This window comes from Phytophthora cinnamomi (genome assembly GCF_018691715.1).
Source record: "Phytophthora cinnamomi strain GKB4 chromosome Unknown Contig40, whole genome shotgun sequence".
Lineage (NCBI taxonomy): Eukaryota > Oomycota > Peronosporomycetes > Peronosporales > Peronosporaceae > Phytophthora > Phytophthora cinnamomi.
Window position 1 is genome coordinate 41,027 of NW_027150973.1, and position 71,820 is coordinate 112,846.

The following is a 71,820-nucleotide window of genomic DNA, read 5'->3' on the forward strand; positions in this document are numbered from 1 at the left end:
GTCACTTGGAATCCTATCTTACTTAACTTATATTTGTGTATTCAAATATAATTAACCTAAGTAATTACTAAGTACTTACGCTTCCTCATACACGTTGCGCAACGTGTAAGCTAAAGTAGTGAGTCAAGTTAGACCCACTACACCTGGTAGCACTTTGTAGTCCGTCCAACGACCGACTGCTTGACGTTCGTACGCGGTGTACGAACGCGGAGCCGAGAACCACATGAGCACGGAGGTGCCCATGGAGAGCTCAACACGCGTGCAACGCATGTTGCACGCGCTGACTGCCCCCACCTGTCTGACCCAGAGTGGGAAGCCCTCCAACGACTGTCAACAGTCATTGGGGAGGCGGAGATAGCTACGATGCTGCGTACGCTATCGCCGACGGAGCAACATGGTGTTGCTCTGGGATTTATCATGAAGGAACAGCGTGATGCTGCTTCCTCAGTGACGGCGTCGTCAGGGACGACACCGCGTGCTCAACCATTAAAGTTGAGCGTAAGCAATTATGTGGGAAGGGAGGGCGAGCCTCTCCTCCGATGGCTTGTCGAGCTCAACACAGCCATAGCGGCTCGACGCATCGTCGACCCGCTGTCGAAGGTCGCGTTCGCCATGTCCTGTCTTGGCGGACGCGCAAGGAGTTGGGCGTATGGACGCCGTCTCTCCGATCCTACGTGCTTCAGCACGTACGAAGTGTTCAAAGAGGAGATCAGACAAGCGTTTGAGCCCCCTTAAAACGAGTTCCGGTCGAGGGCGGAGTTCCTCGACCTTCAGCAGGGTAAGCATGACGTCCATGCTTACGCGCAGCGCGCACGATACTTGGTATCAAATATCGTGACTAACCCGATTGACGAGGCGACCAAGGTCGTCACGTTCATGAAGGGACTTAGAGATGGGCCTGTGAAAACCTATCTCTTCCGAGAGTACCCGAGTACTCTCGAAGCTGCAATCACTCTTGCCATGCAAGAAGAGTTTAGCCTGCGGCAGGCTAAACTCCATGTAAGCGTACCGAGGCCGCAACCGCGCCCGGTAGCGAGGACGGGAGGTCCGGAGCCAATGGACCTCTCGAACGCAACAACTGCTGGTTACCAGCAACAGGGAGGTAACGTGCGATGCTTCCGTTGCGGAAGGATCGGTCACTTTGCACGGGAGTGCACAACTCCCATGCCCCCTGGAGGTGGCCGTCGTGGCGATGCTAGGCATCGCCGCGGACCAACAAAAAACGCGAACATCCAGTAGGCGCGGGGCGCCCTACTGGTAATGCAGTCGCGCGTGCCGACATCGGGCACGCGACACTGAGGACTGCAGCCCCCAGTGAGACCAGCTCTCACTGCAGGAAACAAGATGACAGGCCGAACCTAGTCATCTTGAAGGTTTACTCGAAGAGAGCGAGTGACTCTCTTCGAGCTTTGGTGGATTCAGGCGCTTTGAACAACTTTGTTCGACTACGAAGCCTGCCGAGACTTGACTTCGAGGAGGTAGATACACCTCGAAGTCTTCTGGAGGTACGACTGGCAACAGGTGCCATCGTGAAGACCGAGAAGCGCGTCGTGAACGTGCGCTTCTCGTACAAACAACGAGTGTTTGTCGAACACTTTATCGTCCTGGACCTGGACGATAAATTCGACGTAGTAATGGGCATGCCGTAGCTTGCACGGCATGACCCGGTGATAGACTGAAAGAAGCGCACGCTCGAGCGCTTCGGCCGCGACAGCGGAACAGAGAGCGATGGCCCTGTTACCGCAGCGCGCGCACCAGCAGGTGCGCGCGGCTCACCAGTCGAGACAGCGCTTTATGCTGTTGTCCCGGAGTGCCCAAGGAGTGCGCGAGGTCGCGCACAAGTGAAACCCGCGTCGGCAATGCTGCCGACGTCGGAAGAAAAAGATGTGTTGGTTCCAGGAACCAACGCCCAGGTTCAAGCGTGTAAGGGACAGTCCCTGACCCGAAGAGGTCAGGTCGACGACGACGCGTCGGCTCCGGAAGCCGAGGCACCCGACTACCGATGCCTGAGATCGCGGAACTAATAGTTCGTTAAGCCGATTGAGTGTTACCAAATTGCTGCATTCCGATTTTGAAGTGGCAGTCACACTGGCTTCTCGTTGTAAGGCTGCGTTTGCCAGTGGATCTGCGCTCTGATTCCAATCTAGCTTCATATGCGAGACCTCGCGATTAGGCCAAGATCGTAGCCGTTCCATGGCCTTTTGGAGTTGTATTTTCAGAGTCGGGCTTTGCTTTCAATCTCCCCTCGTATCTATCGGATAACCAGATTTGAATCGCCACGAATTATCAGTCGTGCCTGGTGAACATGTAGATCGGCCAACAGACCGAAACAGGGGAGCAGGCCGTGATATTCTGCCTCATTCACCGTGAGATCAGTCTCGTACTTCGAGGAGGCCGAGATCACTTGTCATTCGGACACCCCCCACACAATCGCGCTGAAAGCTCCGCCATTACGTTTCACCCGGGCAGATCCACCGAAACTTACCACTAACAGTTTCTCATCCGGTTCCACGCAGGTGGGGCATCGAAATAAATTTGGCGAGGCTGCTTCCTGGGTACGATCGAGGTCAGGATTGAATCGACTTCCTCACGGGGCGTGATACTTGCTGTCATCACACCCAAAATCTCATCCTTGCCTCTTGTACACTTCACAATCTCCAACGTCCAGCTAGAAGTGAATGCCGCCCATCTAGCTAGCCGGCCTTGCAACCCTGCAGAATTCACCAGCCATGCCAACGTCGAGTGACATGTCAAAACCTTAATCGATCTTGTCACGAGTTGCGTGTAGCAAATATTCTACACTCTGAGTAATGCCAATACTTCTTTATCCACAATACCATAGTTAATTGTGGTGACGCGCCTTCCAGAAATCGCAAACTCTGATCCCAGAATCCCAGGTTAAAACCCCAGGAATTCCAGAACCTGAGTGCGCGATCCCAGAATCACTCGACGCTCGGACTGCGTCGGGAGGCGTGGGTCGGCCGCACCAGCTGCTGCCTGATCCCAGAAGTATCCAAATCGATTTGATCGAAGCTTGGCCTTGGTCCAGTAGATCCTAGTTTGCACGTGTCCACTCGAACCCGAAATACCCCCGGGTTTTCCCCTTTAATATACACAAACTTCACTCTCCACACAAACACTTGTCCACTTCTTCTCAGACCCTGGACTCGGGTCTTAACAGCCTCCACTTTCCCCGCGACTCTGACTTTGAGTCGATTCAGTCTCTCCAATTCCTCCGGGCGGTTCAGACTGGGAACCGCGGACGGTATCTGCACTCGCTCCTTGATCCGAAGGAGCCATAGAAAGTTGACCCGGGATGGGTCTGCCAGTCCCAGAGCTCTGCGTCTGCACTCTGGGGGCAACCGCGCACCACGCCGACTTTGGCGAAACAAAAGCGGACCCAGGAACCACTATCCTGGGATCCGAACCACACGGATTTCCCAACAACGCTCGCGAACCACTATCACGAGACGCTATTCTGCCGAAACCTCAGACCCGGTCACCTCCGACCCGAAATATGAAGCACCACCAGCAATCCAACCGAAGCCAGTCAACCGATGAGTGGGGGCGCACGTCAAACAAGCCAATAACGAAATAAATTTGAAAATAACTTAATTGACGAACTTGAAATTATTCGGAGTGGGTATTTACAAACTTGAAAATAATTTAATTGACGAACTTGAAATTATTCGGAGTGGGTATTTACACCGGCGCGCGTTTGGTTCTTGTGCAGCTTGAGCCCTTTGCGAATCCGCAGCACACTCGTACGTCCTTGGGGGCAAATCGAACTCTGATTATAATTAACACATGCAAACGGAGACCTACCGGTGTAGTGGGTCTAACTTGACTCACTACTTTAGCTTACACGTTGCGCAACGTGTATGAGGAAGCGTAAGTACTCAGTAATTACTTAGGTTAATTATATTTGAATACACAAATATAAGTTAAGTAACAAAAGGATTCCAAGTGACTTTGATTAGGTAAAATGAGAACTGTATTGTTTGTAAATTGATCTTCCTCCTAAATCTGCTAAAAATTGTTTATCATCTATGAAAGAGTTGGCAGCGGCTGGCTGTCAGAACCCCGCTAATATGCATGTCTCTAATTGGTAGAAAGATGCTGCTTTCTACCAATAGGATCTTTTGGGTATGTGTGGACCACTCATTGTGGTGGCCCACTTCAATGTATCCATTGGTGTGACTGACACCAAGGCGAGGAAGTATCCAAAACTTTTAACAGATATCCTATCTGTTAAATTCACAAGTGGCTTGTAGCCACTGGTACGTGTAACCCCGTTACACCACCCCCCCTTAAGGTTAGACGCGCGGGGTCTCCGCACGTCAATCTTTTGGAATTGACCATTCGTCAATTCTCCGCGTTTGGAGAAGAAATCCGCGCTCATTCAACGATGAGCGCGCCTCAGAAGAAGTCTACAAAGTCGGTGGGGAGTCATCTCTCCATCGACGACTACTTCGAACGCCAGAAGGCGAAGTACGGCGACCTCGTCGGCTTCGACGACGACGATGAAGAAATGGAGGGCGAGGAGGACTCGCCCTCAAAGCGCAAAGACTCAGTGTCGAGCGAATCGCTCGACCCTCACGCCAAGAACGTTCGCCCGCGTGAAGGGGACGAATCGGACGCTTCGAGTTCGAAGCGTTCGCGTACTGAGAGTGATACCCCACTCGCTTCGGCTGGGGCTCTCAGTACTCCGCGCGCTGCTGCTGCAGCGCGTGATGTCAAGGCTCAAGGCTCTCCGCGCGCTGCGCCTGCAGCGCGCGATCCATGGATGCCGTCCGCGTCCGAGATCGCGGACCGGTTTGGGAACTCGGTACCTCCGAATGAGGTGCCGCTGTACGTATGCAGCGCCATCAAAGATGACGCTGTGGCTGCCGAGCTGCACTTTGATGCGGAAACGCATCAAAGGCGCGATTACTACATCGGACTCTTTCATGAGCTCCGATGGTTTCAAAGCAAGAAGACATCTTCTCGCAGCAAAGTGCCCGAATGGCAGGCACTTTGTCAAAGTTGGAATGCCTTTGTTGAAAACTTCAACAAGAGGCCGAGTGCTTACCGTGATCGGATTAAGCAAGCGCGTGATCGCTTCGAGACGTACTCGAAGCGTGGAAAGCTGGAGCAACTTCATGTTGCTGCTGAGGAGGCAAATGTGCCGTGCGCTGTGCCCGAGGGCTTTCAGTGCATGAAGTGCTTTCCAGGCGCGGTCCGCTTGAGCGACCGCGACCTGAACGGGTACACGTCGTTCCGTGTGCCCGAGAGTCTCAAAGAGCTCCGTGCTAAGTTCTTAGCACGTGAGGGTTCGGGCGCTAGCGATGATCGCAGCGCTCGCATTACTTCCGCTGCGCCAGCGCGTACTGCTCTTCGTACGCCCTCACCATTTCCGGAACGTCCTCCAGCAAGACGTTCCGCGGCTCCCATGTATCTCGATGGGGAGGAAATCCTCTCCAACGAATACGAAAACGAGCCCCTTGAGGGTTCGTTTTCGGGATACTATGGTCAACAATCCGCTCAACAATCCAGCGGGTTGAGCCGCGGGCGTCACGGATCGGCGGTGGCGGGGGTGGGAACACGCCCCGGGTATGATCAGCCCCGGGCTGATCAGTATGCGCCTCTCCACGACCGGGTGACCGTCGTGGAGCGTCTGCAGGGCGCAGAGTTCGCCGCCCTGAAGCAGGAGCTGGCGAACCAGAAGGCCCAAGTCGCGGCGGTCTCGCAGCCCGCCTCGAACATCCAGGTCGAGTTGGGGACCCAGATGAAGGGGTTGCTCCAGCTCGTCCGCGCGCTGGAGGAGAGGCTGCTCGTCGCCGAGGCCAAGTCCTCCGCTTCTGCCTCGGCTCCTGCCGAGGCTTCGGGTCAGCCGAGCTAGATGGCTCGTGCTGCAGGTATGGCTTCAGCCGTCCGACGTAAAAGGTCGGATGGAGGCGCATGCTAGACGGTATGTCTAGCGTGTATGCGTTGCCGTGCCGTGCCAACACAGTGAACGGCCCGATGAAGCGCGGAGCAAGCTTGCTTGCTCCGAAATCCGAAACTGCATGTCTAGGCAGGTTTTGTGTAGCTAACAAAACTAATGAACCAACTTTAAATTCATTTGTGTTGCCTCTGCCCGCATTGTCTGCGTTCAGCTTCTGTTGATCAACAGAAGCTGCTATTGTGTCTTGGACAAACCGAATCACGGCTTGTCTTTTGGTGATGAAACTTATTGCATCCGAGCTGAAGTCATGCAGCTCGCTCTCCGCTAGAGGCCCGGCCTCTGCGTGTTCTTTGCGGTGTCTGCGCCCTGCGCAGACCCGTGGTCGTTGCCCTTGTCGTTGGGGGAGTCTGCGCCCTGCGCAGACTCATGGGGTTTGTCCATTGTTGCAGCTGACACTGTGCAAGTGTCAGCGGTTTTCTGCGGCTGCTGTATTGCAGTCGTAGATCCTCCCCCACTTAAAGTGGGAGCCATCACTCCGAGTAAACTCGGTAGACGTGGATGCCGCATGGCATTCACGTAGAACGGTGTATGCCCTGTTGAGGCATGCACTGAGTTATTGATGGCAAACTCTGCCATCGATAGGCACTCGCTCCAGTATTGGAACGAGTGAGCGTAGCTCTTCAACATGTCGACGAGCACGCGATTCACGCGCTCGGTTTGACCGTCCGTCTGCGGATGATCCGCAGTCGACATGGAAAGCTGGCTTCCAAGAAGTGTAAACACTTCTTGCCACAGATGCGCTGTGAAGCGCGGGTCTCTGTCCGACACGATGTCGGACGGCATGCCATGGTGTTTGAACACCATGTCGACGAGCAGACGGGCTGTCTGCTTCGCGGTCACCTCTGCTGGCACCGCAGCAAGATGTACCATCTTGCTGAAACGGTCTACAAAGACCACAACACCGGTGTTCCTTCCGCTATCCGGGGGAAGACCAAAGATGAAGTCCAAAGACATGGACTTCCAACACTCCGACGGAGTCGGTAGTGATTGTAATGGAGCCTGCGCGAATGGCGCAGGCTTTACGCGTTGGCATACCTCGCAAGCACGGATGTACTTGCGCACCCACTTATACTGGTGGTTCCAGTAGAAGTCGCGCGTGAGAAGGACGTAAGTCTTCTCACGTCCGAGATGTCCCGCAGTCGGGGCATCATGATACTCGTACATGATCCTGAGTCGCAGATCATGGTCATTTGGCACGACAACGCGATCCGCGTTGTCGTCGACTGCATTGTAAAGCAGTAGTCCGTCGTGCACACGAAAGCGGTGTGCACGCGCTCGAAGGTGCTTGGGCAGCTTCTGACGGGACTTGTCAGAAGGCGCTGTGCCATAGGCCAGCAAGAGCTTCGCGTCCGCGTCGTGCGCGAACGCGGCCTTCACATCATCCAACAGAGATGATGTGGGTTTGCTCGATCGCATGGCGTCAATGGCATTGACGTCAACAGCTTCTGCATAGTCCGGCCGACGTGATAACGCGTCGGCCACTACATTCAATCTTCCGGGTTTGTATTCGACCCGGAAGTTATACTCTGCAAAGAATGAGAGCCATCTCGCCATTCTTTGTGATATGTGTGGCGACTTCACTGCGGTGCGCAGTGATGCATGGTCGGTGTAGACCACAAATGGTCTACTCCCAAGCAAGTACACTCGGAACTTTGCGAGTGCATACTTCATGGCAAGGAGTTCCTTGTCATGCACCGGATAGTTGCGCTCAGCTGGCTTCAGCTGACGCGATTGGTAGACGACACGATCACGGCCCTCGTGATCGTGCTGCGATAACGCGCATCCGATCGCGAAATCGGATGCGTCACACACTACGTGAAATGGGCGATCTTGGTCAGCCACTGCCAAGATCGGCGCCTCAGTCAAGCCCCGCTTGACTGCATCGAATGCCTTTTGGCAATCGGGTGTCCAATTCCACACAGCTTCTTTCTTAAGAAGCTGTGACAGCGGGCGGATCTTGCCCGCATAGTCCTCCACGTACTTGCACAGGTACGTGGCCAAATAAGGAACTGCCTCAGTTCCTTGACACTTGATGGCGTTGGCCATTCGTTAATCACTCTGACCTTTTCTGGGTCAGGGCGGACACCATTCTTCCCTACGAGACACCCGAGGACGGGTATCTCGCTCGCCCCGAAGATACACTTCTTCAGGTTCGCGTAGAGCTTATGCTTTCGCATAAGCTCAAGTATGCCGGAGATGCACCCTGTGCATCTCTACGTCGTCTTCCCGTCCACAGCCCGGCTGTGGACGAATACATCATCGAAGTAGCTCGGTGCGAAGTCGCGCACCGAGCGCAACAAGTGCGTCACGCACCTGTTGAAAGTCGCAGGGGCGTTCTTAAGCCCCTGTGGCATTACTAGCCATTCCCAGAGCATGCCGATTGGCGTGCTCACTGCCGTGAGAGGGATATCGCTCTCACGCATTAGGATTTGATAAAATCCATCTCGCAAGTCGAGAGCACTGTAAACGGTGCTCCCGGCCATCGAATCGATGATAACATCTTTTCGCGGTATCGGCGTCTGCGCCGGTACCGTCGCATCGTTCAGCTTGTTATAGGCATGAACGATGCGCCATCCGCCCTGTGGCTTTTTGACACAGAACGTCGGAGCACTGTGCGGGGACTTTGCTTCCCGCACTTGTCCTGCTTTACGACGACTTTCAAAGAAGTCGTCGATCGCTTTCACTTGCTCTCGCGGCAGTGGCCACTGCCGCGTGACACAGTACTTCGTGCCCGGCACGAGATCAATCTCGTGCTGAATGCCCTTATCCTGCGGAAGCTCCGCAGGAATGTCTTCCGGGAGTACGTCTTTGTACTCCCTCAACAATTCGTAATAGGGACTCGACTTCAGCGAGTCCCAACCTTGTTCCTCGAAGCGCTCTCGCTTCGTCTTCGCACTGAGAGTGTCTTCACTCTCAGTGGTACTTCCCATGAAGAGCTGCCTCAGCTCTTCGCTCTCGCTCTCCGTTCTTTCGCTGTCTGAGAACGCAGACTTGCTCGATGCGTCCATCGTGCAAGTCGCGCGTGAAGCGCTTCCAGCTCGTGGCTGGAAGCGAAGTCAACTCCGACGCCGTCGTCGGAGGACTAGCGAGTTCCATGTCACGATACTGGAATCCAGTATCGGTGCGCGTCAAGACGCTTAGCGTCTTGACATTCGGTGTCACCGCCGCAGTCTGCCCAGCAGACTGCTCTTGTTGCGTCTCGGTCCCGGACCGAGACTTGCGCAGCGTTTTCCGCTTGCGCCGTCTTCTTGTTGTGCGGAGCCCGGCTCCGCACAGTTGTTCTTCTTGTCCAGGCCCGGCCGTGGACAGTCGTTCGCCGGCGGACCCTGTCCGCGGGCGCGCGGTATCAAGCCCGGCTTGACCGCATTTTCCTTCGTGCAGCCCGGCTGCACGATAATGTGTCCCTTCGACGGCAGACCCTGTCTGCGGGCGCGCGATATCAAGCCCGGCTTGATCGCATGGCGCTTCGTCGTGCAGCCCGGCTGCACGACAGCATGCAAATTGCGTCAGTGCGGTACGTTTGCAACCGTCCGCACTGTTTGCCGCGTCAACTCCCGGAGTTGACACGCCTTCGTCACCTCGACGCCATTCATTGGCGGAGCCCCTCATGACTGAGGGTGCGTCGGCTCCCGGAGCCGACGCGCCGTTGTCGACCTGACCGCTTCGGGTCAGGGACTGTCCCTTACACGCTTGAACCTGGGCGTTGGTTCCCGGAACCAACACATCTTTTTCTTCCGACGTCGGCAGCATTGCCGACGTGGGTCTCACTTGTGCGCGCCCTCGCGCACTTCTTGGGCACTCCGGGACAGCAGCATAAAGCGCTGTCTCGACTGGTGAGCCGCGCGCACCAGCAGGTGCGCGCGCTGCGGTAACAGGGCCATCGCTCTCTGTTCCGCTGTCGCGTCCGAAGCGCACGAGCGTGCGCTTCTTCCAGTCTATCACCGGATCATGCCGTGCAAGCCACGGCATGCCCATTACCACGTCGAACTTATCGTCCAGGTCCAGGACGATAAAGTGTTCGACAAACACTCGTTGTTTGTACGAGAAGCGCACGTTCACGACGCGCGTCTCGGTCTCCACGATGGCACCTGTTGCTAGTCGTACCTTCAGAGGACTTCGAGGTACATTTACCTCCTCGAAGTCAAGTCTCGACAGGCTTCGTAGTCGAACAAAGTTGTTCGACGCGCCTGAATCTACCAAAGCTCGAAGAGAGTCACTCGCTCTCTTCGAGTAAACCTTCAAGATGACTAGGTTCGGCCTGTCATCTTGTTTCTTGCAGTGAGAGCTGGTCTCACTGGGGGCTGCAGTCCTCAGTGTCGCGTGCCCGATGTCGGCACGCGCGACTGCATTACCAGTAGGGCGCCCCGCGCCTACTGGATGTTCGCGTTTTTTGTTGGTCCGCGGCGATGCCTAGCATCGCCACGACGGCCACCTCCAGGGGGCATGGGAGCTGTGCACTCCCGTGCAAAGTGACCGATCCTTCCGCAACGGAAGCATCGCACGTTACCTCCCTGTTGCTGGTAACCAGCAGTTGTTGCGTTCGAGAGGTCCATTGGCTCCGGACCTCCCGTCCTCGCTACCGGGCGCGGTTGCGGCCTCGGTACGCTTACATGGAGTTTAGCCTGCCGCAGGCTAAACTCTTCTTGCATGGCAAGAGTGATTGCAGCTTCGAGAGTACTCGGGTACTCTCGGAAGAGATAGGTTTTCACAGGCCCATCTATAAGCCCCTTCATGAACGTGACGACCTTGGTCGCCTCGTCAATCGGGTTAGTCACGATATTTGATACCAAGTATCGTGCGCGCTGCGCGTAAGCATGGACGTCATGCTTACCCTGCTGAAGGTCGAGGAACTCCGCCCTCGACCGGAACTCGTTTTAAGGGGGCTCAAACGCTTGTCTGATCTCCTCTTTGAACACTTCGTACGTGCTGAAGCACGTAGGATCGGAGAGACGGCGTCCATACGCCCAACTCCTTGCGCGTCCGCCAAGACAGGACATGGCGAACGCGACCTTCGACAGCGGGTCGACGATGCGTCGAGCCGCTATGGCTGTGTTGAGCTCGACAAGCCATCGGAGGAGAGGCTCGCCCTCCCTTCCCACATAATTGCTTACGCTCAACTTTAATGGTTGAGCACGCGGTGTCGTCCCTGACGACGCCGTCACTGAGGAAGCAGCATCACGCTGTTCCTTCATGATAAATCCCAGAGCAACACCATGTTGCTCCGTCGGCGATAGCGTACGCAGCATCGTAGCTATCTCCGCCTCCCCAATGACTGTTGACAGTCGTTGGAGGGCTTCCCACTCTGGGTCAGACAGGTGGGGGCAGTCAGCGCGTGCAACATGCGTTGCACGCGTGTTGGAGCTCTCCATGGGCACCTCCGTGCTCATGTGGTTCTCGGCTCCGCGTTCGTACACCGCGTACGAACGTCAAGCAGTCGGTCGTTGGACGGACTACAAAGTGCTACCAGGTGTAGTGGGTCTAACTTGACTCACTACTTTAGCTTACACGTTGCGCAACGTGTATGAGGAAGCGTAAGTACTTAGTAATTACTTAGGTTAATTATATTTGAATACACAAATATAAGTTAAGTAAGATAGGATTCCAAGTGACTTAGATTAGGTAAAATGAGAACTGTATTGTTTGTAAATTGATCTTCCTCTAAAATCTGCTAAAAACTGTTTATCATCTATGAAAGGGTTGGCAGCGGCTGGCTGTCAGAGCCCCGCTAATATGCATGTCTCTGATTGGTAGAAAGATGCTGCTTTCTACCAATAGGATCTTTGGGTATGTGTGGACCACTCACTGTGGTGGTCCACTTCAATGTATCCATTGGTGTGTCTTACACCAAGGTGAGGAAGTATCCAAAACTTTTAACAGATAACCTATCTGTTAAATTCACAAGTGGCTTGCAGCCACTTGTGCGTGTAACTCCGTTACAACCGGCGCCAGGGCGCCGCTCCGCATCAAACAGCTACAAAATGAAGTGACTGATTGCGCATCCTATCCCAGCTCTTCCCATCAACCCCGGGATTGGTCAAAAGTAATCTTCAATCCATCCCGAGATTGGCCGAAAGCCGGGGCAACCTAGGCGTCTCATCCTGACGAGCGTCTCATCATCCCAGTATTGGTCGAAAGCCAGGACCTGAGTTAGGCGCTAAGCGCTGTACCCAGATCCGGCGACCTGATAGGCTGGCCGTAGTGAGGTCATCGAATCTTGCCGGATGCGTCTCACCTGAGTTGTACCCACATTGACCCTTCGACTGGGAGTGATTGTGCCGACCGTTCCTTCGGCAAAGATACCATTCACACGAAATTTCCACCAAGTTGGAGTGGCCCACACCACGAGACCTGGAACTCGGAAATCGCTCCCTGGGATCGACTTTCGACACTCGGACCCGCGACGCCGACCCAATTCATGTCGCATAGGTGCTTGGCGATCCGGGATCGGGCACTCACAGCTGGGATCAACCATCCGGTACTGGGATCAACCACGCTGATCTGGGATCCGCCAAGCCATGTTCAGACCCACACCACACTCTGAGATCCGAGGGTCCACGCTGGGATGTGTGCGGCAATACTGGGATCACCACGTAACTCTGGGATCGGCCAAGCTGATCTGGAATCCGTCGAAGTGTGTTCATGCCTATACTGGAATCCGAGATCCGGGCGACCGAGCTAAGCCAACCCTGGGATCGTCATGTAACCCTGGGATCCGAAGGTACTTGCAGGCACTTCAGCACACCAAATATGTTCCCAGGATGCCGTGGCTCCACCGCAACCTCGCTGGTTTTCCCAGGGCACAAGGCGTTCACCACACTAACGTACTCTGGGATCGCCATCAAACTCTGGGATCCAAGGTCGTAAGCCCAGACTCCACACACCATGTCAGCTTCCAGAACGTCACCGCATCACAACAGCATGCCTGTAGCGCTCACGCGCACGCTCAGCACCTCGCTGCTCAGTTCTGGGATCCGGAGACCGCACTGGGAATTCGCCCTGCCGGTGCACACTTTGTCGCACACTATCGAGCCAGTTTCCAAATGTACTTGTAATGTCTCACATTACCCGATTCTGGGACCGAGGGGGGTCACTGACATTCGTTGATGGGTTGAGACCAAAGAATTTGGACCAACTTCATCACATCTGCAGTCGACTTGGAGAGTTGGTTCCCAAGAAGTGTAAACACTTTTGCCACAGGTGCGCTATGAAGCGCGGGTCTCTGTCCGACACGATGTCGGTCGGCATGCCATAGTGCTTGAACCCCATATCAACGAACAGACGGGCCGTCTTCTTGCTGAAGCGGTCGACGAAGACCACCACACCGGTATTTCCTCCTCTGTCCAGGGGAAGAACAAAGATGAAGTCCAAAGCCATGGACTTCCAACACTCTGGCGGAGTCGGTAGTGATTGCAAAGGAGCCTGCGCGAATGGCGCAGGCTTTATTCATTGGCACACCTCCCGCCGCCCCGTAGCCCCTACAAGATGAATACCCCGTTCCAATACCATACCGAGGACGAAGGCCCTTCGTCCTCTCCCACGTCATGGAAGTGACATGGGACAAAGAGACCTGCGCCCTCTGGTGCATGGATGCTCATCGACAGGTCGAAACTCTGCTCGCTTGGCGGGGCTGACATGAAGCCGTCGTCTGCGCCGACGAGCAAGCGCTGGCGGTGCTCTCGCTGCGCAGAGTGCCCCGAGGGTTGAGAGGTGTCTCGTGAAATACTTACTAGCTCGGTTTTAAACTATAGAAATTGAAAGTACATCGTCAGGCGCGGCTTCTACTAGCTTGGTGCATACAGCTGTCTCAAGTACAGGCATCCGATCTTGCGGACGTATGTGAGGGTACTGTGCGAGACTAAAACGCGTCCTACATGGACGAGTACCAGTCTCGCACAGTACCTTCTAAGGCCACCACTACGTAGGTGGACTCGATGCAACTATACTTCTCTGGGTTTTATCCAGAGTCCTTAGGCGGATGCCACCCAGGTGCCATTATTCTCCAATCAAAATACCTGTATCGGATTGGTAGAAATAGTATCCAATAGGAGACAGATATAGGAATGACTCACCTTTACGGTAGGTATAGTGAATCCAAGTTAAAATACATACGGCAGATGTAGGGCGGCTGTGGAAGCTTCTAGAAGCTTTCATCCGTCTGAACTCACTCTTCGTTTCGCACGCCCTCCCCCAAGACGATCTTCCTTCCTGTTAAAATACCTTCTGAATATGATTCAATTGATTCGGTTCAACAGGCGCTTGAGGGGACTGTGATGTTGAATTACCTTAACTCAAATCAAATTATGCTGGTGTGTTGACCCATCCAGTTTTTATTGAGTTAAAAAACCTATTATTTCAAATAACTTGTACTCCAGTATAATACCTGTGACAGGTAATTTATCTGATCACTCGAGCGACATCCGCGGATTTTTTCCGCGTTCAGGCAACATGCAGACCTCGTGGAGGTGAGGGGTGGTCGCCTAAGTTCATTAAGACAAAGTCGTGCACCGCACGAAGAGAAGCTCTGAAATTTCGTGGCCTAAATCTGAAGCAGATGAAGCAAAGCTACGCCCTGCCTCGATTTGCTTATTTCTCGTTGCGTACGCGGCGTGGTCGTCACATGCAAACTCTTAACAAAGCCGTGCTTCGCACCTGGATTTTCATTTGCGGACCGCAAAGCATAACAATAGATATATTCTTGCTGTAGTAGAGTACTGCGCTCATCTTTTCTGGAAATAGGTAGTTTAGCAGCCCAAAACGGATATAGTACAGTTATCGGAGCTAAAACAGAACTGCATTTCAATACTGGGTGGGAAATTCGCCTTCACCTTTAACCAGTCACACTCCGAGAGCACTGCTGGAAACTGATACTCTATTAGCAGATAAGACTGGACATGCGTATGGTCTGCACAAGGGACTATGTCGATAATACGGACGTGTTAGCTTGTGCGGACCGTACGATGAACCAAAATTGTTCGGGTTATTGGTCAGATAATTTTTTCTACACCCAAATCGTTGCACTTTCGAGACCTAAGTCGCATATTTTGATTAAGAAATATTGGCATTCCATGATGCTTGAGAAATTGCCCTCAAGTCATCTATGTTGTGAAGTTTCGTGCTACCAAGAAGCAGTCAAGGTCTAGTTCAATTCACTCGTGGACCGTGCCATGCATTCTCTTATTTTTCATTTTATTTTCCGCGTATAATGCGGTTTGCGCCCAGGGTGCACTCTAGTTCTCCTCCGTACCTGCAGTTACGGCCGTATTATATTTTTTTCTCTTTTAGTGGATTATGATATGGTATCTGTTTACAGAGCTACAGCTATAGTTTACCTGACACTCCCAGATTGAAACTCATGTTGCGCACCTTAGTTTACCTACGTTGGACATCGTTACTCCCAAGTTCACCAAATAAAACATCCACAACTTCAACGATAAAAGTGTTGCTTCACGTGGCCGCCGGATGTGAGCTTCGTATCACGTATTTTCTATTGGAGTAATGGGCCTCGCATAGAAATTAGGACAGAGGAGGACACTATGTCATGGGAATGTAGTTCTCAAATTTCCAAGTCAGATCCGAAGTGCCAATCCATGACGTTCCTGCCCTACATCGTCGTTATCCTTGCTGTCGCTGCTGCCGTGCCCAGCTCTGCCACGCGGGACCCGGGAGAACAAGCTGCTCCACGTTCCCAATTGTAAGACCATGCGACGTGGATGCCTGTGGCCCTGCCAACTCCGACAAAATATTGAAACCAGCAAATGCTGCAACTCTCTCAGCGATCATCCTCTGTACAAAACCTTTAAGCTGTGCTGTGTTCAAAGCTGCTCCACTCCCCGTGCATGGTGAAGTAGATATCAAGTGGGCGGCTGAACGAGCAAAGCAAATCAAGGCATACACTTCGTTGAAGCAACCAAGAGATTTTTGTCAACACAAACAATACAAACCATGCACTCGACTACTCAGTGAATCATCAAATGAACGTGTCAGACAAATATATATTGTGTGTCACTTTCATTTAATGAAGACCGCGCTGAGCGGGACAGCGTCTGGGGGAACAAGACCAGAGCTCGGAAAAATAATTATTTTGTTTTACTGAGAGGGTTGGTCACCTGTCACTGGACTCTGTAGCACCCGCGGCCACGACAGCATCACCCACCATTTGACGAACAAACCCTTGTTCGACTCCAGGTACTGCCCGCGTCCAAGGCGGCAAGCATCCAGCTCTTCGTGCCCACTCCTGGCCGTGGTCAACAACCACCACCGCTGCAGAACGGCAATGACGCCGAGAAGAAGATCAACAGGTACTATCATACTGCAGCATCCTGCAGCAGGGAAAATAATCCTGCTCAACCCGAAAATGCTGTGATTTTCCTAGCTTTTTGTTGTTGTTGTTAGCAAACTACTGATGTTAAGTAAATAAAATATTAAGAGACGAAAAAATAGTGGATCAATGCCATGGACATGGAAGGTAGTTACTTATGGCGGCACGCCTGAACTAGGTCGTCTGCGACTTGGCTAGGAACACCTGTATTGTGAAGTGCAGCTGCGAACATTGATACAGATTGCCGTGACATGGTCGGCCTCGAGATCGAGATAATATGTCGATCAAGAAGAACAACATTTCTTGTCGTTGAGGCCATCTTGCTGCATTTATCGTCCTCCACCTCGCCGATATCAGCATTCGCTTCAGCATGCGATTCATTATCCTGGTGCAGTGCCGCCATAACTCTTGGATTCCACTTGACGCCGGAAAATACGATCAATTCGGCTGGAATACACACTGTAGCACACAAAAACTTCAAAATAGGGATATTGAGAAATTCTCGTCCACGTCTGCCGCAACTCATCGTGGCGGTCACGTACAAGTTTCATATTGCCAAACTAGGCAGTCACTGGGGGTCACGCACTATAGCATTTTTGCGTATTATATATCTCACCCAGTTCTATTAGGAACCGTCGGATTCATAGCTCAATCGAGCAGCCCTCCCGGTTTAAGTGATAACGATCTAGTTTTAGCGCTTGGCTGTATTATCATATACTTCTTTTCGCACGCTCGCCGCAAAATCCAGAGCTGTTCCAGGCGAAGCACGGCTTTGCTAAAAATGAATAATTTGAGGTTGCCATGACATGTACACAACTGAGGGTGTCATCGTACAGATTGCTTTTTCTAAATTTTGGAACGTTCTAAATAGTGGGCTGGTTTTGCCGGTGAGTCCAGTATAGTATCCAGAGCGAGTACGAGCGTCTCAGTATCTGTCTCTTTTTCCTGCGTAGCTATACAGTGCTTACCCTCACTATGACCGCGTCGTGTAGGGTTCGTTTGAGCTATTAGTGACTTCGCAGGTATCAAATCACGGAGGAACTACTGGTTCAAACACTATATAAATCTGGGGCAGTCGCTATCGAAAACAACAGGGTATTCAAACATAGCAGCGGTCATAACGAGGGGGGCATGTATGCGATGGCATAGGGAATGCCGTACACGCTGTGTTGACTTCTGCCACGAACATGCGATTTTATGTGCCGTTCTTAAAAGAGGTTTTATAGTTTGGTAGATTTTTGTATCACCATGCTACCTGCGAGCAAAATCGTCGCTGACAGAGCCTGGCACTAAGCGCCGATATTAATAGAGGTAGATCGATATCACCGTGTTACCAAGGTCCAATTGCGCACGAAACAGGCGAGTATCACGGTGTAACCGATCTACAGTTCTGATGAGTATGAAATTCAACGGTTCACGTGATTTTTCAATTGTCATTTTCCGGCTACTTCCCGCCTCTCATGTGAGCCCCCCCCCCCCTTTGGTCTCGCGCTAGCTCAAGCATGGGCCTGGATAGTGGTGCTGAGTTAGATGAGCAGACGCTTTATGGTGGTGATAGTGACCTCGTCGACGAGCGCTTTGGCGACAGTACTTCGGAAGGCGAGCTCTTTGCCTGGAGTGACACGCTTCGGAAGAAGAGTTCGTTTGATAGCGCGCGTGAAATGATGGTGGTACTGGGATCTGCATCGAGGAAATTCAACGCCAACATTCAGGCTTTGCCTCCATGATACTTTGTGATACCGTGAACCGTTTCTCGTGATACCTTATGCCTGGCTATGCTTGCGCCTGGTCTATCAGACGATTATGCGCCAAAATCTACCAAACTACCTCTGTTAAGAACGGCCCTAAGTAGCATAGCCAGGCTTGAGGTATCACGAGGTACATGTATGTTTGTATTAATAGCACGAAAGGCAGCATAATAACACCGCAAGGTTCATATTATATGAACCTTGCGATGTTCAACCGACCAGACTTTGCCTCCGCGATACCGTGAAAACATGGCGGGAAATTTGGTTGAATTACGGTGGAGAGTGTTGCACCCGTGATACTCGCCTGTTTTTTGCACAATTGGACCTCGGTATCACGGTGATACCGATCTATCTCTGTTAATAACGGCTCTGAACATTTTTTTTGCGGATACGTCAGGTATTGTATTGTGTGTGGGGCTAGTCACTGAGATCCTATCCTTGTATTAAATACAGAGAAGGCTTACGCGCCAAGGAAAAAAATCGATCAGAAAAAAACGGTCTCCAAGCCAAAGGGTAGCAATCTTGATACTTCGAGACTGACACCTAACTAAGGCGCAGGCCGTCAACGATATGCATGAACAGTACAGTGTCCAGAGCGCCCTTAATTGAAGCTTGCATGTAAAATCTAGCAGTTGCAGTAGAAGAAATTGTATTAGGCTTTGGCCATTAAAATCTGGGTGGCCGATGGTGTCTCTTTCTGCTGGCGATCGATATCTGGTCTTTACGCTGGCCACTTCCTGATACGCTGGGTACGTGCAGACGGCCGGATCATTTCGTTTAACCAATCCGGGGTTAGTTTTGGACAAGCATCGCCGGGTGGTCAGGGGCTCTTTACCTTGATTGTTGCTCCGCACGGAGACAGGGGCATTTCGTCGCCATCACCCCTTCTGCTGCTGCAGCATCCACATTAAGATTACAACGGAAACTTGTCGATGTGCAAAGAATGGCAACAGCGCTTTTTTCGACGGCTCTTAGCAGCTTTGTAGACTTCATGTAATACTGCTTGGCGTCGCTCCGTCGTATCGTGCTCTGGAATTGTGGTGGCTGTGAGCTCGCGCCCCAAATCTCGGGAGTTGTACTGAGCGCGGGGGTGCAGCTGCTATAGCGTAATTACGATGCTACAGCAGCAGTGTTATTATGATTCAGCACTCCTCCATTGCGTTGCGACAGCCCGATTTTCGGCTTTGCCTAGGTGGATCCGGGAATCCCGGACCGGGATAGAGAAAGCATTTCGCAAGTACGAGAGAACGAAATGAAAACAGCGGGCCGAAAAATCATCAGATTTTCGTTTCGTTCTGAACTAGCAGATCGTAGAAGAGGATACTAATAGACCAAAAAGATCAGCGTTCGTGTCAACATTACACTCGAGGAAAGAACCCTACGACACCGTAGCGGATGCTACTGAAGATACAGCACTTACAGTAGCCGATCCTACACGTCTGAGCATGAGGAGATGGAACGACAAGCATACATGCAATCACGTGGATGCTGATGGCAACTAGGTCGGAAGTTGTACAGCAGTCAGATTTGTGCACCGGTGCTTTTGATACTTTCGCGGTACATGTACTGTAAAAGGCTACCGAAAGCGCCCTTTATTAGGAAATTTTCCAAAACACGTCCCCTCTGTGTCTTGTTAACGCCAGGAATGTACCGTCGTTATAACAAATAAAATGGTACGTAGAATAATCATCATGTAATCATTTCGCATACAAATATTAAGTAATTTGCATCCATCTACAAATCACCGTAGATGCCAGTTCCATGAGACACGCCAACAAGGTTCCGTAACTTTGTAAAAGGACACCTACACGTGCAGTACCGGTAGAGCACCCTTTTAGAAGGGAATATCATATATTTATATTATATAGTATACTTTATCAAGGAGACTCACACAAGAGTTAAATATTCGTGCACCTTGTTTTCAGCAGAGTGAACCATACCAAATTTCCTTTGTAATAGGGTACCCCCGTTACAACATGCCGCAAAATAAAGCAAGGATTTTAAATCCTTGCGGAGAGCCCTCAAATTTATCATCCTGTTCAATGTGATATCAGTTTTGAAAATTGGGTTGAAATGATTAAAACATCAAATAATGTTTTAGTGTCCAGTTCGGCTTGGTGCCCTGCTATAGTGCTGCTCTTGGTCTTTGATTGGATTGCTTGTGCTGCGTCTAGTACTGCTTTTCTTCGAACTTGGTTAAATACGACCTAAGTTCGTTAGCCAGGTACATGTAATACCTTACATCAGCCCGTCGAAGCTTTTATGGAATTTGGTCGTTTTTATGCTGAGATTTCATCAAGCAACAAAATTTATAAAACAATTATGAGATATGGTAGCTATAAAGCAGGATGTCGCCGTTTTTACACATGTGCAAAGTACCCTTTGACAAAGGATTATCCAAGTGGTACGAGCTCCCATTGCTATTGGCCAATCTATTTATCTTAAGACGTGAGGGGATGCCCTACTACAAAGTAAAATTGGCAAACTTAACTCAGGAGTGAGAGACTGACACTTTCTTCACATCCGAATAGATTGTCCCGCTTTACTGCGGTGTCGAAAACGAGGTGTGCAACTGTAGCAGTTACTGTACGGGCCGCACACAAGAACACTCTTTGACACGGTTCTCATTTTCCAATTTGTTCTCCAGTTCTCAAGCGTCTACCGACCAGCCGACTATGCGCCTATCCTACGTCCTTCTGGCGACTGCTGCGACCGCCCTCCTCGCACCCAGCAACGTGGCCGCCGAGAAAGTATTCGTCTCCTCGGTGGCAGCTCAAGAACAGGTCGCCGTTGCTCACGATGAGGGCAACGATAGACGCCTCTTGCGTAGCCATGAAACTACCGCCGACGACGAAGAAAGAATTTCTGACGCGAAAATCCTCAAACTGGTGGGTTACGACGACAATGAAATTTTCTCGAAGTGGAAGAAGAAGGGATACACTTCGGAAACAATCCAAGGGAAGTTGGACAGGTACAAGCATGGTCTGACTGTTGATCAGCTCAGTGCCATTGTCAACCGTTACAGAGCCTACTTTGAGTAAGGTGGAACGTGGCCTGGGTATTACTAGTACTCAGCTCAGGGAGACCAGATTTAGGGATCTCAAGAGATCATTCGTCAAGACGATATCTATCGATAGACCCTACCCTTTGAGTTGTCTGCGCCATAACTTTTCGTTCTTAAACATCGAGATAACATGGGTATAGCCTTTCACGTCACACTCCATGCATGAAAAAAAAAAAACTTACATGAAGCCCCACAGTTCTATCGGACGTTGTTCGCCTCTTCCTCAAAATTTGACGGCAGTCTGTGCCCTACGAATAAATGGGTGTCATAGCCTAAGTGAACTGAGATATTGTAAGCTGCAGTCACACCTCCATAAGTGGCACCCAATTGATTCGAGCCGAGTCGCTTTTTCCCATCCAGTTTTTATTGAGTTAAAAAACCTATTATTTCAAATAACTTGTACTCCAGTATAATACCTGTGACAGGTAATTTATCTGATCACTCGAGCGACATCCGCGGATTTTTTCCGCGTTCAGGCAACATGCAGACCTCGTGGAGGTGAGGGGTGGTCGCCTAAGTTCATTAAGACAAAGTCGTGCACCGCACGAAGAGAAGCTCTGAAATTTCGTGGCCTAAATCTGAAGCAGATGAAGCAAAGCTACGCCCTGCCTCGATTTGCTTATTTCTCGTTGCGTACGCGGCGTGGTCGTCACATGCAAACTCTTAACAAAGCCGTGCTTCGCACCTGGATTTTCATTTGCGGACCGCAAAGCATAACAATAGATATATTCTTGCTGTAGTAGAGTACTGCGCTCATCTTTTCTGGAAATAGGTAGTTTAGCAGCCCAAAACGGATATAGTACAGTTATCGGAGCTAAAACAGAACTGCATTTCAATACTGGGTGGGAAATTCGCCTTCACCTTTAACCAGTCACACTCCGAGAGCACTGCTGGAAACTGATACTCTATTAGCAGATAAGACTGGACATGCGTATGGTCTGCACAAGGGACTATGTCGATAATACGGACGTGTTAGCTTGTGCGGACCGTACGATGAACCAAAATTGTTCGGGTTATTGGTCAGATAATTTTATTCTACACCCAAATCGTTGCACTTTCGAGACCTAAGTCGCATATTTTGATTAAGAAATATTGGCATTCCATGATGCTTGAGAAATTGCCCTCAAGTCATCTATGTTGTGAAGTTTCGTGCTACCAAGAAGCAGTCAAGGTCTAGTTCAATTCACTCGTGGACCGTGCCATGCATTCTCTTATTTTTCATTTTATTTTCCGCGTATAATGCGGTTTGCGCCCAGGGTGCACTCTAGTTCTCCTCCGTACCTGCAGTTACGGCCGTATTATATTTTTTTCTCTTTTAGTGGATTATGATATGGTATCTGTTTACAGAGCTACAGCTATAGTTTACCTGACACTCCCAGATTGAAACTCATGTTGCGCACCTTAGTTTACCTACGTTGGACATCGTTACTCCCAAGTTCACCAAATAAAACATCCACAACTTCAACGATAAAAGTGTTGCTTCACGTGGCCGCCGGATGTGAGCTTCGTATCACGTATTTTCTATTGGAGTAATGGGCCTCGCATAGAAATTAGGACAGAGGAGGACACTATGTCATGGGAATGTAGTTCTCAAATTTCCAAGTCAGATCCGAAGTGCCAATCCATGACGTTCCTGCCCTACATCGTCGTTATCCTTGCTGTCGCTGCTGCCGTGCCCAGCTCTGCCACGCGGGACCCGGGAGAACAAGCTGCTCCACGTTCCCAATTGTAAGACCATGCGACGTGGATGCCTGTGGCCCTGCCAACTCCGACAAAATATTGAAACCAGCAAATGCTGCAACTCTCTCAGCGATCATCCTCTGTACAAAACCTTTAAGCTGTGCTGTGTTCAAAGCTGCTCCACTCCCCGTGCATGGTGAAGTAGATATCAAGTGGGCGGCTGAACGAGCAAAGCAAATCAAGGCATACACTTCGTTGAAGCAACCAAGAGATTTTTGTCAACACAAACAATACAAACCATGCACTCGACTACTCAGTGAATCATCAAATGAACGTGTCAGACAAATATATATTGTGTGTCACTTTCATTTAATGAAGACCGCGCTGAGCGGGACAGCGTCTGGGGGAACAAGACCAGAGCTCGGAAAAATAATTATTTTGTTTTACTGAGAGGGTTGGTCACCTGTCACTGGACTCTGTAGCACCCGCGGCCACGACAGCATCACCCACCATTTGACGAACAAACCCTTGTTCGACTCCAGGTACTGCCCGCGTCCAAGGCGGCAAGCATCCAGCTCTTCGTGCCCACTCCTGGCCGTGGTCAACAACCACCACCGCTGCAGAACGGCAATGACGCCGAGAAGAAGATCAACAGGTACTATCATACTGCAGCATCCTGCAGCAGGGAAAATAATCCTGCTCAACCCGAAAATGCTGTGATTTTCCTAGCTTTTTGTTGTTGTTGTTAGCAAACTACTGATGTTAAGTAAATAAAATATTAAGAGACGAAAAAATAGTGGATCAATGCCATGGACATGGAAGGTAGTTACTTATGGCGGCACGCCTGAACTAGGTCGTCTGCGACTTGGCTAGGAACACCTGTATTGTGAAGTGCAGCTGCGAACATTGATACAGATTGCCGTGACATGGTCGGCCTCGAGATCGAGATAATATGTCGATCAAGAAGAACAACATTTCTTGTCGTTGAGGCCATCTTGCTGCATTTATCGTCCTCCACCTCGCCGATATCAGCATTCGCTTCAGCATGCGATTCATTATCCTGGTGCAGTGCCGCCATAACTCTTGGATTCCACTTGACGCCGGAAAATACGATCAATTCGGCTGGAATACACACTGTAGCACACAAAAAACTTCAAAATAGGGATATTGAGAAATTCTCGTCCACGTCTGCCGCAACTCATCGTGGCGGTCACGTACAAGTTTCATATTGCCAAACTAGGCAGTCACTGGGGGTCACGCACTATAGCATTTTTGCGTATTATATATCTCACCCAGTTCTATTAGGAACCGTCAGTTCATAGCTCAATCGAGCAGCCCTCCCGGTTTAAGTGATAACGATCTAGTTTTAGCGCTTGGCTGTATTATCATATACTTCTTTTCGCACGCTCGCCGCAAAATCCAGAGCTGTTCCAGGCGAAGCACGGCTTTGCTAAAAATGAATAATTTGAGGTTGCCATGACATGTACACAACTGAGGGTGTCATCGTACAGATTGCTTTTCTAAATTTTGGAACGTTCTAAATAGTGGGCTGGTTTTGCCGGTGAGTCCAGTATAGTATCCAGAGCGAGTACGAGCGTCTCAGTATCTGTCTCTTTTTCCTGCGTAGCTATACAGTGCTTACCCTCACTATGACCGCGTCGTGTAGGGTTCGTTTGAGCTATTAGTGACTTCGCAGGTATCAAATCACGGAGGAACTACTGGTTCAAACACTATATAAATCTGGGGCAGTCGCTATCGAAAACAACAGGGTATTCAAACATAGCAGCGGTCATAACGAGGGGGGGCATGTATGCGATGGCATAGGGAATGCCGTACACGCTGTGTTGACTTCTGCCACGAACATGCGATTTTATGTGCCGTTCTTAAAAGAGGTTTTATAGTTTGGTAGATTTTTGTATCACCATGCTACCTGCGAGCAAAATCGTCGCTGACAGAGCCTGGCACTAAGCGCCGATATTAATAGAGGTAGATCGATATCACCGTGTTACCAAGGTCCAATTGCGCACGAAACAGGCGAGTATCACGGTGTAACCGATCTACAGTTCTGATGAGTATGAAATTCAACGGTTCACGTGATTTTTCAATTGTCATTTTCCGGCTACTTCCCGCCTCTCATGTGAGCCCCCCTTTGGTCTCGCGCTAGCTCAAGCATGGGCCTGGATAGTGGTGCTGAGTTAGATGAGCAGACGCTTTATGGTGGTGATAGTGACCTCGTCGACGAGCGCTTTGGCGACAGTACTTCGGAAGGCGAGCTCTTTGCCTGGAGTGACACGCTTCGGAAGAAGAGTTCGTTTGATAGCGCGCGTGAAATGATGGTGGTACTGGGATCTGCATCGAGGAAATTCAACGCCAACATTCAGGCTTTGCCTCCATGATACTTTGTGATACCGTGAACCGTTTCTCGTGATACCTTATGCCTGGCTATGCTTGCGCCTGGTCTATCAGACGATTATGCGCCAAAATCTACCAAACTACCTCTGTTAAGAACGGCCCTAAGTAGCATAGCCAGGCTTGAGGTATCACGAGGTACATGTATGTTTGTATTAATAGCACGAAAGGCAGCATAATAACACCGCAAGGTTCATATTATATGAACCTTGCGATGTTCAACTCGACCAGACTTTGCCTCCGCGATACCGTGAAAACATGGCGGGAAATTTGGTTGAATTACGGTGGAGAGTGTTGCACCCGTGATACTCGCCTGTTTTTTGCACAATTGGACCTCGGTATCACGGTGATACCGATCTATCTCTGTTAATAACGGCTCTGAACATTTTTTTTGCGGATACGTCAGGTATTGTATTGTGTGTGGGGCTAGTCACTGAGATCCTATCCTTGTATTAAATACAGAGAAGGCTTACGCGCCAAGGAAAAAAATCGATCAGAAAAAAACGGTCTCCAAGCCAAAGGGTAGCAATCTTGATACTTCGAGACTGACACCTAACTAAGGCGCAGGCCGTCAACGATATGCATGAACAGTACAGTGTCCAGAGCGCCCTTAATTGAAGCTTGCATGTAAAATCTAGCAGTTGCAGTAGAAGAAATTGTATTAGGCTTTGGCCATTAAAATCTGGGTGGCCGATGGTGTCTCTTTCTGCTGGCGATCGATATCTGGTCTTTACGCTGGCCACTTCCTGATACGCTGGGTACGTGCAGACGGCCGGATCATTTCGTTTAACCAATCCGGGGTTAGTTTTGGACAAGCATCGCCGGGTGGTCAGGGCTCTTTACCTTGATTGTTGCTCCGCACGGAGACAGGGGCATTTCGTCGCCATCACCCCTTCTGCTGCTGCAGCATCCACATTAAGATTACAACGGAAACTTGTCGATGTGCAAAGAATGGCAACAGCGCTTTTTTCGACGGCTCTTAGCAGCTTTGTAGACTTCATGTAATACTGCTTGGCGTCGCTCCGTCGTATCGTGCTCTGGAATTGTGGTGGCTGTGAGCTCGCGCCCCAAATCTCGGGAGTTGTACTGAGCGCGGGGGTGCAGCTGCTATAGCGTAATTACGATGCTACAGCAGCAGTGTTATTATGATTCAGCACTCCTCCATTGCGTTGCGACAGCCCGATTTTCGGCTTTGCCTAGGTGGATCCGGGAATCCCGGACCGGGATAGAGAAAGCATTTCGCAAGTACGAGAGAACGAAATGAAAACAGCGGGCCGAAAAATCATCAGATTTTCGTTTCGTTCTGAACTAGCAGATCGTAGAAGAGGATACTAATAGACCAAAAAGATCAGCGTTCGTGTCAACATTACACTCGAGGAAAGAACCCTACGACACCGTAGCGGATGCTACTGAAGATACAGCACTTACAGTAGCCGATCCTACACGTCTGAGCATGAGGAGATGGAACGACAAGCATACATGCAATCACGTGGATGCTGATGGCAACTAGGTCGGAAGTTGTACAGCAGTCAGATTTGTGCACCGGTGCTTTTGATACTTTCGCGGTACATGTACTGTAAAGGCTACCGAAAGCGCCCTTTATTAGGAAATTTTCCAAAACACGTCCCCTCTGTGTCTTGTTAACGCCAGGAATGTACCGTCGTTATAACAAATAAAATGGTACGTAGAATAATCATCATGTAATCATTTCGCATACAAATATTAAGTAATTTGCATCCATCTACAAATCACCGTAGATGCCAGTTCCATGAGACACGCCAACAAGGTTCCGTAACTTTGTAAAGGACACCTACACGTGCAGTACCGGTAGAGCACCCTTTTAGAAGGGAATATCATATATTTATATTATATAGTATACTTTATCAAGGAGACTCACACAAGAGTTAAATATTCGTGCACCTTGTTTTCAGCAGAGTGAACCATACCAAATTTCCTTTGTAATAGGGTACCCCGTTACAACATGCCGCAAAATAAAGCAAGGATTTTAAATCCTTGCGGAAACCCTCAAATTTATCATCCTGTTCAATGTGATATCAGTTTTGAAAATTGGGTTGAAATGATTAAAACATCAAATAATGTTTTAGTGTCCAGTTCGGCTTGGTGCCCTGCTATAGTGCTGCTCTTGGTCTTTGATTGGATTGCTTGTGCTGCGTCTAGTACTGCTTTTCTTCGAACTTGGTTAAATACGACCTAAGTTCGTTAGCCAGGTACATGTAATACCTTACATCAGCCCGTCGAAGCTTTTATGGAATTTGGTCGTTTTTATGCTGAGATTTCATCAAGCAACAAAATTTATAAAACAATTATGAGATATGGTAGCTATAAAGCAGGATGTCGCCGTTTTTACACATGTGCAAAGTACCCTTTGACAAAGGATTATCCAAGTGGTACGAGCTCCCATTGCTATTGGCCAATCTATTTATCTTAAGACGTGAGGGGATGCCCTACTACAAAGTAAAATTGGCAAACTTAACTCAGGAGTGAGAGACTGACACTTTCTTCACATCCGAATAGATTGTCCCGCTTTACTGCGGTGTCGAAAACGAGGTGTGCAACTGTAGCAGTTACTGTACGGGCCGCACACAAGAACACTCTGGACACGGTTCTCATTTTCCAATTTGTTCTCCAGTTCTCAAGCGTCTACCGCCCAACCGCCCATGCGCCTATCCTACGTCCTTCTGGCGACTGCTGCGACCGCCCTCCTCGCACCCAGCACCGTGGCCGCCGAGAAAATCTTCGCCTCGTCGGTGGCAGTGCCAGAACAAGTCGCCGTTGCTCACAATGAGGGCGACGATAGACGCCGCCTGCGTAGCCATGAAACTACCGCCGACGAAGAAGAAAGAATTTCCGACGCGAAAATCCTCAAACTGGTGGGTTACGACGACAATGAAATTTTCTCGAAGTGGAAGAAGAAGGGATACACTTCGGAAACAATCCAAGGGAAGTTGGACAGGTACAAGCATGGTCTGACTGTTGATCAGCTCAGTGCCATTGTCAACCGTTACAGAGCCTACTTTGAGTAAGGTGGAACGTGGCCTGGGTATTACTAGTACTCAGCTCAGGGAGACCAGATTTAGGGATCTCAAGAGATCATTCGTCAAGACGATATCTATCGATAGACCCTACCCTTTGAGTTGTCTGCGCCATAACTTTTCGTTCTTAAACATCGAGATAACATGGGTATAGCCTTTCACGTCACACTCCATGCATGAAAAAAAAAAAACTTACATGAAGCCCCACAGTTCTATCGGACGTTGTTCGCCTCTTCCTCAAAATTTGACGGCAGTCTGTGCCCTACGAATAAATGGGTGCCATAGCCTAAGTGAACCGAGATATTGTAAGCTGCAGTCACACCTCCATAAGTGGCACCCAATTGATTCGAGCCGAGTCGCTTTTTCCCATCCAGTTTTTATTGAGTTAAAAAACCTATTATTTCAAATAACTTGTACTCCAGTATAATACCTGTGACAGGTAATTTATCTGATCACTCGAGCGACATCCGCGGATTTTTTCCGCGTTCAGGCAACATGCAGACCTCGTGGAGGTGAGGGGTGGTCGCCTAAGTTCATTAAGACAAAGTCGTGCACCGCACGAAGAGAAGCTCTGAAATTTCGTGGCCTAAATCTGAAGCAGATGAAGCAAAGCTACGCCCTGCCTCGATTTGCTTATTTCTCGTTGCGTACGCGGCGTGGTCGTCACATGCAAACTCTTAACAAAGCCGTGCTTCGCACCTGGATTTTCATTTGCGGACCGCAAAGCATAACAATAGATATATTCTTGCTGTAGTAGAGTACTGCGCTCATCTTTTCTGGAAATAGGTAGTTTAGCAGCCCAAAACGGATATAGTACAGTTATCGGAGCTAAAACAGAACTGCATTTCAATACTGGGTGGGAAATTCGCCTTCACCTTTAACCAGTCACACTCCGAGAGCACTGCTGGAAACTGATACTCTATTAGCAGATAAGACTGGACATGCGTATGGTCTGCACAAGGGACTATGTCGATAATACGGACGTGTTAGCTTGTGCGGACCGTACGATGAACCAAAATTGTTCGGGTTATTGGTCAGATAATTTTATTCTACACCCAAATCGTTGCACTTTCGAGACCTAAGTCGCATATTTTGATTAAGAAATATTGGCATTCCATGATGCTTGAGAAATTGCCCTCAAGTCATCTATGTTGTGAAGTTTCGTGCTACCAAGAAGCAGTCAAGGTCTAGTTCAATTCACTCGTGGACCGTGCCATGCATTCTCTTATTTTTCATTTTATTTTCCGCGTATAATGCGGTTTGCGCCCAGGGTGCACTCTAGTTCTCCTCCGTACCTGCAGTTACGGCCGTATTATATTTTTTTCTCTTTTAGTGGATTATGATATGGTATCTGTTTACAGAGCTACAGCTATAGTTTTGTAACGGACCTCTTATCTTGCCCGGTCGTGGGGCAGATCGTATAGCTACGCTGCGGTGGTCGTTTGTCCGCCGCGGCTTCAACTTAACACCGTCGATGGCCGTCAGGAACCACTTGGTTCCCCCCCTGCCGGAGCGTCCGCTCCAATTTTGGTATTTCTCGTTAGTAAATAGACGCTAGCCTAAGCCAACAATCTACTCGTTCGCAACTCCTCTTACTGTCTTAGCAACTAGACTACCAACTGTCCCAGATCCCGCACCGAGACGCTTCTGGAACACCCCCGGACCGCAATTGTCCGCCGTTGCTCCCACCCACGTCCGATACCGCCTGAAACCCAATCGGTCGCCCAGCCACACGTCCAGCAACAGTGCTCAGCAGTGACTCAGCCACCACTTCGCGCGCTGCGCTCGTCTCGTTCTCGTCACGCAGTCCTCAGGAGCTCGTCTCCTGTGGTCAACTCGTACTCGTACTCGTCGCTCTCGTCTCGTTCTCGTCTCGCCACAGCTCGCTCGCTGTCGTCCCGGTGTTCTCCGCGGTCCTCGTGCGTCCGTTGGCGCACGCTCGTTCTCCACTTGCGTCACACGGCGCAAATTCCGTTCTGCTTGCATCTTGCGGCGCAAATTCCGTTCTGCTTGCGTCTCCCGTCGCAAATTCGGTTCTGTCGGCGCTCCGTCGTGCGCCACCATCGTTCCGTGCAGCAGATCTGGCCTCCATGAGGTACTTCAAGGTGCCGTACCCGCCGGATCCAGCGTACACTGACTTCACTTCGGTCGTGCCCACGTCTGCATCCCGTCGTCCACGTCCACGTCTGTCGTCTGCGCATTCACCGCTAAGCGCATCTACTTCACAGTAGCCGGATTGCGCCACCAGTCCATTACACGCCTTCTTCCTCCCCAGAGTCTTCCACGACTCTGACGGACTCGAAAAGGTGATCATACTCTGCTGTGGAAACCCATCGTCGTTCGTCCTGCGTTGCGGCGTGATGTCCGCTCCTCGCGGGCCGTAACACGTACTCGAGGACATAATGCCCTGCTCGGTTCCGTCGTCGGCGTCGTCGTATCTCCACCAACCACTCATTTGCTCGCTCCGTTGCGTTCGCGCCGACCGTTGCGCGTTGGCTTCGTTTTCGGCGTCGTCGCGCATTTGCTGCGTTAACCGGTGCCGCCGCTGCTCGTACAGCCTCCGGTTCCGCCTCGACATGCTCTTCATATTCCAGTTGCTCGGCGATGTCAGTCGCCGCTCGTTTTTAGCAACTCTGTAGGATAATAATAGGTCACCAGGAAAGACACGTGTGCGATATGCCTCTCAGGTTCTCCTTCCACGTCCTCTTGCTCAACCAGAAAATTGTCGTACCCCGCTAGTTCAATCACCCGCAGTGGTCCGACCCATCGGTGTACGAATTTAAATGTTTTGGGCCCTCTCGGCGGCCGATACATCCAAACCCGGTCGCCCGGTTTCAACGTCCGTTTCTGCTTCGTTTTGCGGTTGTAGTACTTCGCTTGACGTGCTTGCTCACGCACCCTCGCCTTCTCAGCGATCTCACGGCTGCTTCGCATCGCAGCTACTAGTCGTCGGTGGTAGGTTGTCATCTCTCCAGCCTCCGCGGCGCTCGTCACTCGTAGCAAGTCGTTCGGACTCTTCAACTTGCGGCCCATCATTAATTCATTAGGCGATAGCTTCGCGGTGGTGTGCTGCCCCGAGTTATAGGCATAAACCGCAAAATCTAACCACACATCCCAGTCTCTCTGCTCGTCTTCGTGCATGTAGGTTGCTACGCAGTCCTTCCATGTCCTGTGAAATCGTTCCACTAAGCCGATCATCTGTGGTCTGTATGGCACAGGGTTCACCTGCTGTGCCTGTAGCATGGCGACCAACTTTTCGATCACTTTCCCCGTCAATTCCGGCGCTCCTTCCGTCTGCAATTCACGGAACGGGCCGAATCGTAGAACCCCTTGGCGCATCAAAAATTCCGCCACGTGCTCTGCTTCGTGCTGCTTCACCGCCGCTGCCACTACATACCGCGTTACATATTCCACCGCGGCAATCACATACCGTGGCCCACCTTCTTTCGCTGGCAAGGGCCCGGCGACGTCTAAGGCCTATCTGTCGCCGACATCACCTCCTCTAATGCTTCTTAGTTGAGGCACCACCTCACGTGGTCGTGCCTTCCGACTACCACATTCTTGACATCCTCGAACCCACTGCTTCACTTCACGCAGTAAGCCCGGCCACCAATACACTCGTGCGATTCGTGCGATTCGTGCATGGGTATGGGGTGCACGCAGGTGCCCCGCCCACACGGAATCGTGTGCTTCTTTGAACACTATAGCCCACACCTCCGGCGGTAATATAACTCGTCGAACGTCCTTCGTATCGATTAACGCCAATCCATGCCGCATCTCGACCTTCATGCCTCCGTGCTCGCCTGCTTTCACTATCAGTTGTACCATCCGACTCTTGGCTTGCGCCCTCATGATCTCATCATCCGTCAGCTGGAGCGTAGGTTCTCGCTCTCGCTGCCGCACGCGCTCGTCCGCATGCTGCGCGACTCGTTCCGTCGTAACCTTGTTGGCCAACGCGTCTGCCATCGTCTTGCTGCCGCCTCCATCGCGTATCGACGGTGCTGGTTCTAATCAGCCACCCGCCGTACATTCTCGTCTGTTGGCGTTGCTTGGCTTGGCCGTCCTCCTGCCATGCCAATGCTACGTCAAGCCTCACTTCGCGAGACTCTGCAGGAGTCCTGCGTAGCGCCTCTCGTTGCGACATCGCCGCCATCGTTTCGTCCGTCACCAGTCGTCGTCTCGACACTGTCACCGGTCTCCTCATGGTTCTTGTCGTGGGCCGCTTCACGCTCGGGGCCACGACCATCGTCTTCGCGGCGCGTCCGTCCGTCGTCGCCATCCTGTCCTCATCCGGTGGCATTGCTCTCGTGCTTGTGGCCAGTCCGTCCACCGCTGCTCCGGACAAGCTTGCCTCACCGGCGCCGTGCTCGTCGTCTACGCAGACCGCCGTCATGATCTTCGTCGTGCTCGACTTGGTCTAGCTGTTGTAAACCGTCGCTCTAGCGCTCCACGCCGTCGTCAATGGCTCGCCGTCGCCATTGCTCACATTTTCATCGTCCATCACCAGGTGTCTCTCGCGTTCTTCGCCATTGACACCATGTCACACTCGGCCACCACCGCTCGTCCCCATTGAGTCGCGTCGCCAGCCGTCTTTTCTCGGGCCGTCGCATGCTGCTTCGTTCTCCGTCGTCGACCAAGTGCCGCCAATACTGGTACTGTCGTCGGTGCTCGTGAAAGGGCGTCTGCAACTACATTGGTGCTACCGGGCCGGTATTCTACGCTGAAGTCGAACTCCTGCAGCGTTAACGCCCATCGGTGCAGTTTCCCAGTCAAGTTTGGACTCAACATCAATTTGAGGGCCGAATGGTCGGTCACGATGGTGAATCTACGTCCGTACAAGTAGGGTCGAAATAACTTAATACCGCTAGGCACTCTAACTCCGTAATGCCATACTTCGCTTCAGTTTCGCTATTGACATTGCTAGCGTACGCAACAGGTTGCCATTCATTACCACAGTCTTGCATCAGACCTGCTCCAAGTCCGATTGTACTCGCATCGGTCACTACGCGAAACGGTAATCTGAAGTCGGGATAGATTAGCAAGGGCTGGGTGGTTAGCACCACCTTCACGTACTCAAAAGCTGTTTGTTGAGCTTTCGTCCATTCCCATTCCACACTCTTTCTAAGTAGCTTCGTCATAGGTGCCATGATCGTACCGAACCCTTCGATGAATCGGCGGTAATATCCCGCTAAGTGTACAAATCGCTTGACTTCGACATCATTTTGAGGCTGCGGAAACTCTCGCACCGCGGACACAAGTCGTTCGAGCGGCCGTACGCCGTCCGAGCTTAGGTCATGCCCCAAGTACTCCATCCTACGCGTAGCGAACATGCACTTCTTCAGCTTTAAAGTCAATCCAGCCTCAGCTAGCCGTTCAAGACACACGCAAGCTCCACTACATGACGCTCAATCCCGCCTCTCGTGTAGACAATAATATCATCCAAATAGACTAAACATGTTATCCATGTTAATCCACGCAGAACGCTATTCATCATACGTTGGAATGTTGATGGTGCGTTGGTCAGGCCAAAAGGCATCCGTACGAATTGGTACAGGCCTTGCTTGGTCGTGAACGCAGTCTTCTCCTTGTCACTCACCGCCATTCGAATTTGCCAGTAGCCTGCGTTTAGGTCTAGCGTGCTAAACAAGACAGCTCCACCTAATGCCTCCAGCGTTTCATCAATTCCTGGTAGGGGATAGACATCCTTGCGTGTTACTGTGTTGAGTGCTCGATAATCAACGCAAAATCGAACTTCTCCATCCTTCTTTTTCACAAGAACGACAGGAAACCCCCACGCGCCGTCACCTTCTTCAATCACACCGGCTGCTAGCATTTTCCTCACGTTCGACTCAATCACCTCGTCCTCAGACTGTGCCTGCCGTCTGCGTTTCAACATTATGGGTGCTGCATCACCCGTGTTAATATGGTGTTCAGTAGCTAGGGCAGTGGCTGGCGGGCAATCACCAGTGCTCGCTGTCAGCTGCCAGTAGGCTCGTAACAACTTAATAATCAACTGCTTGCTTTCTTCATCATCGACTCCAACGTTCACATCTCGTTCGTCCGCGAGTGGCTCGCCACCGCCATCTCTGCCGAGCTCGTCGAGCCAAGCACTGACTCGCTCTCGTCGTAGTTCACCGTTCATCTGCAGTATCGTCACGTCTTGGTGAGCGGTATCCATCTACCGAGTTCTTTCTTAGTGGGGAGCCGCGACTCTTCGCCGTTCGCGTTGATCGCGGGCACCAAGGCCTTGCCGTTCCTCACCGTAGTCACCGTCGGGGCCAACATTACAGCTCCCGTATGCTTCGTCGGGATGAATATGCCGTTCTCACCGTCCTTCGCGGCCACCGCCACTTCCACGGGCGTCACCATAAACTTGTCCAACTGCGTCTTCCTCGCCATGCGCACTACAGCGATTCGACCACGCCCTTCTCCATCATACGTGCGGAAAGGTATCACCACTGACCGGCCGCTCTCGATGTACCTCACCTCGCTACGCTCGAAATCCATGGCAGCGCCATGCGTCCCATGAAGTCGACGCCTACCAAGAACTCGTCCGTGCACATAGAGACAATGCATGCCTCAATGGTGATCACTTCATCAAGCACACTACGGAGTCCACACCTCCATACGCCTACCACATCGAGCAAGAACCCGCCGATGCCTTCCACAAATTCCACCGGGGTTGCTTTGTCAATGCGATCACCGTACTGCATCCACTCAGTACCAGCGACCGTGAAACGTGCTCCGCTGTCCAGTTTCACCTGCCGGGTCACACCAGCCACTTGCATCAACGCAGTGGGAAGTCCGTCGTCCGCACCGACGTACTCCACCGTGTCATTCCGCGTCGCCACGGCGCCTTCACGCCGATGCTTCACCAAACTCACTCTGGCGGCTCCACTGTGCCGTCCATTACTGCTTGTCGCGCTGCCGTGCAGTCGCTGCGACCGCCTCGCATCGAGTTGCGCCAGGCATCTTCCACCACGCGCTGCCGTACTACGCGCTGCTCGTCAGCCGCTCGTTGCTGCTCGTCAGCATCTTCTTTTTTGACACGCTGTCGCCGTGCCACCAGGAGCTTGACCCGCTGACGCTTGACCTGCCTGCGTGTCTAGCGACTCGCCAATCGTACTCGTGCCACCGCTTCCTTCAGGCTTCCGCCGCCCGACGCATCACTACCGTCCTGCGCGTCGCCCGCCGTTTCAGCGTTGTCAGCATCGCTCTCCGAGGCCGCACTCATGTCTTTGGTCTCGCCGTCCGCGTACTGCGCAGTCGTGCACTCGACCATCGTCGCCGAGGCCAAGTCCAAGTCCGCCGCCACCATGTTCATCGTAAGCTCGCTCTCACCTCGCGCTATCTCGCACTCGTCGGTCGTCTGCGCCAACTCGCCGAGCTTCGTGTCGAAGTCGTTGCTCATCGCGTCGTGCTCGTCACCCACCATTACTCCGTCGGTACTACTGCCGCTCGGCTCCGTTGCTTCGCAGCTCGGGTTGCTGTTCTCCACATCGCACTCGCCGATCGCACTCTCACACGCGTCGGGTTTTAACTCATGCTCGTCGCACACCGCCGTGTGCGCGTCGAGCTCCTGCTCGTACCCGTCGCTCGTCGCCTTGCCAGCGTCAAGCTGCGGCTTGCACTCGTCACCCATGCGCTCGTCGTCCATATATACGTCTCGTCTTGAGGCCGGCGTCACTATCGTGCTGATCTTCGCCACCACGGTGCCAACTCGCGTAGGCTCCGCTGCGCCTTCTCCAGTTTTAGAAGGGTCGCCGCCTTCTCCGGTCTTGGACGGGTTGCCGCCTTCTCCAGTATGCTGTTGGTCTCCGTCGCCACTCCGTGCACCACCATCACGTCGGTTAGCACTGCCACTACCAGCGGCGTCGTCTCGTAGCTCACGCTCGCGTTCCTCATGCACGTAGCGTACTGCTGCCATTGCCGGTCTCACTGTATCCACGTAGCGTGTCGCACGCTCTTCGTCGCGCACGGCCACCAACGTGTGCATCTCGTCCACCATCTCGTCCACGCCGATCTTGGTACTGCTCGTAGTAGTCCTCGTCGTTCGCACTGAGGCCACCGTCACGTCGTCACCGTCTCTCGATCCTAGTCCGTCCGTTCCTCGAACCTTGGCCGCAAAGCCCTCGTTCGACACCTGTTGGCGATTTTTCCGCCGAACCGTCGCCACTGGCTCGTCGTTCATTGCCTCTTGGCCACTCCGCATCTCGGTCATCAACTGCGCATGTGCCGTACCGCCATCACACTCCGCGTTCCTCATTCGCCGGGGATCCTCGTTCCGCATCGAACGCCGTAAACCCGTTATTGCGTCCGCTTCTCGTTTTCCGCCGGGGCCTTGACTTGCCGTACTCGCGACTGCTGGTATGCATCGTTGCGTGCTTTCGCCTCCACGTCAGGGCACGTCCTCGCATAATGCCCTGATTTATTGCAAGCAAAACACTTCGATCCGTTCGGGCATCGAGTCGCCCAGTGACCCAACTGACCGCACTGAAAACACGCGGCGTTGCCGCACTGACCACCGTCGTTCTGCCCTCCGCTCATGTTGCGCGTCGTTCGCGCGTCTCCGCCGTCCTTGTCGCCAGCGACTTGTTCCACCGCCGCTTTGAACCGTTTCCTCCTCGGCCTCGTATCCGAATCGTCACCACTCGACAGCATCGGCTCTCGCTTCGACTTGGTCTTCGCCTGGGGCTTCGTAGCTGCTGGTTTGCTAACCGCCGTCGTCGACCGCTTCCGCTTCGTCTTCATAGGCTCGTACCAGTATTTACCGTTCCACTTATGACCTGGAGGAGGGCCCCACGTGCCAGACCACGCATTGTAGATGCCCTGTGGGTTGGTGAACCACGCCACCTGGCCCACTTCGCTCTGCGTCACTACTCCGTTGTTCGTTGTCGCCATAGTTGAGCCCGTGATCGCCGTTGGGAGACCCGTGCCGCCCATACCGGGAACCACCATCGTCTGGCCCGTAGATCCAGCCATAGGAATCAGATAGGGACTGGGTGCAGTGGCCCACGGTAATCCAATATTCATCATCCCCTGAGCTACATTGTCCATCGGATCGTCAATGTCAGCAGCTTTGTCGACTGCTTCTTCAAGCGTAGCAGGTTTGGGAGCTTGCTTCACTAGCTTTTTAGTGGTCTTGTCCAGGCATCTGTAGAACTGAGCAAGCAACACACGCTCACCCACCCTGTTGCGACCGACTACGTCTCGAAGCCCAGCTGCGAAATCCGCGTACGTCTCTCCTGGCATCATTCGGCGCATACTCACTCGCCATTCTGCCGCTGACTTGTCCAGTTTCTCAGCGTAGCGCCTCAGCAACGCTTTCGTGAGGTTGGTCCATGTTCTTTTCCGCGGCGACAAGCGTCGATTCATGTTCACCCACCACTTAGCTGCGTCATCCATTAGCTTGTTGCCCATAATGAAATACAGTGCAGTGTCAGACCACTTGCCTCGGCCCGATTCCTCAGCACCTTTCAACGCTAGATCTACACGATCAATCCAGGTTGACACTGACACCGTCGGCGAAGGGGTGAACGTGGGGAGTTCCAGGTCCTTCACGCTCCGCTTCACCAATTCATGGCGTCGTTCAAGTCGACCGCGTCGTTCTCTCCGATCACGTCGTCCACGGGGTTCATCATCAGACGAATCATTGTCTCCATCACCGTCATCGTCACTCACGTCGTCACTGCTCGGGCGGTCTTCACTTGATTCGGACGACTCGCTGCCCTCGTCGTCAGGGGTCCAGCAGCGGCCCTCGTCGTCCGTGCTACTCGTCGTGTCGTCCGCTGGTTGCTGGGTTGCTGACCACCGCCACTCGTTGGCTGAAGCTGAGCCACCATCGCTGTGAGTTGCTGCACGGCGGTAGCCATCGCCGTCATCTCGGAGGATGGCGTCGTGCCAGACGTCGCTGCTGCCGCAACATCCACCATCGCCGACCAAGGCGCTTCACCCCGTCGTTCACTCATTGCTGCCGTCATTCGCGTCTCACTCGTCGTCTCCGTTGCCACCGGAGGTTGCCTGCTCATCTCACGCTGGTTCACACCCACCAGAGTCTGCTCGTCCGTCGTGACCGCCGCCGCCATATGCATCGAATTGCCGGTAGTCCTGCGTCGATCGTCATTCGTTGGTTGGCTGGGCTGGAGAGGCTCGTCCCGCGTCGTCACGGAGATCACTTGCGCCTGCAAGCCCGCCACCACCGCCGTTAGTTGCTGGAGTGCCGTCGCGAGGGTCGCGACCTCCATCGTTGGTGCGGGTGCCGCTCGTCCTTCACTTTCTTCGCTACCTGCGCCTGTCGTCGTCCGTGGTGCTTCCGGCGACGACTCCTCGTGCGTCCCTTCGTCATCAGGATCCTCCACCGTGGGTGCCGTCTCGTCAGCTGCTGGAGCCGATGCTTGCTCCTGATGCCCGCCTGCCAGTGCTTGGTCAACGTCATTGCTTGGGTCTCGGCGTGGCCGCGCCTGCTCGTCGTGGTCGTCTCTCTTCTGCTCTTCATCGTCGTCGTTCGCGTTTTTGCCGCCGTCGTCATCATTTCGCGCTATCACGTCACTGATAGTGCGCTGGCCTCGGCGTGTCTTGCCGGATCTCGTCATGGGCTTCGTTCTCGTGGGCGTCAAAGTCGTCATCGTGCTCGTTCTCGTTGGCTGAGGCCCCTGTATGACCACCATGTAACGGACCTCTTATCTTGCCTGGTCGTGGGGCAGATCGTATAGCTACGCTGCGGTGGTCGTTTGTCCGCCGCGGCTTCAACTTAACACCGTCGATGGCCGTCAGGAACCACTTGGTTCCCCCCTGCCGGAGCGTCCGCCTGCGCCGCGTCCGCTCCAATTTTGGTATTTCTCGTTAGTAAATAGACGCTAGCCTAAGCCAACAATCTACTCGTTCGCAACTCCTCTTACTGTCTTAGCAACTAGACTACCAACTGTCCCAGATCCCGCACCGAGACGCTTCTGGAACACCCCCGGACCGCAATTGTCCGCCGTTGCTCCCACCCACGTCCGATACCGCCTGAATCCCAATCGGTCGCCCAGCCACACGTCCAGCAACAGTGCTCAGTAGTGACTCAGCCACCACTTCGCGCGCTGCGCTCGTCTCGTTCTCGTCACGCAGTCCTCAGGAGCTCGTCTCCTGTGGTCAACTCGTACTCGTACTCGTCGCTCTCGTCTCGTTCTCGTCTCGCCACAGCTCGCTCGCTGTCGTCCCGGTGTTCTCCACGGTCTTCGTGCGTCCGATGGTGCACGTTCGCTCTCCACTTGCGTCTTGCAGCGCAAATTCGGTTGTGCTTGCGTCTTGCGGCGCAAATTAGATTCTGCTTGCGTCTCCCGTCGCAAATTCGGTTCTGTCGGCGCTCCGTCGTGCGCCACCATCGTTCCGTGCAGCAGATCTGGCCTCCATGAGGTACTTCAAGGTGCCGTACCCGCCGGATCCAGCGTACACTGACTTCACTTCGGTCGTGCCCACGTCTGCATCCCGTCGTCCACGTCCACGTCTGTCGTCTGCGCATTCACCGCTAAGCGCATCTACTCCACAGTAGCCGGATTGCGCCACCAGTCCATTACACCTCCATAAGTGGCACCCAATTGATTCAAGCCGAGTCGCTTTTTCCCTTAGAGAACATGTTATACAAGAAATGGCCACATCTTTCAGGCGGCTACATTATATTCTCTTGGCACCAAATGACCATCTAGAGACGTCTGACGCCAACGCTTTACCGCAGCGCCAACGTTCCTACTCGCTTTTGTGTCATCTCCACGAATACCGAGAGGACGCTGCAGCGCGATGTTGTGTCAGCCTTAGGCGGGATATGATACTATTATGAGGGGGGGGGGGGCTGTGGAATGGTTTCGATATTGTGGACAACCTGAAGAGACAGCGAATCCAATAGTGACCAGGTTATTGAAGGCAGATACGTTTGAATGCATTCAAGTAAGAAAACTGTTATAATTTGTTGGATAGTTTATGCAGTACTACCATAGCGGGGGAGGAATCACCCAAGTCCCAACAGATCCCGAGTTTATTTCGCGTCGTTGGGAGCGGGGCAAGTGGTGGGAGACAACGTTTACTTCCCCCAAGCATCCAAGTTGTAGTGTGGGGTTACGACGTTCGTTCAAAACACGAAATTCCCACTTGACATTATTATTTTGGGACTCTGGGACGGAACTTTAGAACGGCCCTAAGTCAGGTCGTTGATTGTAGTTATTTAGTAGTGGAGCCTCTCGCTCAGTTTGGCGAGGTCGGCGTGGAGAGCCGCACGAAGCTGCTTGGCCAGAGCGGCTAGTGGGAAACTCGAATTGAGTTCTTTGTGGTTGATTCCGGAATGAGAGAAGCGAAGCCGTCGTGTTTCGCCAGCATTTCAACCCCATCTCTCTCACCCTTGCTTTCCTCATACATGTACTAAAACCTCATCAAACTAGTATGCTCGCTATACCTTAGCTAAACTCCTTATCTTGTTCGCATCGAATACTTGCCCAGTCGTATGCCATGGGTTCGATACTTTGTAGTCGCTGTCCACGATGATTCAAACTGCTTGCTGTAACCTTCCTCTGAATTATGATCAGGGATTGCTAGTAATATCGATTTTACCCCTTAAGTAATATTAATAATTCGGGAGACGATTTTGATTTACTAAGTATATTAATATTACTAATTGAGTGCGTGGAAATCTAATGTTACTAACAATAGTTACTAATAGTAAAATCAAACTACTAAAACGGCCTTACTACAGATTCCGCTCGCATTTTCCGCTTAACCTCTTCATCGTTGTGGTGATGAACTAGCTGGTGCTGGGCGCGCTCATTGCTCGGACGTGCGTGGAGAGGGCTCTGTTGAAGTACACCGCTAGCACGGTTCGGACAGCGAAAAGCCGTTCTAGAACGCTTCCTATTGGCCGATCATGGGATGGTCGGTTTGGTTAGTTCGACGGAGCAATAGGCGATATTTGCACAAGCCCACGCAATAGGACAACAAGAAGGACATGAGGGGGTAGAGTTGAGAAGGAGATGCAGGACAGCTTTGGCAACTTTAACCAACTCACTTCGGCATTTGTCACCAACATCACAAGCGCTCCTCAATAGGTTAACAGCCGCAAGGACGCTCACCACAAGAACACTCGCTGCAAGAACGCTCTGCTCAAGAGATGACGACCAAGCGCGCCGAAGTCTTCCTGGGCAGTGGGAACTACTTCCACTGGGAGTATAACGTGCGCATGACGCTCGCCCGCTAGGGGCTGCTCGCGCATGTGGAGGTCGTCAAGACGGAGAACGAGATAGTAGTAATATCTAGGTACAGTTCATGTATTTTTTCAAAGCGTTATTTAACCATCGACACTAACCCTAAGGCGTATATTTCAAAAGTAGAAAATAAATCGAAATTCGAGGAAAACACCTCTTGATACCTGCTGGTGCGAAGGAGGTACCCTCCACACCTCAAAGCACCATCAAACCTCTCGACATTATTTCATTCAAAGGCAGTTCATGTAAATTTTGTGAGATATAGAAATTCGATCAATCCTGATATATAAATATTGTAAGTATAAATAATCCGTATATTCGATCCAACGATCCAACCAACCATAACCATGTGCGACATCAGCGACTTCATTTGTGATGAGGTCCGAGCCAATTCTAGGCCAGGACCCACTTCAAGTTGTACTGGCTACACTTGGGAAACTGGGCTCTGTGGTCGTCAAGATGCAGCGACCCCGGACCCTCAGATCTGAGATTTGAATTCGATCTGGGGGACTGAGGTCTGAGATTCGCACTGGAGGCCACAGATCTGGGGTTCCAGGCCTTCAGCCGGACCATGGTCAGAGAGCTTACGGCCTTGTCCACGCGCGTTGGGATCGAGACGCGTATCACAAATCCTGGATTCCAAGCCCTGGGAGACTATGTTCGACGGCCGCATCCACGTCCTCTATTTTCACGAGTGGAATGACCTTGATGCTGGAGCTCACAAGTTGCTGAACGAGTTGGTGGGACACATGCGCAAGCATACCCAAGCCTTTTGGGAGCGAGGGCACTGGGTGCCAATTCCTCAGGAGAACAGAAAGGACATCCGATTCCACTCTGAGCGCTGTACTCGCCGCAACTCGCTTCGGCGCCAGCACAAGGCACTTGTCGATCGCGCGTTCAATGCTCCAGGATTCCCGTATTCTCTCTTGTATGAACCTGGCTTGTGGAAAATTCCGGACAAGTGTTGCCACTGGATCTGGGAGGAACCTCATGTCGAAGACCTGGGCGGTCCCCGATGCAATGACTTGGATATCCAGCTTGCGGAGGTTGATTCTCACGAGCCGTCCCGCGTGCAATGGTACACGGCCAATGATGATGAGTGGCCCAGTACGTGCCGTCGGACGTCTGAGGCCGCATTCGCCCCCTTGCCGTTCACAAGCGCAACCTAGTATCTCCGAAGTATCCATGACGGGTTCTACTGCTGAAATCCTGGGCGTAACGCGTGGCGTTCCCATTTTCATAGGTTGACTTCCCACAAAATCAAGGATTTTCATTTGCATGTCATCATGGCCTTCGTTTTCCCTCGTTGCGCACTTGTCCATTTGTGACTATCCACAGCACGTCCCGCACTTTGTGCTCCCCTGATCACTCCTTCCTCATGTATTTGCACGGGCACTTGCCCTGAGCGATATCGCTTCGTCCGTTCTGCCGATGCATCAGTGTCATCAGTCGTAGACCTTCCTTCTCGTTATCAAATCAAAATGACATTCCTGTTTCCAATATTCACACAGTCCATCGATCTTCATCCTGTATTTCAGGCCATCAGAACTTTTCACATCCTGAATTTCACCTTGAATCCTGGGTACTTCACACGCCATGGGTATCAAACCCCTGGGTGATCATCTCCGGCTTGCATTGCTTGGAAACGGGCTCGCGCTCTCGCACTTTAATTGATCTCGTAGAGCAGAGCGCCACAATTCAGCCTAGACACAGACAGCCATTCCGTCTCGTCATAGCTTTTCCACTTGACAAGGTATTCGCTGGTACGCCTTGACGTCCTATCCTTTTGGTCCAGCGCAAATCCAGAATATCTTCGACTTCATATTCGTCATTCTGGACATCAGGTTCCCAGCTGTCCTCGGGCAATAACGCAGCGTCGAAATCGTCGTCCGCGTCCACATCAATCTCCATGGTCGGTCGTTTTGGGGACAGAGCCCTCGGCTTCAGCCGACTCACGTGGACCCATGGGTTCACACGATATCCTGTATCCTCCACCTTGATCTTCACACGGAAATGGTCTTGGATCTCCAGGATTCGAAAAGGGCCATGCCACATATGGGCCAGCTTGCGACTGAGGCCCGGTTGCACTTTGGGTATGTATAACCAGACTGCATCCCCGGCCTCGAATCCTGACTTCAGACTGTCTGGCAATTTTCGCCACTTCCTGGTCTGCTCAGCAGAACGTGCACCTGTGGCCTTCTTCTGGAGATCCTCCGCACAGACTTGCGCATAACTGTAGTCACGCTGAAATTTCCTGCGCCACTCATACGCTGTGCGCTCTTGGATGCTGGATGGCTTGGGTCCCAACATAGCCGACACAGTGCCGTGTGCGTCCCAACCATGCACTAAGAAGAAAGGAGTATCCAGACGCGTGGCGTCGAAGGACGTGTTCAAGACGAACATCAGGCGTTCTGAGTGGTCGCCCCAGTCACTCTGGTCCGCTTCGGCGATGTCCGCTCGGATGCCGTGCACCACAGTCTGCACAAACCGTTCTTGTTGCCCATTCGCCTGGGGACGGTGCGCCAAAGTCGCCCGCTGCTTGCTGCCCAGAAGTTCACGGAAGCGTGTGAACATCTCGCACATGAATCTTGGATCTTGGTCGTGTTGCAGCATTGAACTAGCTCCAAACCTCCAGAATTTCTGCTCTTCATACGCTTCCGCCACGTCTCGCGCCATCGTAGAACTCATTGGCTTACACATGACGAATCCTGAGAAAGCATCCTGGAACAAGAGCAAGAACGTATTTCCGCGGTCCGACTTCGGTAGATGCGTAAAACAATCCATGGACACGACTTCCAGGGGGCGCCTAGGCTCAATATTTCCTGGAGATGGTCCGTGATTTGGTGGACGCCCCTTGCCGCTGGTACAATCCACACACTCCTTGACGAAGAAATCCACATCAGCGTACATGCAGGACCAGTAGAACTCAGAACGCAGTTTCTCATACGTCCTTGTAATACCCTGGTGGCCACCTTGGAAGTCCTCGTGCGCGTAGTGCAGGATGTCAGGCCGTAACGCCCTTGGCACAACGAGCCTGAGTTCGTCGATCATGTCCCTGGGACGATCCCAGGTAGAGCGACTCAAGTGATACAGGATCTCTCGAGAATCCAGAATGAAATCATCAGCAACTTTTGCAAGCTTCCGGGATTGGGCGTGTGACAGCTCTCTCACGTCGCCCTTCAGGAATTGCTTGAGCTGCATCAGGTAAGCGTCCTTGTCCTGATGCACCTTGATTCGTCGCCAAAGTTCCGCTTGAAATTCTAGAGGCCCCATTCCTCACCCGAATCGCCCGCTTCCTGTGTTTGTGCCCGGGTTATTACTGCGAACACCTTGACCGCCGTCGACAGCGGAGCCGACTCTGGATTTCAGCTCTCTGGGCGTTGCCACCCTGGGTCGCAGCACACACGATTTCCTTCGGTTTCTGCATCTTCTAGTGGATCTTAGACACCAGCTGCAAGTGCACTCGTTCATCAGCGTCCTCGACCTTCCAGGATTCGCCAAGTGCGAGAGGCTTCGACGTAAGATAGTCGGCAGCCTGGTTGAATTCAAGTTTCACATGAACCAGTCTTACTGACTTGAACCTTCTCTTCAACACCTCGTACTCAGCAAGCTTCCTCTGCAGGTTAGGTTGGTTACAGTTGATTAGACCTTGCGCTTGCTGAATCACAATCCTGAAATCACCAACAACCACAATATCCAGGATGCCGTGCTCGAGCGCCAGAGTGAGTCCCTTCAGAAATCCGTGGTATACTGCATCATTCACGGTCACATCTTCAAGAATGAATCCTCGCGCATCCAGTATTTCCCATCCAGTAACTTGCCACAGGATACATCCGCAACTTCCCTGGCGCGTAGACGTCTTCGCGGCCCCATCGAAACTCAGGATATGACCTTCGTAGTCAGCGTCCAGCATCTCCAAACTGATGGGTACTGGTGGTTTGACACGCCCCTTGGCCGGGATCAGATTTCAGCGACTTCATCCAGATGCTCTCGGGGTGTGATCCCTGCACCCAGGATTGCAGCCAACCCATCCTCGTCACGTTGCACTCTACGTATCTCATCGTCGGGTACATCCAGGATTTCACTAGACACACCGAGATCCGGGCCGGTGAATTCAGGGCGTCTTCAGTACCAGTTGTCACCACAATGCCCTCTCCAGCGGCCTCCGCCTCACTTGTCCTTGCTTCGGCTTCTTGTGGAGTGACAACAGTTTCACGGGCATCTTCATCCGTCTGAGTCGCAGCATCTTGAGCAAAGCGCACGCGCCGAAGAATTGGCCTTGGAAGCACTGCAGCCAGTATGGCTCTGTCAGGACCGCCTTTAGGTTGAGGTAGGATTCTGAGTGGCCACTGATACGCTGGCGTCTGAGTACACCGCGGTTCTGGCGTGGAATCCCGGAGATCGGCGAGTCGTCGCATACGCATCTTGGCTTCAGGGGACGGCACATTATCTAAGATAGATACTTGCCAATCCCGATAGGCTGAAGACCGTGGACGCACAAAGCGACCTGCTCTTGGGAAGAACCAGTACTCCACAATACTAGCGACAAGGGTCCGCGTGTCAATCCAGACGTTCTTATCCGAAATGTTCACTACTCCTACCGTCACTGGCCAGGATTTCGCTGCATAGATGATTTGTGTAACCCAGCGACCTCCTCGTCCAGCCCACACCAGCTCATGCTGGGGATTGGTCTGGCCATACTGAATTCGAACCACCGCATCTTCTCCTGGTCGCAGATACAGACTGCGCTGGGGGTTCACCGGTAAGTCAACTCATGCGCGATCCCCAGGCGAACATCCACACCTGACAATCGTCTCTTCATCTGGCAGCGTCACAAGACCTTCGCGAACGCTAATCCTCAAACCAGGACGAACACAAAACTCATACCCAGGAGTACATCGATCCCTTCGCCGATATTTGCAACCCAGACATTCAGGATATACACCACCCTCGGACCGAGGGTGATCTTTACCTCAGCACTTGCACCAATGTATGTCGGGACGCCTCCCATTCCGGAAACCTTGGTTCGTTTGTGCGACTTGAGTTTGAGTCCCAACTTACGCGCTAAGTCGAAACTCACAATATTCACAGTCGCACCGGTATCCAGGAGGACTTTCGTCCGACAGTCATTTACTGCACCGTGCACCATCGCAACATCACGTTTCTTTTGGTCAGGAGTGTGGTCTTCCCACCACCCGTAGCGCTCTCCAAGATTCAGCTTGTACTCCACAATTTCAGCAGAGGTAGCTGCATCAGGGTGTGGTCCATCAGGTAGCTGGAATTCTGAACACGTAGTTGAATCCTGAATCAAAGTGGCCATACATTGTTGGTTATCTTGGGTCCTTGCTCTCAGCTCCGGGCCTACGTACACTAGAACACATAACTGGGGCCTTCTTCTGCCCGGCGCGTGCTGGGCCCCCACCCAGCGGGCTTATTGGTTTAACGGCCTCCCAGAATTTGCTTCGCCATCGAGGAGTTTATCCAGGATTTGGCTCGGCATGTCCTTCAGTGCACCTTGGCGAGCGAGTTTCTTCACAGCTTCTAGCGTCTTCCAGTGTTCACAGGCTTTTCCAAGATGTAATTTGCTACAGTTCCCACACGGTTGGGCACGACACATGTGTGTCGGATGGCCCACGTCCAAGCATCGGTCACACTTCATGTCCTTCTAGCAGCTGTCTTCTGGATGCCCCCACTTGCCACACTTCTCGCAATACTTGTCCCAATTCGGGTTGTCGCGGCGAGCGGTAACCAGAATTTGCTCCAGGTACCTGGGTAGGTGGACGCCAACCCATGTTATCCATTACACGATAGACTTGATTCGCCACAGACTGCGTCCATTCAGCACCGCTTACACCTGGAGCGTTTCCACTCCCAGAGGAGACAACATCATCTCCACGAGTTTCGCGGATCGATTCTGGATTCACGTTGGCATCCCGGGTCGAAATCCTTAGATCGGCGTTGTTATCTTGGAAGTGACCACGTTCCTCCAAGTCCTCGCTCACATCAGAGTCAGAGTCATCGCCCCTAGCCACAAAGGCACGTCCTGGGCGCTTTGACCTGAAGCGTCCTTGTGGGATGTTGTCTGAAGTCTCGTGGCCTGGATGTAGGTGCATCCTGGTCACTCCGACTCCAAACATCTTCGTCCTGCTCCAAGGCGTACTTCAACTCGGCGATACTCCTGAATCTCTGGCCTTGCAACGACGTCTTGAGTCGCGTGTCCCTGCGTTTCGTGATGAACCTCCGGATATGTTTCTCCAGGCGCTTTGATGACTTACGGAAATCGATTTCAGCCTTGCCAGCCGCAGAATTCAACCAGTAAAAGAAATCCAAGGCGCTCTCAGAGTTCTTCATCTCCATCGTGAAATAACGTTCAGAATATGATGAGCCCACCTTTCAGACCTTCTTCCTGAATGCTGCCGACAATTCCTCCAGTCACGCCGAGTGTGTTTTGGCAACTGATTGAACCAGTCGCGCGCAGCTCCCGAGAGTTTCAACTTGAGTTCCTGAATCCGCGTCTTGGTGGACCATCCTCCTTGCGCAGCCATATTCGAGAAGCGCTCCAACCAGTGTACGCGTTCCCTGAGTGAGGCCTTGGTATCGAACTCACTCAGAGCGTTCGAGTTGATGTACGGTCGGAACGTCAAGAGCGTAGTCCCCCCTTGGTCGTAGCTGCTGTCGTCAAGTTCACACCGGTGGCCTCATTTGAGATGTCATCGGAACTGTCAGAAGACGAGACGTCGTCGCTGGATTCGGAACTTGGGTCCGAGTCTGAAGGCGGGTCGGAATCGTGGCGCTTCTTCTTCTTGGACGTCTGCCTCCTGGCCGGCGAGCGTTTAGAGTCCTCGCCTCGGCCCTGCGGAACACCGGAGTCCGTTGTCCTCCTGGATGCAGATGTCTTCGCCACAGACGCTGGCTTAACCTCCGTCGTCACCTTGGTCTCCGTCGCGCCATGTTCCTGCTTCACGTGCTTCGCGCGGCGCGAAGTGTCGGTGGACTGCACGACGGTCGCTCGCAGTTGAGCGGCGGCGAATTTGGAGGTGTTCTTCAAGCCAGTTGTCGCATGTCTCTTACGTGCGACACTTGCGTCATCACTGATTACACCACTGGATACTGGACTCACAGTTGCGAATTCAGGGTCCTGAATTCTAGCAATACTGACTCGAGTTGCCAAATCAGGGGCGGCCGTTGCACGAAACGCATGAACTTGGGACAATGTTGGACGAAGGTCGCGCAACTGTCCGGCGTGGAACCGTTGCACATTCTGAGAAGTTTCCCGCTCACGGTCTCGTTCAGCCTCGACATCCTGGACTTTCTTCTCCAGGGCAGACACTTGTTCCTTCCAGGTCGCGTGAATCTCCGAGGCCCAGCGTGCGCGCTCTGCGTCGGCTTCGGCCTCGCGCTTCTGCCAGCGCTACGCGTAGGCGGCGTCCAGGCGCGCAGCTTCGGCTGAATTCCAGGCGAACCCTGGGTGCGCGTTGCATCATGGGCTTGGCGGACCGCTAAGCTCTGCGCGCGCGGTTCGGCTTCACCTCGGGCGATCTCCGCTTGGACCAATCGGTCAGTGAGCTCCTGGATCTGGTGCCGCGCTTCCAAGTCGCGCTGCTGCCTCAGGCATTCACGCTCCAAGGCATCCAGACGCTCCCGGGCCAGAACCTAGCGCTGCTCCTGCTCCATGCGGGCCTGCCACTCTTGCTGTTGTCGCAAGACATTCAGCTCCATTTGGGCACGCCCAAACCTCTCGGACACGGAAGACGCTGACCCAAGACCCCCGGATTCACCCGAGCAACTGGAGGCGGCCGACATCCTTGATTTCGCCGAGCATCGAGAGCGCACCTCGCTCTTAGAGCATCGTCGTTGACCCCGCTCATCGCCGCTAACGTCGCCAGTGTCGACGGGCTCGGAGGAAACTGGAATCCTGGATGCGTCGCGCTTTGGAATCCAGACGTCGGCGTCAGAGTGCACGGACGGCGCCATCTCGACGTCATCCTGGTCGACCGGCACAAGACGCGGAGGGATGAATGTCCGGGTGACTTGGAATCCAAGATCGCCAGCGACCGCGACACCTCCAGAATTCTGGGCAACCAGCGCCAAGGCTCCGACCCTTTGACCAAGCGACATCGACGAGGACGAGGAGTTGTCGTGAGACGCTTGCGCGCCTGAGGCGGTGCTCTCGTCTGAAGCTCGCGAAGTGCCGAAGTTGGAATCCTGGCGCGAGGTACCAGCCGAAGACTTGTACGCCGGCAGTGAAGACAGCGATGGCGTGGACAACGCGGACGGGGTCGACGGGAGTTGCGGCCGAGGTGGTCCAAGCTGAGTGCGCTTGGACTGCGGCTCGCTGTCACTCGACCCTCGCGGGCTCCGTGAAATCCTGAGTCCGGCCACCCTGCACTTCAGGACAAACTGTCGCCCGAGTATGTCCGCGTCGTAATCCGTCATCAATAAATCACCGTCTCCACCTTCCGTGTAGTAATCCAGTCTTGGCGGTCCTTCTTGCCCAGGTTGATCCTCAGGCGCAGCGTTCACCTTGAAAGGCACTCCGGCCACCACAAGTCTCCATTCGACAAGCTCCGCCGGGAGGAAATTCTGGATCTCCTCCATGACAGAGCGCGCCATGCCGTCTGGAATCGTGGATGCACGTGTCGTGGACCTTTCCGGAATCAAGTTGACGAACTCGAATCCTGCCTCAAAGAACAGAGTCTGGAGGATGGCGACACACTCGCGTGGCGTCATGACGTTCAGAGGAATCTGAGTAGCCGTGAGATCCTGGACCTCACCAACGCCCCACCGGGCAAGGTGAAATTCAGAGATCCAGGCATCATTCTGACTCGTCAGAGCCGATCGCCACCTGAGGTAGTCGCCGGTCGCGTAGGCAGCAACGAAATACGCATTAGCGTCCAGTTTTGGAGTCGGCCACTCATAGTCGACACTTGGGGGCGTCACCTTTCCAGGTTTTGCGTCTTCCCAGCGTCGGACCTCGCGTCGCGCGTACATTACCGTACGCTCTCCATCTAGCACCGGTGCTCCCGATTCTGGAGCAGCCTCAGCAGCATCCTGGACGTTGCCTTCCAGTGTCGTCCTTGGCGCAGCTCGTGAACTTGGGGTCGGAATCCTGGGTTCAGGTGGTGCGGACCCTGACTTCACAAGTGAATCCTGGGTTTTCGCCTCCTCCTTCACACGCACGGGTTCCGACTTCACTTCCACCACAGACTCGTCCGAAGATGAAGACTCAGAAACCCAGTCCGTCACCGCCGGGGGCTCAACCGCATTGGCACCTCCCTCAGACGTCTGAGCACCACCCTCGCGGGCGTGCTCCTCCGGGAAGTAACGATTCTGCGACCCTGGATTCGCCTCCGACGAGCCTTGAACCTTGGACGAAGCTTGGTCATCCTGGGTCAGCGGTTCGTTAGCCGGATGATCTTGAATCGAAGACGCCTCGACGTCCCCACCTTGTGCTGCGTCGCTCTCACTAGCAGCCTTCCTCGCCTTCCGAGCATCGCGGACGACTGTTTCCAGGTCATTGTGCTCCTCAGGCTCCCAACCTTGAACACGACGTGACTGACGCGCCGCACTACCGCGTCCCCCGTCATCACGTCCAGCCTTCTTCGCCCCTCGTCCTCTAGGCATCTTCGACACTTGAAGTTGACGGGCACTCAGCAGATCTTCAACACTTGAACTCGGTGAAATCCTCGACAATCGAATCCGGGCACGCGCACCAGCTGAGGCGAGGCCGATGAAACCTTGATCGCCCAGGGGGATGTGTATAGCATAGCCCAGGAAAATACTGGGAGTCAACAGAAAAAGAATAACACCCAGAGTGCCGCAAAGCAAATCCTGAATTTCACCCTCCCTTGTTTGGCGTGAGTACCTTGCGTAATCCCTGTCGGCTCTTTTTATCTTCGACGGAACGGCACTTCACCGGAGTTGTAAATGTAGCCTTTGAAGAAGCGCTGAGATGCACGTCTAGTCCAGAAGGCGTCCTCGATGCTGAAGGCAATCCAGAATTTCAGATCACCCGAACCCGGAATATCACGAATTCAGGATCCAGGATTTCACTTCCACTCTGGGTGAAGCTTGGAACTCAGAAGGCACCTTACCCAAGTGCTCTCTTAGTCCGATAACCAACAAATACAGAGTATACAACACCACAACTAGCCGTCACTTATTCTTTTGGACCCTCGGGCGGTGGGTCACTCACACACTAGGCTCACTCGAGTCTGAAATCCAGGCGTCTAGCTCGCCTGAATACTCGCCAATACGCGCACCACCCTCAATTAAGAGGGGAAATACAATCACTATCATTTAACCTTCCCGTCACACAGCAGTCAATACAATATCCTGGAGGCGACTACTTGGATTCTCGACTGTTCTTCAAGCCACACATCACTTGATTGCAAACTGGCCTCAAACTGGCTCCAAACTTGCTTGCATTCACACTCAGGATTCCACTTGGTATCTTGGGTGACTCTTGGAATCTTGGCGTAACTTGGTGTATCTTGGATGTCGGCTTGGGAGATACTTGTTTTTAGTATAGGGCGTCTGGATTCACGGTCTAATCCCAGGATTCCATCTTGAAATCCTGGGGCACTTGTCTTCACACAAGTGAATCTTGGGTTTCCGTGGTGCACTCTGGGTGGAAACTCTTCTTCATCACAGACTAGCGTGTATCTCCACAAACATCAACTTGTACGCGTGATCATGGTGGTGGTAGGGGGTGTTTCTTGGTACTTGTTCCATCTTGTCGCTCTGGACGACAGCAAGACGAGGTGTACTCTGGGATAGGTTCTCCAGAGACACTTTCCGCCAACCTTTAGGCACTCGTCGTAAGGGAAATTCCGGTGGTTGGACTGAATGCACTGTTGAATCCTGGGTGTGCACACCCAGGATTTCACACTTCCAACCGGTTGGGCCCATCTGCGTCAGGCGCAGGATTCCTTCGACAAGAACACGCCCCATCCCTGTCGCCACTCATGTCACACGGGTACGGCCGCGCCGCATCTTCTCTCTCCACCAATCACAACTCAATATAGTCAAACCAGTGACGGTTCGTCGTCAGCGAAATCTGGGGTCGCTATGTGTCACACGCCCTCCGTAATGAGGAGCCCCGCCAATGAATGGCGTCTAGGTGACAATGGTGTGTCAACTCCGGGGGTTGACGCTGCAAACAGTACAGATGATTGCAAATGTCCCATACTGACGCAATCTGCATGCTGTCATGTAGACGGGCCGCACGACAAAGCGCCATGCGATCAAGCCGGGCTTGCTGTCCACGGCCTGACCTGGACCAGAAGAGCAATATGAAGATGGCACAACAGTGCATTCAATCCAACCACCGGACTTTCCCTTACGACGAGTGCCTAAAGGCTGGCGGAAAGTGTCTCTGGAAAACCTATCCCAGAGTACACCTCGTCTTGCTGTCGTCCAGAGCGACAAGATGGAACAAGTACCAAGAAACACCCACTACCACCACCATGGTCACGCGCTGGAAGCCGTACAAGTTGATGTTTGTGGAGATACACGCTAGTCTGTGATGAAGAAGAGTTTGCACCCAGAGTGCACCACGGAAACCCAAGATTCACTTGTGTGAAGACAAGTGCCCCAGGATTTCAAGATGGAATCCTGGGATTAGACCGTGAATCCAGACGCCCTATACTAAAAACAAGTATCTCCCAAGCCGACATCTAAGATTCACCAAGTTACGCCAAGACCGAAGGGTGCTGTGTCGAATTTGACAGTGGATTGCCAAAAATCATTCGATGCAGTCAAGCGGGGCTTGACCGAGGCACCGATCTTGGCAGTGGCTAACCAAGATCGCCCATTCCACGTAGAGTGTGACGCATCCGACTTCGCGATCGGATGTGGGTTGATACATCACGACTGTGAGGGCCGTGACCGTGTCGTTTACTACCAATCGCGTCAGCTGAAACCGGCCGAGCGAAACTATCCGGTGCATGACAATGAACCCCTAGTCATGAAGTACGCACTCGCGAAACTCCGAGTGTATTTACCAGGAAGTAGACCGTTCGTGGTCTACACCGACCATGCATTACTGCGCATCGCAGTGAAGTCGCCACACATATCACAAAGAATGGCGAGATGGCTCTCATGCTTTGCGGAATATAACTTCCGAGTCGCATACAAACCCGGAAAATTGAATGTGGTGACCGACGCGTTATCACGTCGGCAGGACTACGCAGAAGCCGCTGACGTCAATGCCATTGACGCCATGCGATCGAGCAAACCCACATCATCTCTGTTGGAAGACTTGAACGCCACGTACGCGCTCGACGCGGACAGGAAGCTCTTGCTGGCCTATGGCAGAGCACGTTCTGACAAGGATCGTCAGAAGCTGCCCAAGCACCTTCGCGCGGGTGCACACCGCTTTCGTGTGCACGACGGACTACTGCTTTACAATGCAGTCAACGACAACGCGGATCGCGTTGTCGTGCCAAATGACCATGACCTGCGACTCAGGATCATGTACGAGTATCACGATGCCCCGACTGCGGGACATCTCGGACGTGAGAAGACATACGTCCTTCTCACGCGCGACTTCTACTGGCATCACCAGTACAAGTGGGTGCGCAAGTACATCTGTGTTTGCGAGGTATGCCAACGCGTAAATGTGGTGTAGCGGGATCCGCGAAATCTGGGAAATCGTTAGATCCAACTTCTCAACAGCGCCCGGACACCGACTAACGGAGGGGGATCCCCCGATGATCCGTGATCTGTGCTGAGCTTCTCACGTTGTGTACTCGTCGGTAGTGCTGGATCTGAGATCCTCTGGTGTCTTCCGAAGCGTCCAAGCGGTGGAGAAGGAATGTCTTGGCGAGACGCGGGGATCTGGGTGGAGCAGTGTAGAAATCCTCACTCTGCTCGCGGCAATTCTCCATATTCGATAACCGTGTACTTGGATCTGGCGACATGGATCTGGATCAGGCCGAAGTGTTGTCTTGGTTATATTGTGTCCGCGTCGTTACAGGTCTTCCTTTGTCGTACTTGCCGTCGCCTATGACAGGATCTTGGGTTGTGAGAGCCGAAGGAATCCACCGGCCAAGTAGTTATATCCGGTGGATCTTGGATCTAGGCTTAGCATGGATAACTAGGAGGTTGGATCTGGCCAATGTATTATCCAGACTTAATAACGAACACTAGATCTCCTACCGTTAACCCCTCTACGCCGTGTAGGGCCAATGTAGTTCCTGGATCCAGGCGAGGGAGGGAGGTCTTGTGATGTCCAAAGCAAATTCGATGTTGTGGTCTTCGTCGACCGCTTAGCAAGATGGTGCATCTGGCTGCGGTGCCGGCAGAAGTGACCGCGAAACAGACGGCTGTCTGTTCGTTGACATGGTGTTCAATCACCATGGCATGCCGACCGACATCGTGTCGGACAGAGACCCGCGCTTCACAGCGCACCTATGGCAAGTAGTGTTTACACTTCTTGGGAGCCAGCTTTCAATGTCGACTGCGGATCATCCGCAGACGTACGGCCAAACCGAGCGCGTGAATCGCGTGCTCGTCGACATTTTGAAGAGCTACGCTCACTCGTTCCAATACCGGAGCGAGTGCTTATCGATGGTAGCGTTTGCCATCAACAACTCAGTGTATGCCTCGACAGGGCATACACCGTTCTACGTGAATGCCATGCGGCATCCACGTCTACCGAGTTTACTCGGAGTGGTGGCTCCCACTTTAAGTGGGGGAGGATCTATGACTGCAATACAGCAGCCGCAGAAAACCGCTGATACATGTGCAGTGCGGCTGGAACAAGAAGAGTGCAAACAGCGTCTCGCTAGAAGCACACGGGCACTGAAGGCACTGGGCCAGCGCAGGGCGCAGGTACCACAAACAGCACGGCGCACAGGTCTCCGCAGGGCACCGATCTTCCCAAAACGAACTGAACGGGTGATCCGTGTGTCCGAAAGTCTCAAATAGCGCCATGCTAAGTTCCTAGCACGCGAGGTTCCGGGAGCCGGCGATGATCGCAGCGCTCGTACTATGTCTGCAATGACAGCGCTTATTGGTTTTCATACGCCCTCACCATTTCCGGAACGTCCTCAAGCAAGATGTTCCGCGGCACCATGTATCTCGGTGGGGAGTTAATTCTCTCAAACGAATACGAAAACGAATCTTGAGAGTTTGTTCTGGAGGTACTATGGACAACAATCCGCTCAACGATCCATTGGGTTGAGCCGCAGGCGTCACGGATCGGCGGTGGCGGGGGTGGGGACACGCCCCGGGTATGATCAGCCCCGGGCTCTGCCAGCACCGCAGCCAGATGCATCATCTTGCTAAAGCGGTCAACGAAGACCACAACACCAGTATTCCCTCCGCTGCCCGGGGGAAGACCAAAGATGAAGTCCAAAGACATGGACTCCCAACACTCCGACGGTCGGTAGTGATTGCAGAGGAGCCTGCGCGAATGGTTTTATGTGGCCTCTGTCAGTTCAGGGAGCACGGAAGACGCCTTGAACACCATGTGTCAGGTGCAGGAGGCGGTCGCCCGGGTGGAGAAGCACCAAGACTCCGCGCTGGAGAAGCTGAACGCCAATCGGGACGAAGAAGTCGCTCGGAGGTTCCGGGTGCAAGCTCGAGACGCTCCTGTGAAGGCAGAGTCCACCCGGAGTCCGGCGGAAGACATTTGGACACGCCGCGAAGCAGAAACCCAGGAAGCTGCTCGACTGGAAGCCACGCGCTTGGATCGCAAGCGTGCAGACGCACTCCTGGCGCAGTACCGTGCTCAGACGGAGGCGCATCAGGCTGATGAAGGCTGGCGCGCGACCGACATGCTGGAGGTCTTGCAGTGTGGGCTGGAAGACGTGCGCGCGGGACGCGCCCAGGAGCGCGAGACGGCCAAGAATGTCCAAACGTTTCTGACCGGACAGTTTCGAGACCTTCGTGCAACATCCGCCCAGACGCCTCCGCAACCATTCGCACTCAGACCTGATTCGGCAACTCGGGACCCTCATCTGACAACAGAAAATTCAGTGGCGACCAGGCGTCCGGTCAGGCGTCCAGGATCCAGTGGCGTAATCAATGATGACGTAATCAGGGGAGATGTTACACGGACCTCGACGAATTCCTGGCGGCCCAGCTTCGGGCGACCGCCAGCGCCGTCACCAAGGCCGACGCAGCGCCGGCGCGCGTGAAGACTGAGAGCGCCTCCGAACGCCCCGCACGTGAGCACGCCGAAGTACGCTCCGACCGGAAGACGGCGACGGATGGTGCGCCGCAGCGCACGTAGCAGACAGACACTGCGAAGCGGGCGAAGTTTGCGAACGCCAAGTTGACTAAGCGAAAAGGGAGGGACGCCTCGTCCCGTAAGGGGAAATCCAAGAAACCCCAAGCACCGTGGTGATCCGGATAATTCCGATTCGGGCTCAAGCTCCAGTCGAAGTGGCTCGGACTCAAACAGCTCCGACAGCATCTCCTTGAGGATGTCGTCCCGAACCCCTCGACTGTTGCAGGACCTGGAGGAACGCTGTTCACGTCCAGGCCGTATGTGAATGGGAATGTTCTGGAAGACTTCGATGAGAAGGCTACGTTGGCTATCCGTATTCGGTGGTTGGAGACTTTTTCCAGAGCATCGCGGTCCAAGGTGGCTGGAAGGACAAGGTCAAGATCTACGAGATGAAGCTGAAGCTGTCGACTGCGGTTCGGAACTGGCGAGCAAATCTCCGTCCAAAGATGAGGCGAGACAGGAAGAGGTTCCTGAAGGCGTTCCGTGAGATGTACTGCAAAGCAAAGAACTCAGACTCTGAGCGCTATTACACGATGGCCAAAACGAAGTCCGAGCCCCGTTGGAGTTGTACTACCGCCTGAACAAGGTCGCGGACAAGGCGGGTATCGACTTCGACTCTTCGACTAAACAGCGGGAACGGCATCTGAAGGTGTTCGCGAAGGTGCTATCGGATTCCCGTCTTCGGACGACTTTGCAAGGCCAGCGGATCCGGTGGTCTGGAATAAGTCCTGAAGCAGCACGAAGAAATGACACAGGGAGACGACTATGATGCTCCGACGCCCAAGCGAGACTTCCGGGCAGACAACTTTCCGCAAGGACGTTTTCACCCGACGTGCTCTGGACGTGTTTATGTGGTTCAAGATGAAGACGATCGCGACATGCGTTTCCAGGATATAGTGGAGGAAGCTCCCACCACCCCGTCGACGGCGAGTTCGGCTGTCTGAAGTGCGCTGACTGGAGGTGACCACAGAAGGGACGATCACCGTGCACAGGATATCTCGAGCGCCATTTTTCGAGTCATGGAGAATTCCGGTTGGAGACCTCCAGGCGGAGGCTTCAGGGAAGCGCCCCGGTGACCTCGTTTCGAGAATCCGAATCGCACCAAGTTTTGCGAGCGCTGGAATGAGTTTGGACACCCTATGGAGAACTGCTGGACTGACCTCAAGTGTGACCGCTGCGGCCGAAAAGGACACCGCCCGCCTGTGCAAAGTTCGACCCTGCCTCTTCTGCAAGAAGTTTCAGGAAGATAAATGTGAAGAATGGAAGAAATTCCAAGCCGTGAAAACATTTGCTCACCAAGGTACACTGGACCTGCCGTCCGCTATCCAGAACGAGCTTCTGGACGGGGACGCTGATTCTGGGGAACAACCGTTAAACTAGCAAGCCCGCTGGATGGGGATCCAGAACGCACCGGGCTCAAGACTACCCCGGAAATGTGTGTCTTAGTGTATGTTGGACTAGAGTTGAGGAACAAGAACCAAGATAACCATAAATGCTTGACTGTGATTTCAGGGGGAAATGACAAGTACCTATCCGATCAACAGCGCTGGGAACAATCTCGTTCGGAAGAGGACCGCCCAGAAGATAACGATCTGGACGATCCACCCGAATTCAGATTGAGTCCAGGCCAGAGGTACGCGTGATGAAAAGAACACAACTCTGGCGACATCAAGAAAGTGGCGATGGTTCATGGTGCTGTGAACAATCATCGAACAGACATCCTCCTGGACTCCGGAGCATCTGTTAGCATGATGAGTTTGGACCTTGCGCATAGCTCCGACTGAAGTTTTGCAAACAGCTTCGGGTGTCCGGACTTGGCGAAGTCACGACGACTATCACGGCAACGGCTGAGGTGAAGATTACTCTAGGACCACAAGTGGTCTATATCATGGAACTATGGGTTGCAAACATTGGTGAAGGCGTGGATGTGCTATTGGGAATGAACTTCATGTATTCGGCTGGAGTGAGGCTATGCGCCCAAGAAGGATTGGTCAAGCTTCCGAATGAAGAGACTGTGCTGTTAGCAGGAAGGACTGTGGATCACATGCTTCGTGGTCCGGATTTGGCAGTTACCCCGAAAGAGAGCCTGTACCTGCGTCCGGGTGAATCAGCGGTTGTGAGAATTGACTACGGTCAGAGCAACCTACAACGTGACGTCGTTTAGGCGGGCCGAGCTGATCGCTGGGTGACACAGATTGGGCGGCTCCTGAAAACTTAATTCCCATTTTGGTCGTATCAAACCATGCAAAGAAGGTTCGATGGCAGCTGCGTTTTCGTACTAGTTTGCCTCGAGGAGGGAAATCTGTACGGGGTGGTTGCTACCCCCGACAGAATGGTACAGCGGACTTTGCTGCATAGACTCGCGCTTCTCGAACTCACTTTGGTTTCTATCTTGTAGCGCGTGCAATGGAGACAACGAACTCGCCAAGACAGCACTTTATGAGGGCCAGCAGCCCCCAAGTGCCGCTCACGCAGCTAACACCTCCATCAGCATCGATAGATCGAGGTGCGTCCATGGTGTTGCAGGACGAATCCACGGATAACCATGCGCTTGGTGATGACAGCAGCTTGGACCTGACCCTGGCGCAATCGACTCCGTCGCAGCTAGCCCCCGCGACCCAGATCACGACACCGGCTACAGCAACCTCCGCGTTAGCTGACACTGTAACGCTGGGTTCGTCAGCGGCTCCAGCGACGGCTCCAGCGGGGACTGCAAACACGGCCAGTAATGGCGAAGCAGCTCAGGCAGACCGGCGCACGCAACGTCGACGGACTACGCCTCGAGCGTCAAGAGGGAGCGGGTTCACGCGCGTTGAGGTCGACGGTCTCCTCGACCTGCTGGAGTCCATGAAGCCTATCGGACGAGACGAGTGGGAAACCGTGGCACGGCGCCACAACGCGAACCATCCAGGGGTCGATCGCACAGTGGAGAGTCTCCGCCGCAAGTTCGCGAAGCTGTACCGGACCAATATGGGTACGGGTAATCCCCACATGCCTGACGATGTAGCGCGAGCCATCCAAATCTCGACCGCTATCACGCAGCGAGCAGATCTTGCCCGAGGCGACGACATTTCTGAAGACGGCGCCGAGTTGTTTGAGGAGGAAGAGTCAGCTAGAGAAGACGAAGATGCTCGCGCTGCGACTACGGCTGTCCCAGCTGCGCGTCCGCTTGTTCTTCCTCGTGTTCCCACCGAAAGGGGTGACGATGACCTGCTTTCCATGGCTCGCCTTATGATGATACAGGAACAACGTCAACGAGAGGCTGATCGTGATCAACAGCAACGATGGCGTGAAGAAGACCAACACCAGCGTGAGCAAGATCGTGCTGAGGACCGAGAGAGAAGCAATCGTTTATTTGAGCTACTTGCTATGGCTTTGGTCGGTGTTGCTAAGACGATTCAGACCCATGAACAGAGTAATTAACTGTCCTGCATTACAGTTACTGCGTGTCGCTCTAGACTTGGCATGTAAACAGAACGTAACTGGTTAATACCAACTACTCTGGCGCGAAAATTATAAAGCAGCACGCACGTGTCTAGAATCAGTCGTCGTTCACCACGCTCTTCATAATCCAAGCGATCCTTAAGACGAGGAAACGAGCTCTGGAAAGCTCTCATCCCCCACTCAGCGGCCTGTCTTGCTGAGGTTGCTTGGCGTAGCACCTCGACGTCCGATGCGCTCGATGCGGCGCCTAAGTAATCCTGGCTGGACTTGATTAGGAACTTGTAATCTCCAGCTGCAAACGCGGAGTCAACCACACACCGTGCACCATAAAGTTCGTAGACAGCCTGTAGCTTCTGGTAAATTCCACCCCACTCTGAAATTTGCGAATCATGCACCGACCCAGGTGCGTTCAGCGCACAAGCAGCGATGGTCCCATCAGGAACAAACACGAGCACATTACCAACGTAATGGTCGTCCTTCCATCCGTTGTAGAAAATTTTCTGAACCACGCAATTTCCACTCTGTTGTAGGTAGAACTTTAGCCCATCAGCAACGGCAAATACGTCGCTTAACCGAGAGTGTCTGCGATGGATAGCACGCTGATACGCCTGAATTTCTTCAGCACTAGGCATTCTGACTGCACCGAGAGGATTCTTGGCGTGTGCTCGAACAATAATTCTTCGTCCAAAGCGAACAAACAGTGAGCATACGCTCGCAGTGATGCCGAACATGATACATAGCGTAAACCCCGCTCCTCGGGTACGAGTCCACGCAAGTACGAGTGCAAGGCACTTTGTAGCGCCGAGTAGACGGGTGCTGTCTCGAACACGACGAATAAGAGCCCCAGAGGGTCCGTAGGAAGTATACGCCGTGTACGTCTCCTCAAAGAGGCCCAGAACATAGCGAAATGCCTTATGGTCTAGACCCGTTAGCGTAATTAGTGATGGATCATCGCCCGATCCAAAAAGCATTGCGAAGCCAGACATACTGGGCTGCTGAAGTGCAGCACGCACTACTCGACGGTCACGGAGCCGTCGCTGACGCCTGCTCAGCCTTGATCGAAGCGACTGTTTGCGACGAGAAGCTTGGCGACGTTGGAGAGCGGCAAGGAGCACGATAGCAGTAGCGGTCATTTTGCGAGCGGGTGTGCAGGAAACTTTTGATACTGCGCAAACTGTGTTTTCAGGATGGAACGCATCTGGTACAACCAAAAATGTAGTCTCGTCTCTGCTCATCATTTGATACGACCAAATTGAGTTTTCAGGAATTGCCCGTTATCTACGCCGCAAGATCCTAGCCGGTCGCAGTGAAGGTGGTAAACATTTCGGACAAGACTGTCTGGATCGACACCCGAACGTCGGTGGTTCGGGTTGTGAAGTTTGGAAGTTTACTGGTGGCTGGAAGATTCGTTCGTTCGGGGTTGCGCCGATACAAAGAGTGGAAGGGGATAAGTTATAAAAGTACCAACTCGAGAGAGCGGAGGTAGCGGGAAGAACAACTTGCTCGGATCCAGCAGCGTTCGGAGCCGCCGTGTGTTCAGACTCCCGATTACCCATGGCCCAGGAAACTACTCACCAGGCCGCCAGTTGGCTCGGACCATGTCCATATGGTTCGTCTTCAGCCTGAACCTGGTGCGAAGTTGGAGAAGCCATATCCAGCCCAGATCGACCGACTGTCGGAGACCGAGCGTTCGGCAGCATCGGACAAAGAACGTGATGCGGCAGGTGTCGGCAATGACAGCACTTTCGAATCAGGCGAAGTTGTCGAGGATGGACCTGATTCGAAAGATCCGGAGATGCAACTGGAACCGATCAAGGATTCTGAAGAGAGCCCCGACAAAGGCTCCAGTTCAGACTCTGACGAGTTCTACGATGCGATAAGCTTTGACGACGAATACTCGACGGAGCGGCTTCCCGAACCTCCCAAAGAAACGGAGCCGCAGGTTGGAGCACGATCGGATTTGTCGCGTGTATCGGTCAGGAGGCTCGAGACGGGGTACGAGCGTTGCATGCAGATGAACGCAGAAGAGTTCAACTTGGAACTATCCGTGTATATTCACGAAGGAAGCAAGTTACCGACTCAATTGCGAGATGAACTAGCCATGCTCCCAGAACTCCAAGAGCTGAGTCCGAAATGCGACATCGAGAAGGCCGACGTTGGCGATCCTGGACGGACTACTCCGGTTGAAGACGAGAAGCTTCGGATGTGTCTGAGATATCATCATAAGATCTTCTTGGGAGACGGGAATGCTGCACCCGCGCCCGCTCGCGGGGTGTGGTGCGAACTGGACGTCGGCGAAGCGAAGCCTGTTGCCCAGTGTCCGCGCTCGATTGCCCCGCATTTGGCGATCAAGGTCTATGACTTGCTGAAGCAACGTTTGGAGACGGGTGTGATAGAACACTACGAATCCCCGTGGGCTTCCCCAATTGTCATCGTTCTGAAGAAGAACGGCGTGGATATCCGCATATGTATCGACTATCGCGTGATAAATGGGTTCATTCGACTGTCTAACTAGCCCTTGCCTCTAATCGATAACTTACTGATCAGCTTTGAGAGTGCAATGTGGTTTATGAGTCTGGACATGGCGAGTGGATTCTGGGCCATCCGGATGACTGAGCGTGCGAAGCTGATCTCGGCCTTCGTCTGTCCGTTCGGGCACTTCCAGTGGGTTCGGATGCCGTTTGGACTCAATAATGCACCTTTGGTGTATCAGGCCGTAATTAATAACTGCCTGTGGGGTTTCGTGAGACTGGCTCCTGAAGAGGAAGCTGCAGTGGACCAAGACGTTCTGGACTTCCTCGGTTCGGATCCGTCGAAGCGGAGTGAGTCGGAGAACCAAGTGTCGGCATTGACTGACACTGTGACGGTATTCCAGAGGAACATTCCGGCCCCGGCCAGCATGGGTCCACACTTAGGACGAAGTTCGTATATCGACGATATCGCACATGGAGCAGCCACTTGGGATCAGCTTTTTGAGGATCTGAATGCTATATTATTCTGTCTACGCTACTGGAACATCTCGGTCAGTCAACTTTCGATCCCGTACCTGTCGCATGAAATCAGTGCGGAAGGGATTCGGGCTGTTCCGAAGCTTGCTAACGGAGTCAAGGATTTGCGGTTCCCGAAGACTCTGAAAGGGGTGCAGTCTTTCCTTGGAAGTCTGAACTACTATCACAAATTCATTGAAGACTTCCCGGTAGTGGCTGCAGTCCTGTATGAGCTTTCGGATGATCAAGTGCACTCTGGACGAGACCTCACCCGGGCCAAGGCCGCGTTTGCGATCCTCAAGAAGAAGATCGTGTCGACCCCGCTGTTGCGTCATCCGGATCGCTCGAAGCCGTTTGTTATCATTCATCACGCTAATCGCTGGGCTGCTTGCGCGGTCCGGGGCCAGGAGTATGTTGGGAAGATCCAGTCGGTGCGGTTTACCGGACGCGTTCTGAATGATGCTGAGCTCCGGTATCATATTGCGGAGAAGAAAGTGATCGCGGTTCTCAGAGTTCTTCAACTGTTCCGGACACTCGTCGAAGGCTGTCGCCTGGAAGTCTACACTCGGCACTCCGTTTTCAAGTGGATACTCCAGTCAAAGACTGCAGACGGACGCTGTGTCCCGTGGGGCGTCATGCTCTCACATTGGGCCATCACCGCCCGGAAGATCCAGAAAGAAGAAGACGGTTTGGCTACCATTATGGGGACAGGAATCACTCCCTGTGATCTCGATGAGGTAGCAGAATCGCTAATACAGGCCAAGGGACGCGTTCGAAAGCCGCCAGTGCTCAGCATGGAAATGCTTGACGACACTTATCAAGGCGTCGTCCTGAGATTCGACGGAGCGGCCAAGACATCGGCCCGGCGAGGAAGTCGCGGGTGCATTCTCTGGCAACTCCCGGGATGGAAGGTCCTAGAAGCCCGAGGCTTTGCTCTGGAATATGTGACTGTCAACGTCTCGGAATACCACGGGTTCCTGAAAGGGATCCAGATGGCACTCGGTCGTCAGGTGGAAGACTTAGTCATTGTGGGAGATTCTCGGATCGTCATTCAACAAGTCCAAGGACTCATCAACTGTCACCAGCCCAACTTCCAGAAGTATTTGGCAGAGTGCGAAGTCCGGAAGGACAAGTTCCGGTCACTACGCTTTTTGTTGTGGGTGTAACTTGACTCACTACTTTAGCTTACACGTCGCGCTACGTGTATGAGGAAGCGTAAGTACTTAGTAATTACTTGAGTTAATTATATTTGAATACACAAATATAATTTAAATCAGATAAGACTCCAAGTGACTTAGATGAGGTAAAATGAGAACTGTATTGTTTGTAAATTGATCTTCCTCCAAAATCTGCTAAACACTGTTTATTGTCTATGAAAGGGGTTGACAGCGGCTGGCTGTCAGAGCCCCGCTAATATGCATGTCTCTGATTGGTAGAAAGATGCTGCTTTCTACCAATAGGATCTTTGGGTAGGTGTGGACCACTCATTATGGTGGTCCACTTCAATGTATCCATTGGTATGTCTTACACCAAGGTGAGGAAGTATCTAAAACTTTTAACAGATATCCTATCTGTTAAATTCACAAGTGGCTTGTAGCCACTTGTACGTGTAACCCCGTTACACTTTTGGTTCACGTCAAGCGAGAGTACAACCAGGCTGCTGACTACTTGACGTCGATGAAGCTAGCTCTCAGTGAGTCCTGGACAGTTCCGGTTTCAGAAGAGTTGGTTCACTTGGAGCGCGTGTCGAGGATTGCAGAGGCATTGATGAAGCCAAAGGTCGTTCACCTGGATGGAGATCAACCTCAGCATGCGGACACTTCGACTCAGACGAAGGAAGCAGCTGACGTGGCTGCAGACGCGCACTCCTCGCCGCTCTCACACGCGACGAAAGCCTTCGCTGTGCTGACGAGGTCAAGAGCCAGGGACAGAGAGTGTCTGAACCCGGAAGTCGACAGTGACACCTCTCTGCATGGCGGGGAGTCTGGAAGACCCATGACTCCTTTAGAATATCAGGCCGAACGATGGAGACGCATCTGGACTCACCAGAATCAGGACCCTTCCCTGTCGGAGATTAAGTCGTTCCTGAAAGGGGACGCCGAGAGATTTTCGCCGACGAGACTCTGCAAGATCGCCAAGGTGGCAGACTTGTTCACGCTAGATGCACGGGGCTTCCTTTACCGTCTAGCTCGTTCGACCCGAGACCGCCGGCGTGACTTTGCAGACGAACCGAGATTGGTGGTCCCAGAGGCCTTACGCCCAGACATGCTACATTACGCACATGAAGACTTTCAAGGCGGTCACCAAGGCATAACCCGGACTTACGAGAAGCTCCGTTCGGAGTTCTACTGGCCGGAGATGCTGCGTGAAGGAGTGTGTTGACTGTGCAAGTGGCAAGGGACGGCCTCCCAACGAAGGTCCGTCGCTCGGGAATATCGAGCCCAGACGCCCTTTTGAAGTTGTCTCGATGGATTTTGTGAGTGACATGCCGGAATCCGAACGCGGGAACAGTTTCCTGTTGCTGTTCCAAGACACCTTTTCTGGATTCGTGATGTGTAAGCCCATGAGGTCTACCACTGCTCAAGACGTGACCGAAGTCTACGAAGAGTGGGTATTTCGGAGGTTCGAGGCGAGCCCCATGGTCAGACATGACCAGTACCCCTGCTTCGTGAGCGAAGTTGTCACGCGGTTTCGAGAACTTCTGGGGAGCAAACAACGGCTACTCTCGCGTATCGCCCACAAGCCAATGGCCAGTAGGAGAGATCTGTCCAGACCGTTGTTCGGAGTATCCGAGCTTACATCGCCGAGGCCAACCAGAGTGACTGGGATGATCACGCAAAGAGGCTCATGTTTGCTCTGCACACCTCGTTCGATGCCACGTGTCTGGATACACCATTCTACCTGGTGCACGGCTGGGACGCCCAAGGGACGTTGTCAGCTATGTTGGGTCCGAAACCCTCTAGCGTTCCGGAGAGAACAGCTTACGAGTGGCGTCGGAAGATTCAGCGGCAGTACAGTTATGCGAAAACATGTGCTAAGGACGTGCAGATGAAGGCGAAGCGTCAGCATTCGGAAGCCCAGACTCAAAAGTGGAGAGAATTGTCCGAGAGACTGAAATCTGGATTCGAGAAGGGAGACCTGGTATGGTTATACATTCCGAAGGTTCAACCTGGCCTCAGTCGGAAACTCGCTCACATGTGGCATGGCCCCTACCGGATAGAGGAGATACACGATGATTTTCGGGCCAAACTCAAGATCGATGACACTGGATACTGGGTTAACCCCTGGGTCCATGTAAGCCGACCCAAGTCCCGTGCCCTCTTCCGGAAACGTCCAAACACAGAGGTAGAAGTGTCCGAAGACGATGATTTTGATGCTGCCCTACTTCCTGAAGACAGCTGGGAATCTGACTCTGAGCGTGACGAGTACGAAGTCGAGAAGATCCTGGACCTCACGTGGTCCAAACGCACACGGACGTCCAGACGTACACGGGAATACCTAGTCAAGTGGAAGGGTATGAGAATCCAGAATGGTTACCTGTGTCGCAACTCAGTTGTGGAGCACTCTTGTACGAGTTCAACCAAGGTGCACGTGCACGAGCCCGGTTCAAGACGATGCAGGCTGGAGAAGATCATCCCAGAGCCTAGTGTCCAGATGAATCGGCTGCGTGGGTACACCTCTGTTCTGAACTGGTAGAATTGTGACATGGATGTCGACATGGCGATTTTGAATTTTACGCTAGTGGATTTGATTGAGCATTTTGACAGTGGATGTTGGAGTTAAGAGTGATTAAGACTTTTGAGTCTGGAGAAAGCAGGACTATGTGATTGATATGACAAAAAGAAGACGGGACGAAACGATTAAGGAGATTGCATTCAGAACGAATATGCATGGAAAGTGCAGACGCTACGCAGGTGACTTGGCCCAGGAGCTAGGCTTCGATCGAATCGCGCTGTCCATCCGGAATCAACCGGCGGCGGACAGCTTCCGGAAGATGGGCAATGCGCTCATCGTCCGAAGAGCAGAAAGCCCACTGCGTGCGGGCCGGATCACGGGTATCCAGAAGTACCATCTGCTCCTTCAGGGAGTAACGCAGGTTGGTGCCGGGGTTGGTGTGGTCTTGACGCATCAGGATCCAGTAGCATATGTGCTTGGGGAACTTCCAGATGCTGGGTTCATCCCAGACAGAAACAGGAACAATCCCGGCCATCTGCCGCTCCTTCGTGGCGACGCGCTTCTTGATGCTGTCGTGATTCTTGATCCGCCTGGCACAGATTCATCGGATGTAGTTGGAACTGGAGTCCCGGTCCAACACGATCCAGTGGAGTGCTTGCCATACGGCTTCTGCGTTGTCAACCATCAAGTCGACCAGGCCTCGATGCGCTTGACTGCGCGGGCGCCCAGACTTGCCCGACGATGGAAATAGAACTCCGCACGGCGCAAGTTCACATTCTTGTCTCAGGGACGCGTCCCCAAGAAGTCACGAAGCTCGTCAGGCCTGCATGGCGCATTCTGGAGGTCCGGGTCGTGACGGTTTGGGATGAAGTCCGGGAATCCGGGTGTCTACTGCGGGGCGTGCGCTGTGGGATCACCTGGCTTCATGCGAACTCCGAAGTACATCCAGGGGTTCACGTTTGGACCCGGCGTTTCAATAAGCTGGTCTTCGTCCGTCGTCAAGTTGTCCAGACCCTTGGCAGCGAGGTCCGTCGGAACCCCGGAATTACGTCGTTTGGACTTCCACTTGGACCTTACCTCTGAGCTGTCCTTGAATTTCAGCTTGGCGTCTGCGTGAGATTCCGACTCGCATCCTGCCTGGACTTCGGATCGCGGCTTCTTGGACTTCTTGGGTGTGCTGGGCTCCGCAGAAAATGTGTTCAGGCGCCGCCGTTTGGAAGTTCGCTTGGCGATGCTTGGCGGACTGTCATTTCCAGAATCATTGTCCTCATCGTCATACTCGTCGTCAACGCCGTCATCTGGATCCTGCTGTGGGTCGTACCCCTCATCCTTGTCCTCGACCTCGACCTCTTCATCCTCTTCGAGCTCCTGAATCTCCAGCTCGACTTCGTCTGGGTGGAGGCTTGGAAGCGGATCCCATTCCGAATGATGTCCTCCGCTCTTGACAAAGGTTTCCAGAGATGTCGAGGCGACAGTCATGTACTGACGCGGAATATACTTGGTCCACGGTGTATCGTCCAGACGGTGCCAATGCATCATCGACAGCAGCATGAGGACGAGGTCGTACAGGTGGAACCTCGTGTGGAGACACTTGTCCTGGTCTGCCAAGTCCAGCGCGTCCGGATACTCCGGACCGTCCTCACCAGGAGCTGGACGCCCGAGCGTAGTTTCTTCCAGACGACTGGGTAGTCCGCCAGGTGTGCCCGAGCTTGCACTGAAGTCAGCGGCATGGGAGATTCTTCCGGGCGATAGCTGGCGTCCGAAGTCACGATCCAGTCCGTCGGAAAGTGTTGAGCGACGTCCGGAGCTGGCTTCTTGCTTGACTTGGCTGACTTGGACGAGGATTTATGCTTGCTGGAGCACGTGCGCTTGGACCCGGACGTGTCGGAAGATGAGTCTTGAGACAAGTCGATGACTGAGCCTGGAGGAGCGCTTTCCTTGGTCGCTTTGTCGCCGGCGTCTACAGGTAGATCCACCCGGTCGAATTGTGGAGCTTGGAAGGCGAGATTGTCGTTGGCCATGACAGTGATGACCGTCTGCCACTCGCGAGGGACTTGTGTTCCAGACTCCAAGTGGTCCAGAAGGTCGAGACGCCGGGGTCAGTTCATCATCACTGTCGCGTTGTCCTGGAGAAAGTTCATGACATGCGCTGTCCGGAGACGATTGGACACGACGCTGCCCGAGTCGACCGCACCGCCTCCAGCTCGGCCTTGAGATCGCGAATTTGATCGCAGAGGCTCTTAACATCCTCTCTCACTCCTCCATGAGGAGGAGGAAGTCCGAGCGACTCTGAGCCACGGCCTCAGTCTTCTCTCTCTGGAGCTCCGCCACCTTCTCGATCCAGTAGCTGGTCTGGAACTGCTGTTCGCGCTTGAATCGGAGGACTTCGTCCTGAAGATCCACGTTCGCCTAGGCGTCCTCGTCTTCAGCGAGTCGACGCTTGATCCGGTCGTACTTTGCGGTCATCTTACGGAGGAGGGACACCGTCCCGAACGTCCGATAGGCCAATTGCTTTGCGTCGAATTGGGACAGGATGTTGGCCAACTCGCGCTTGACAGCGAAGCTCTCCAAGTGGGCCGTGAGTCCAGATTCTGTCAGCGGGTTCTCGTGCGGAGTCAGGATGTAATCCCCGATGACGTCGTTGTCCTCGAAGTAGTCGTACAGATGCACCAACTCGCTGGCGCCCAGACTCTCCATGTGGACCAGGGCCTCCAGCCCACCGAAGCCATCCTGCAGAAACGTCTTGCCGTCGTTGTGCTTCTCCGTCGCCGGGACGATCCGCACCATGACGTCTGAAGGCTGCTCTGCCGGGAAGGAGAAGTCGCTGGGCCTGCGTGACGAAAATCCCTGTCCGGAAGAGAGGTGACCTTGCGCCTGGAGAGCACTCGCTCGATCCACGCTTAGCGCTTGCAGACTCTTGGACACCCCTGCGCTCGGACCCTGCGGCTGGCTTGCCGGGGTCGACGAGTTACCGCTGGGCGAGGACCCCGACGCCTGGCCCTGGTCCCTGGAGTCCGGGGACCCCCCTGTCGAGCCGGACGCCTGCTGCTCCGTTCCTTCCTCTTCCTCTTCGCTCCCATCGCTGGAGCTACGCCCGTCGATCGGGGCGAAGGACCCTGCGCCTACGCCGTGTTCGGCGGAGCCGGCCCCATCCGGGGCGCTGCTCGCGGTGCGCGTTGAGGGGGAGGCGACCATGAGTTTCTTCACTCGATGGGAAATCTTGGTCTGGCTGCGTTTCGATGAACGAAGTTTCCGATGGATGATTTGGGACCCAACTGACTTTCGCGTCGTGGGACAAAGAAAGGAATCGACCTCCGCAAGCTGTACAACCGTGCCGTTGTCCGGAGCTGTCCGGAGCAGTCCGGCGTTTGGACATCTTCATGCGCCTTGCTACGCGTGGTCTCATCGCAACCTATCAGCTCGGAGGCAAATTCCTCTATGAGAGCTTGGGATGAGAGGGACGGTTGACGCGAAGCGGCTCCTCAGAAAATCGCCCAAGCGCCCATCCGGTAACCCTGCATGCGATGGGTCCAGATAAAGACGTACGACACTGGAGATCGTCCACCACGGCGGAGAGCAGGGGTACGCACAAGCTGAGAGCCCAAGCCGGTGGAGGTGAAGTGCGGACGGAAGCTGCCCGAGAACACTCGAGGATGAAGCATACTGAACCCAAGTCATCTCCAGAATCCCCAGGCTTACGGCTCCAGACGAAGAGAACTCCGAACGCCAAGCTCCGAACGCCGCCCTCCCGACGAAGCGACCACATGCAACCAGTCGCCACCTGATTTGTACCCAGAAAGTCCGGATATGTACCCAGAAAGTCCTTCCAAGTTTCAAGTATATTCCAGTCAAGATGTTAACGACCGACCAAGACGACCAACCATGATGCACCGACCAGATTCCTGCCCGATCCATGACCTGCTCGACGTGCGACGTGATTACGCCAAGCCCGACCATAGTGAATTCAAGACAATATCACTGCTTCCAGAGAGATTGTAGGTACACACGCCTAACAGACTATATTATCAGAGAGTTCAATTTGCCAAGCAGAGCGCAAGTGCTGCGGAGTCCTTAAGGGAGAAGTTGCGCTGTCAAGCAGTGAGAGAAATAAGCCTTGCCCGAAGGAACCACCCTGCCGGCGGCACTAACCTGTGAGGCCTGCGTCTGGACGCGTTGTGACCGCGATTACCGCCGTGGACTCTCCCAAAGGCTAAGACCAAGTTAGGCGGTGATCGGGCGACGCGAGCCTGAAGTGACCTGTCCTATTTTATATTCCAGGTGTTGGTTCTCCTTCTGGAGGCCCCATATTTCATTTTAACTGCGTTTCTAGGAGGTTGTGTGTAGTCACCCCTGGGTCCAATCGATTGACTACTTTGTGATAGGACTGTATATTGTTTGACTGAAGGTTGTCCTCCTTTGGAGTTGAGCTTTCTAAAGTCTTCCGCTTGGAGTTAATCATCTCCTTGTGGAAGCTGGTGCGCGTGAGTAAAGGGTACTTCCGGGTTTGACCAGTGATCCGGAAGTAACTCAAGTAGACTGGTGTACGGACCCCCCCCCCCCCCCCGCTCAAAGTTCCAAAAGAATATGTAGCGGCTGCATATTTGCATATTAACTCTCAGTATTTTTGGTTATCTAGGAAGGTTTACCTGTGATTTCGCACCCCAGTCGTGGAGACTTGCTGTTTGAAGTAACGTAAGCGCTCTACACTCAAGGCCTATTCATAGTGAAAACAACTCAACCGGTGAATTCCGTCCCACCGAAGGTAAACGACCCTTACGGGGATTCACAAGGTCACACCAACCGTTTTTTGCGGCACCTAAGCGCTGCTTCCGAGGTCTGACCCCATTGGGAAATCCGGAAGGAGGAGTATTTCTCCGGAAGGGCAGCCCCGTGGCTACGTGCTATACACCTGGGCGGTACAAGGCGCTGACCCGCCTTGCCACACCGGCCTCTCCTCCAGCGGGCGGACCCACTGGAGCAGCTCCTTCA

At 53.0% G+C, this 71,820-nt stretch overlaps 4 protein-coding genes across 4 annotated transcripts; 2 read left to right on the forward strand and 2 right to left on the reverse strand.

The window, feature by feature from the left end:
• Positions 1 to 32,376: 32,376 nt before the first annotated feature.
• IUM83_14923 (uncharacterized protein) lies at positions 32,377 to 32,679 on the forward strand (the record flags this gene model as incomplete). Its single annotated transcript, XM_067939700.1, has 1 exon — positions 32,377 to 32,679. One exon carries the CDS (start codon positions 32,377 to 32,379, stop codon positions 32,677 to 32,679), a length of 303 nt encoding a protein of 100 aa, XP_067791345.1.
• Positions 32,680 to 34,411: 1,732 nt separating this feature from the next.
• Positions 34,412 to 34,657, reverse strand: IUM83_14924 (Gag-pol fusion protein; the record flags this gene model as incomplete). Its single annotated transcript, XM_067939701.1, has 1 exon — positions 34,412 to 34,657. The coding sequence occupies one exon, from the start codon at positions 34,655 to 34,657 to the stop codon at positions 34,412 to 34,414; it is 246 nt and encodes an 81-aa protein (XP_067791314.1).
• A 706-nt stretch (positions 34,658 to 35,363) lies between these two features.
• On the reverse strand, positions 35,364 to 38,883 carry IUM83_14925 (uncharacterized protein; the record flags this gene model as incomplete). Its single annotated transcript, XM_067939702.1, has 4 exons — positions 35,364 to 36,482; positions 36,614 to 36,681; positions 36,748 to 38,061; positions 38,250 to 38,883. 4 exons carry the CDS (start codon positions 38,881 to 38,883, stop codon positions 35,364 to 35,366), a joined length of 3,135 nt encoding a protein of 1,044 aa, XP_067791386.1.
• Positions 38,884 to 59,239: 20,356 nt separating this feature from the next.
• IUM83_14926 (uncharacterized protein) lies at positions 59,240 to 60,148 on the forward strand (the record flags this gene model as incomplete). Its single annotated transcript, XM_067939703.1, has 1 exon — positions 59,240 to 60,148. The coding sequence occupies one exon, from the start codon at positions 59,240 to 59,242 to the stop codon at positions 60,146 to 60,148; it is 909 nt and encodes a 302-aa protein (XP_067791315.1).
• Between the last annotated feature and the right edge of the window lie 11,672 nt (positions 60,149 to 71,820).